The following is a 72,089-nucleotide window of genomic DNA, read 5'->3' on the forward strand; positions in this document are numbered from 1 at the left end:
GTAATAATGATAGTCTTACTTCCGGATAGTTATAAGAATATCGAGATAATATCACATATATTTTTCTAATCAACCATATATCTACTTCCGGATATATATGAAATGAGTTTATGTAAATAAGCTAGTAGTAGTTGTGTTGATTGGCCTCCAACATGTGATTCATTTGAGAGAGCAGAGTCTCAACTATCTATTATTAGTTCAAAGTGAAGTTAGACACGTAAATGACGAAAACAACGCCCATGATTCGATCTGTTATGACAACCATATGAAAACACTTCTCATTCTTTGATTTGGCTGATCCGAATAAACAATTTAGTCATGAATGTTGAGTTGAATCCGCCGTTTAGCCACATTTCTTCTACAGAATAGCCTCTAATTTCGACTCACCAGATTACTCCAAAGACAATAAAACCCGACCAAGAAATATATAAGAGCACCAAAATGAAAAAACTAATGCGCCACGTACTCCAAACATGATAGACGTAAGAGTAGTGCTACAGTTACAAAAAAATTATATAAAAATAATATTACAGACTGACATAACTTCATGTGATCCGTCAGATCTACTTTATAATAAAAATAATTTTACAATTTGACAAATCACAACAAACCACATCAGTTTGTAAGATTACTTTTAAATAATCACTTTGTGACCAGATGATTTTTCTCTTAAAAATACCAACTTTTTTTTTTTTAATTTCCCATCTTATTTAAATTTCAAGTTTTACATACATAACATTATTTTAAAAGTCTACACAAAGTATTGTAAAAAGAGTCCTCTCTTGCATATAGCCATAGTTGTGGAAAATAATATTAATAATAATTACATACAATCACAGCTCTGCCACTGGAAATTCAATATCCCTAACATCTAGTAGTACATCCGGCTGAAATAAAGATGTCCATCATCTCGAAAACTCATAATTTTTTCAACAGTACACAATAGGGGCAGGAAGAGAGATTCAGAACGAAAGAAGACATAAGATGGAGAAACAGAAGATGAAAAAACAGATTCTGTTGAGCGACTTAGCAGCCTGCATTACATGCCTTCTGACTCTTGGACTACTGCTCCCTGAAAGATGGTATGAATTTGGATATGTATATACGTTTGTTATGGTGTTTTTGAACACCCTTGCATACACCATTTCTCCAAACACACCAATCCGTGAATCAAACATATTTGTCGTTGTATCGGCAGGGTTGAGCATCGAAAAAGTATTGTAATGGCCTGAGTTGGGGTGGTATTGTTGTCCTTGATACGAATAATTTTCCTGGTAAAATTGCTGAGTTGATCTTGGTGTGTCAAACCCACTAGCAGGACCAAGAGGTCTTCGAGGTATGACTATCCCAAGACTAGGGGCTTTGCCTTCAGAAAGTTTTGTCGTTTGGCCCTTGCCATAGAGTGGGACTAGGGATGTTTGGGAAATCTCAGCTTTGCATACAGGGCATTGCTGCTGTTGCTGGTCTTGATCTTCACAACATTCGCTCTGGAAATGAAGCCATTTGTAAATGCAGGGCCAGCAGTACAGGTGACCACAGAGTGTCACCACTGGATCTTGCACAGTCTCTAGACAGATGTTGCAATCAAAACCATCCGAAGTATTATTTTCAGCATATGCGAATGCATCAGAGACAGATTTCCACTTTTCTAGGGAAGACTTATCCTCTCCAAATGAGTCATTTTGAGACAAGGCCTCCTCAAAGTACTGCTCCATAGCCATTTATCTGTCAATGGATATGTTTTCCTTTGATGTCTAAATCTGAGAACAAAAGGAAAAAGAAAAACAAGGTTAGTAAGGATGCAAAGAGACAGAGAGCTTGACACGAGATATATCTCTGCAACCAAACACACCTCAGACAGGCCAAAGGGCAAAAAGAAACATGGGATTCCATCCACCCAGAGGTCAAATTAGATTAAATAATAAAATAATCGAAGCCCCTCTTTAATAATCGAAGTAGACTTTTATATGTGACGATAAGCTGCATAGAGGGGTTAAAGAATTGCACAAACCCATTCCTATGTCAGCATATAAATCAGTACAGATATTAAACAACTTGAGGAAATTGAATCGAAATTGCTTTCTAGAAAGATTCAGACTTGATTCAGTACAAGCTTTACATCCGAAATGTAAAAGTAATTGGATTATTAAAATAGCATATCCAGATCAAGTCCGATGCAGTATTAATCAACTTCTAAAAACATCAAAATATCCCAACACCATCACAGAACAGAGAAACAAAAAATCATCATCTTCTTCTTATATATTCTGTTCTGTGGTAAATTAAGAATATGTCAATTGTTGGCAGGTAGGAAATGGGTGAACAAAAGCTCATCTTACATCTTCACAAAAGCTTCCCACATAAACCTAAATTGCTCAACTCCCATCTAACTGCTTACCCCAATTCAAGTTTCAAAGGCCTGAGATCTTTAAACCCTCGTCCATCCCTAATAAAGATCTGATTTTTAAGGTGATTCAGAAAGAGAGGGGTAACCAACATAATCATCGACGTTTTAACATCTATCTCAGAACGAATTAGCAAAGCAGACAATATAAGAACTCAAGATTATATTATGTTTCAAACATCTTCCATTATAATCATGTGTATAAAAGTAATAAACTTAGAAAATCAATAGAACATAAAATATTGATAGGATAAGATCCAAAACTCCTTACCTATGCACTTAAAAGAAAGACAACTAGCTTCCTGATGACCCAATAAAGACAACTAGATTTGAATCCCACTTAATTCTTATGCGAAGCAAATAGATCCTCAAGAAGCGAATCATAAACTTCAAAAAGTGCCTAATCTCGATGCCTACAATTTTTTATTCAGAATTAAGGAGACAGATAACACAAACAACAAGGAACCACCATAAAAGCATCAAACTCCCACCGACGAAATACAATCAATGTTCAGGAAGAGCCGACCCACAAATAAAAATGAGTTTTAACAGTTCTAAAACTGCATCTAAAACTACTCCTTGGAAAGAGACAACAGGGTAAGCAACATTAGTCTTCAAGCAGATACGAGCATCGCGCAAGCTGTTTTTGATTTTTTTTTTTTTTTTTTTTTTTTTTAAAAGAACGGTATTTGATCGAGATTGATGAAAAACGCAGAAATTTCACCCATTTTTTTGAGTCAAATGAGCTCCTTAAATGCATCGACAAGAAAACGAAAGATTCAAGTAAGAAATAGAGGAAGCAGAAAACGACACAAACCCAGCTTGCGAAGTCTGGGTTCCTTTTGCCAAACCCAATAAAAACCCAGGTCCCTTTTGCTTAAACCGAGAATCTGTACAAATTTCCAGGGAAACGAAAAGTCGCACTCTAATAAATTTCGCGTCTTAAGAGACTGATTTTTCTCTTTTTGTTTTTCGTTGTCTTTCAAGACCCGGTTACTGATTTTTCTCTTTTTGTTTTTCGTTGTCTTTCAAGACCAGGTTTGTTGGAGTCTATTATAACAGATAAGCAAGCAAGTTGGAGTCTTTGATCTCCGAGTAAATATTTCTTCAGAAGAGTTTCCATCGAAACAGAGATAGAGAGAGCCATCTCAAAGGATTCCAGAGACGGATCCGAGCTCATTAGACCCTTGTAACATACATACACTGATGCAGAGACACGGACGTGCGTATATGTTTGTGCTGTGAGACTCTTACGCAAAGATAGAAGAGAGATAAAGAGATTGAAAACGTACCAAAAAGATGAGAGATTGGTTTGGTTTTTGAGATGTGTTCGTAGCTTGCTGGCAATGGCGAAACAGAGACGGAGAGAGAGCCCAGAGGTTGGCAGTGGCGAAAGGCTAATTGAGAGGAGGCAATGACGAACGGCATTGGAGGCTTTTTATAATTGAGAGAATAGTATTTTGTCTTCAGGATACTAACGTGTCACGTCAGTTAATTTTTATTTATTTTTCATAACCAAACATATCATTTTACTAAAAAAGAGAGTGTTGTCTGAATACAAAAAGATTTATTATTTTATCTAATTATTATATTATTTTAAATTTTTATATAAAATATAATAAATAATTTTTTTATATTTTAAAATAAAAATAATATTTTATTTAATTTTTAACTTTATATCTTATCATTATCACGTATCTCCTTTAAAAATGAGGCGCCCGACGTACTGTCCCCTATAAAAGTACAACTACAAAAAAGAGAAAAAGTAATATGAAATAACCTTAAAGAAAAGTTATATTCTCACCTCATTTACGTGATCTAGGCGGTTTAGTTTTACAGATATTTTAATTATTTCGTCCATCAGATCTAAATATCATAAATAAAAATATTTTTTAATTTAAAATATTTAACTTTTTTATTTAATTATTACTTAATTATTATAATTTTCGCTAACTTTTAAATAAAATGTTAAAAATAATTCAATTTTTTTAAATCTAAAAAAAAAACTTAATAAAAGATTATTTTTAACCCTCTTTTAATTTTATAAATTTTTATTTAATTAATTCTCTCTCATTTCTCAGATCTACATAAAAATCTTAACTCAAATTATTTTAAAATTATTTACAAATTATCTCAATATTATTTATAAATTTTTTATCTCATCTATATAATTAAACTAGAGATTTAGAATAAGATTTAGTTTATAAAATTTAAATTTAAAAATTTATTTTTTAAATAAAAATTTATCAAGTGTGTACTACACAAACTTAAAAAAAAAAAATATCTCAAAATGAAAATGGTGTCATTGTTTGGTTTTAATGATTATGCCTAGGAAATAAAATTCATCAAAGTCGGAGCTTCCTTGGTGGTCTTCTTCTATATTCTCATAAAACCAAACCATGACAAATGCATGTTTTCAGTTAAAAAATAATAATAATAACAAATATCTTCTAGAAACGTCGGAAAATACATGACTGATCGAATTATTGTCAAATGGAGCTGTGCGTTGGTGGAAGGCGAAGGATGATCTGATGGCGGCGTGCCAAGTCAGCAAGGCCGTGCGTGGGGGCTGTGGGTTGGTGGGCGAAGCCAATTTTTTTTTTTTTTTAATTCTTGTTTCCGTATTTTATTTCATTATTATTTTTTTTCACACTAGGCTAGCTTCCTTCATTTATTTATTCAAGTATTGTTAAATATCCTCCCTTTTTCAAAAGAATTTTATTATATACAAGCAAGTTGGTGTACTAATCTGCCTACTAATATTGTTGCATTCATATTCTAAATTCAAATTAGCAGTATTTTCAATAAAATCTACTTTTTAACCAATCATATTGAATGAGTGCACATATTAATACACAGAATCACTTGCAATTAAATTTTTCCTTTCCAAAATGTCTTTCCTTGTTTTGTGAGAAAACAAATACAACTATCTTCATGCTAAGAACATTTACTTTTTTATTTTTTGTGCTTATAATTTTACATATAAAACTCATTTTATTATTTTTTTAAATTTAAATCTTGAATTTTCAATTTTATAAATATCAATATATCAATAACTGACACGTGAATAAGTAAATTTTTTATAAGTTTTTTTTAAATAGTTAATATTTTTAAAAAAATCCGGTGTTGGTCATCACTAAGGTGCGGTTTGGATAGTCAATTAAGATGAAAGTTGAATAAAATATTATTAGAATATTACTTTTTAATATGATTATTATTTTAAGATTTAAAAAGTTGAATTGTTTATTATATTTTTTGTGAAATTTTAAAAAAATTATAATGATGAGATGAGATTAAAGATTTTTACTAACCAAACGGGGCCTAACTTTGATAGATTCATTTTCTTAATGCTATAATACATGGATCTTTTTTATATGTTATTTTCTTTCTCTTCCCAAGGCATATATTTTTTAGCTAGCCAATGAAATTTGCAATGGGTGAGATGAGTTTCTTTTATTAAGATATAATATAAATTATAAAATATATTTTTTAATTTTTAATTTTTCTTAAAGTTTTGAGATAAGTGGTGATTTAATATAGTATTCGAACAAGTATTTTGAGTTTGAGCCTAATGAAGTTTGAATATGAACAAAATTTTTATTGCTCACTAAACAATTTTATTCTCACACGCACAGATATATAGACAAGTATAGAATAAATACATGTTTACAGATTCTATTCTAGGTAAGAATCCTAAAATCATGGCTGAAATATTCTAGCTGTTACAGAGTCAAAAATCCTTGTAAATCCTTATGATTCCATAGCTATTATAGGCGTGATTTATGCCTGATACTTAGCTTGTGTGATCTTGAGCTTAATTCAAGGAATCATTCTTTATATGCCCCGCAAGATGGAGCTACCATGAGCTAATCCAATCTTGTTTCGAAGAAGTTCCGTATGTTGGCATGAAAATGGTTTTGTTAGTAAATCCGCAAGCTAATCTTATGTGTTAACATGATGAACATTAAGTGTATCACGTTGTACCATGTCACAAACAAAGTGCAGATCAATCTGAATGTGCTTCAACCGAGAATCCTGAAGCAAGAATACCATGCCCTAGGAGTTCTGAAAACCAAGATCCATGATTATACTTTTTAGAGCCGAATACCATGCCCTAGGAGCCTGTTTGAGGCCATAGATTGCTTGGCGTAACTTGCAAACATGGTTAGGCTTGGATACATCTTTGAATCCCAGAGGTTGAACCATATACACATTCTCAGTCAACTCACTATGCAAAAATGCATTGTTGACATCAAGTTGTCTCAAAGACCACCCTTGCATCACAGCAATTGTCAAAACAGTTATAATAGTAGCCGATTTCACAACAGGACTAAATTTTTTCTTGTAGTCCAAACATGGACATTTATTATACCTTTTGGCAATAAGCCACACTTTGAAGCGATCAACAGACTTAACCCAAAACATCCATTTGCAACCCAATGGATTACAATGCTTAGGTGCATGCGCCATGTCGCATTAGAGCAGTGAGCTCATATGACATGACCTTTCTCCAGTGAGGATCACAGAGTGCTTGGCCCACACAACTGAGTTCAATGGTTGATGAGATTGGGTGTTTTGTAACTGAATTAAATTGTTTGGATTTGTAGATTTGATTAATTGACTTGGTAGTCATGGAATGAGTTCTTGGTGGTTGGAGCACATACGGGTCAATGGTCATTAATCTCAGGGACACCATTTTGCTGTGGTGTATGAGGTGCTGTGGTGTAATTACTAATTCCATGAATATAAAGATATTCTTTAAGAGCGACAAATTCACCACTATTATCCGAATAGAGGCTTTTGATTTTGGTTTGAAATTTGGTTTCAACAAGATGTTTAAATTGAGGAAATATGCTACTTTCACCAGATTTTATTGCCATAAGATAGAGCCAAATATATTTAGTAAAATGATCAACCAAAATCAAATAATATCGTGAGCCTTCAAGACTAACAGCATTAAAGATGCCCTAAACATCAGTGTAAATAAGATCAAGAGGTGCATGACTTTGAAGACTAGTTGGACGAAATGGTTGTTTGTATGCTTTATTGACTGAACAAGATGTACAAAGATGAGACACCTGCTCTTTTATTACTGAAAGAGAAGAGGAATTAACAAGATGGTGAACAATTTTTTGAGACGGATGTCCAAGACACTTGTGCCACCCATCAATTGAGGTTCATTCATGTACATTTGCAACCATTTTTGGAGAAGAATCCACCAGTGAATCCGGGAGTATGTAAACACTATTTTCACATGCACATTTGAGTAGAACCGCCCCCATAATCTGATCCTTAACAAGAAAAAATGAGGGATGAAATTCAACAAAAACATGTTTTGTGTAATAAAATGATGGATTGAGATAATATTTTTACGTATGATTGGAACACAATATTATTTAAATGAAAGGTGCGTGTGGGGGAATGAAATACAAATGAACTAATATGTGAAACATGCATACTTGATCCATCATCAATGACAACCTCATCTGTATCATCATATTCAGAGTGGATAGATAAATTAGTAAGATCACAAGTAATGTTGGGAGATGCTGCCGAGTCAATAAGCCATTCAGTATCCTTGGCTTGCGATGTGGATGCATAGTTAACAGTTGCATCAGAAAAACTCAACCGAGAAAGTGTTTTGCAATATGGCCCAGTTGATCACAGATTTGACACTTTGGCTGATGACGTCATTGACCTATGGGCTTGGTTGATTTTCTGTTATCCTGTGGGCCTCCATAGTTCAGGGATTGGGCTAAAAACCCATTATATTTAGAGTGCCCAACATTACGAGAGGAGCCATTCGGCTTGTAGAAATCCCTAGAAGCATTATTTCCTTGTGAAGAGTTGGGACCCAATCGGCAATTTGAATAATTAGCAGTAACAACCAGCTGCTGAGTGGTGGCTTCAAGGCAGCGCAAATATCCTTCATGGCGTACAAGAAGATCATAGAGCTTCTCAAAGGTCAAGGATCTTTCCCGTGCTCGAATTGGTGCTGCAATTTCACAGAAATCAGGTCCCAGACCATTGAGGATGTAAAGAGTGAGATTGTCATCATAAATGGGATGATCAATGAGTGCAATTTCATCTGCAAGGGCCTTTGTAGTGTGCATATAATCTTGAATCTTCCGATTTCCCCTCTTGATCAAGGTGAGCTCATCTTTGAGTTGCATTGCACGAGTGCGTGATTTGCTTGCATACATTGTATGTAATTTTTGCCATGCTTCTTGGGATGTTTTAGCAATAGATATAAAAGGGAGTTATGGTGATAGTAGTAGAAGCCAAAATGGCACTTAGGATAAGTTTATCCTCCCTTACTCAATGGGTTTTTTGAAGGGCAGAAATAGAGGAGCCATTGTTGGTTGGAAATGGGTTGTCACTAGTAACATAATCAAGAAGATTATATCTAATGAGGAGAGCCTCAAACTGGGCACGCTATTAGGAAAAAGTTAAGAGTATGAGTTTTTCATTGATTTGGGCAGCAATGTTTAGGGCAATGAGGGGAGTATCAGTTAGAGATAATGGATTTGTGATAGAGGTATGTGTGTTTTCTGAGTTGTGGATTGAGTTCTAGTGAGACGATGACTCTCTTGATACCATGATGAATTTTGAATATGAACATAATTTTAATTGCTCACTAACAATTGTATTTTCACACGCACAAATACATAGGTAAGTATAGAATAAATACACATTTACAGATTCTATTCTAAATAAGAATCCTAAAATTATGGCTGTAATATTCTAACTGTTACAGAGTAAAAGATCCTTGTGATTCCATAGTTGTTATAGGTGTGGTTTATGCTTGATAATCAACTTGTGTGATCTTGAGCTTAATTCAAGGAATCATTTTTTATAGACCTGACTCTACATTCTATTTCATTTAATGAGTAATGCTACATACAATTATGTATTGTGCAAGCGCTATACACTTAAAAATGAGTGGGATCTACTATTAAAATTATTTTTTATATGTAAATCTCATATTTACTCTTTTTTCAAAAATAGTGTGCATCATTTACATAGTCTATAATTGTAAATATTATTTCTTTAATATAAATAATGAAAAAATATATATTTTCCTATCGGTTTAAATTTTTGAGATAAACATAGTTTATTTTTAGTGAATTATTGTTCTGAAATGTAAAAACAAACAAATAAAAAAAAAAAAAAAAGGAATGAAAGTATGAGATGATTTCGTATGCAGATGAGAAATAAGTGTATTAAATATGAATTTTGCACATACCGTACGTGTTGACGGAGTCGAAGCATGCATACGGCTCATCTTGTCCCTTCATTTTTGCTTGGGCGAGCGTCACTGCATGCTACATTAATTGCTGAAATTTCTCTCTGCCCATCTAACCAATTAGAAGTTGGAAATAATGTCTGATATTTTCTGTCTGCCCGTCCAATCAATTACAAGTTGGAAATAATGTTAGATGCCTGGTTACAGCAGCCTAGAGATCTCCAAGCGAGAACGGACCAAACTCTGACCAAAATTAATGTAGTACTTCTAGAAACAGTCAAAAACGACAACGCATGATAACTTGTTTTAGTACTTTGGATACTTCTTAGCAAACTATAATTAATAATGTAAAATTGAACAAATTAATTTGTGTCTCTTTTTCGATCATATCCCATGCAGTTTAATTAGTTTCAAATTCCAGCCCTTTTTCTAACTGCACATACATATAATATTTAAGTTGTGTTTAGATGTTGAGTTGAGATGAGTTGAGTTGAGTTGAGTTGAGATGAGTTGAGATGATAAAATATTATTAGAATATTATTTTTTAATATTATTATTATTTTAGAATTTGAGAAAGTTGAATTGTTTATTATATTTTGTATTGAGATTTGAGAAAGTTATAATAATGAATTGAAATGAGTTGAGATGACTTATAGTTCCAAACGAAGCCTTAGACGATAATCTTGAGCCCAATGTTAATCTCTCTAAGTAGTTAGAGAAAAAAATTGTGGGGTTTTTTTTTATTTGACTGCTGTCCAAATTTGAATAACTTTATAAATATTCTTCTAATATTTATAGAAGAGTAATGCTAATCATCATCTTTAAGATGTGATATTAGATGATTAAAAATTATTTATTATTTATAAATTTTTTATTTGTGAATCTATTATCTAATATTATATTATAAAATAATAAAAAGATGGTGAGGAGATGAATAATGAATAAATTTTTTCTTTTCAAATCTTAAGTACTGTCGCGCGGTAACAAGCTTGTTCTCTCTCTCTCTTCTTTTATGCATGGCTGGAAAGTTTCACTTGCTGGTCACCAAATAATAAATATCGTGCACGTTTTAAATTGTGAGAATTAGCAAGCAAAAGATGCATGCATATTGCATGGCATGGCTAGCCAAAAAGCTGGGATGATAGCAAAAGATGCATGCATATTGCACGGGATGATTAGAGCTATGATCACATTCTTTTCTCGCAAGGGAGGTTTGCCTAATTTAGTTAATTAAGAATATTATTATTATATTTAAATTATGTTAAAATTTTAATTATTTATATAGTTTTACTTTCTTAAAAATATTTAATAAAATTTCATCATTTATTTAATAATGAAAGATTAGTATTTTATAAAATACTAATTTGATAGTCTATGTATGATATGATATTTATATTTTAATTATCTATTTTAAAATAGTTTAAATCAGTGTTTAAATTTCTATCGTTGGATCAAATTTAGGACTTAAGATAAATGGTTGAGATTTAAATCTCCAAAACTTTCATTTTCCCCTCATTTTTCCTTTCTCCCTCTCTCTCTTTCCGCTTCACGTCCTTCCCTCTCCCTCAGGTACCCGATCTCCTCCCTCAAGCAGCCCAGTGCAACCGTGCGCCACCCTGCAGCGTCATCGACCAATTCCTCACTAGCTTCCCCTCACGCCAGCGACCAAATCCTACTGTCGAAGCCCATTGGCAGCTCCTTCCTTAGCCGCATGCGAACAACCCGAAATGGGTCTCAAAGCACGGGTTCTCCACCCTTGCGCCACTGCGACTCAGCCCCAACTCCACCAAGTACCACCACCGAGTTCCTCTCATGCTGTGGACCACTTCTATGGAACCCACCACCGTGCTCCTTCCTAGCCCCACCGACGCAGCGCCTCTACACGCACGAGTTTCTCTCTATAGCGCTGCCGTTAGTCAACCCCATGTCACCGCACCACCACGACGGCTTAGATCCGTCGCTTAAAGCCCACAATGCCACCACGAGCCTTCCACGGCATCTCCTATGCTCCTCCATGCCCAACCGAGCCTCTACCTCTCCCATTTTGTGATTTTGTGAATTTATACATTTTGTGATTTTGTGGAATTAGGATGATTTACAGTGAGTTTGTGATCATCCTACGATGATTTTAAAATGATTTACGGTAAGTTTGGTCTATGTTTATTGTGATTGCTTTGAGGTTATGAGGTTGTACAGATCAGGAACATAAGTGGAAGATAGAAGTGTATACTGTTTATTATTGTTCATTCATGTTCATCAACCGATCGGCTCTTTTAAGTATAAGAAAATATATAACTGATGAAATGAGTTGGACAAGAAATATAAAAAATAAAAAACATATAGAGAATTAGCCAGCTTTATTACCGACACTTAAGATTTGAAAAATGTTAGTACGTACTGCCAGATCAATCTATATATGGGGATCGAAGAAGAAGAACTGTAAAAGGGCACGTACGTTGCAGCTTGGTGCGTACATATATAGGAAGATCATATATACGTGCGCAAGGTGCCAGAAATTGGGGCAGCTGGCTAGCTAATTGCATCATGAGCTAGCTACTTAGTTATTATCTTGATCATGAAAGATATTAATTATCTGCTCATGGGTTAATTATCATAATTCGGTTAGTTCGTGGTTAGGATTTCTATTGTACGCAATTAAGGCCTGGTTTTGGTTTCACAAATTAAACCTTCCAAATCATTTCATTGTATCTAATCTCATCTCATCTCATCAATATTCATATATCATTCGAACATAAATATTTTTTAATTTTAACTTATTAAGTACTTTTTAAAATTTTTATCTAATTATTACTTAATCATTACAATTTTTCTAAACTTCTACATAAAATACAAAAAACAATATTTCAACTTTTCAAATCGTAAAACAAAAATAATATTATAACTATTTTTTAACTTTACAATTTTTTATTTAACTTTTTCTCTCTCATTTCCCAAAACTTCATAAAAATCGTAACTCAAACTATTTTACTACTATTCACAAATTATTTCACTACTATTTACAGATTTCTCATTTCATCTCATGTCTATAACCAAACAAAGTTTAAAGTTGGTATATATATATATATATATTTATGAATAGATAATTTCAATTTGAGTAATACTAGATATTGTACAAGTTGTGATGCGTATTCTTTTTAAAAAAAAGTGGGGTTTACATTAAAAAATTAATTTTTTTTATATGGATATCATATTTACTCATTTTTTTAAAAGGGGTACACGACGCTTGTGTAGTATATATATGACTACAAAAATCATTTCTCCTTCAATTTTACTTAACTACATACCCTTCACTTTAATTAGAGTAGTAAACTAATTTTAAACTAATTATAAGTTTATCATTTTTCTTATGGAATAACATACACATGAGTACTATACATTGGGGACTCATCAATTAATTAGGAATGGACTGGCCGACTCCACCTGATCTAGTTGTATAGTTGGCCATGATCTTCTTCTTCTCTCATCCTCGATCCTTAATTGTTATAATCAGAAAGTAAAAGTAGAGTTGATCATGAGTTTGTATTAATAAACACATTAATTATGTTGAAAATTTTTCCTAAATCCTGTGGAAGTAATTAAGCTATATATATATATATAAATATATATATATTATATATAGAGTGCCGAATCATGTAAATTTAAATTTTTGATATTGCTTTCTTATAAATTAGTTTCTTTATTTTATCAATTATAGCTACACATCTCCACCATGATGATCACCATTTATTGGTTATCCAACCTGCAATTATCGTTCGACCATTGAGTGATCTGAAAATGGCATCAACAAGTATGGTGAGTAGTTTTGTTCATCCAAACTAATTAGGAGATCACATATATAGGTTACCTTTAATGGCCTCCTCAGGGGGAATATGAAGATCTGGAGGAGAGTAGTGTTCTTTCTTCCTGTCGTCGGTTCTTCACAAGCTTATCCCCTCCCAACACCCCCCCCCCCCCCCCCCCCCAAAAAAAAAAAAAAAAAAAAAAAAAAGAGGGATCCTAGCTATAGCGCTCGCTTCGCGTTCTTTCTAGCAATTAATCGTTTTCATCAGTTAGTAAAATAGCTATAGGCAATCAATCCATAAACAAGTTATTACATGTGCCCATAATAATTATCTGTTCTCAGAGCCAACTATTTAAACCTAGCTATAGCTAGGCTTGCAACCTGACTTGAGGCAACTGGGTTTGTGCCCGATCCGACCCGACTAGAACAAAACAAAATTGGGCCCAACCCATATGACCCGACATTCACTAAAGAGGGCACAAAAAAAAAATAAAAATCTACATCTTCATTTCCACATCGATTTACAAAAAAGGTCCCAGAAAACAAAAATTGAAAAGTGTAGTTTGCAGAAGAGATTTTTTGGGAAACAAATGGAGAGAGATGAGGAAAAACCATTTCAGCACTTTCTGCAAACAAGAAATCTCTTTTGGTTTTCTAGGTTCTTGTTCGTGGAGTAAAGAGATCAAACAAAGGTCAATCATGAATTTCATGATCTTCACTTCCTTCTACACCATGTGTGCGGAGTTGTTGGGCCAAAAGGTGAGGGCTTCATTCCCTTCCATCGCCAAGGGCTGCATTCCCTTCCATCGCCAAGGGCTGCAACAATATTGCCGTCGCCAGCATCGACCTGAACCAAAAGCAATAGGGGAGACTCACAGTCACAGCCACCATCGGCGACATATGATAAGAAGAAGGAGAAGCAGCCGCAGCAGCGGAGGTCACCGTGGTTCACATCGGAGTTGGATGGGCTGAACTACTTCGAGACTCTCGTCTCTTATTAGATGAACTACGGTTGACAAGAAAGCCTCTCGAAGAGAGAGGAGTTTCATTCGTAGGGTCTTTTTGAGTGAGAGAGAGAGAGAGAGAGAGAGAGAGAGAGGGGCTGCGGTTTGATAAGTTTCGTCCACTAAAATGCGGGTTAGATGATATCCAATCTGCATCTAATTTCAATCTAATTTTATCGAGGTTGATCGGATTGATTTTGTCGGGTGGGTTGGATCTATTGTGTTTTTGCATTAGGCCTAGCTGTAGCCAATATGCACGAGTAACAAATCTCGTCTTAAAGCCAATATGAGGCCCCTGATCAGCTTGAATATGAAGAAACTAGAAAAGATGTTCCTAGCTATGATTTTTAATATTGAATCCAACTCTTTTTGGAATGTGAAGAAGAAGATGTTCCTAGCTCATAATTTTTACCTATTGAATCGAGGAATAGTAGTTCTGCAAATCCTAGTTTGTTCGGAAAGGAATCCAAACCAACCAAACAAACGGGAAACGGATTGAAATATTGGTGAAGCTGTTGTACTTGTAGCCACAATATAATTAATTGGTACTAAAAAATAATTTTGTCAAGTTTACTATTTCTGAAGAGTAATGTTATTTTTCATCTTTAATCTTATCATCTTTAATCACACTACTTATGTGACATAATATTATTGTAAGTAGCTAATTATTAATTTATGTGGCAATCACTTAAATAACAACCAGTACTTAACATTTATCATATAAGATATAAGTGCAACTAATCTGACAAGATCTAGAATGAAAGACAACATGCATTTTCCGTTCCCTAATTATTGGTGTAGTTGGTATGAGTACTAAATTTCGACATATTGAAAAAAACTCATGAGACTTAAATGATCATCATGTGAAACGTGAATTTTGGTCTTGAAATGTCAAAAACTCAGGACCCTCGTGTAAATTGCTTGGAGAAATATATATATATATATATATATATATATATATATAGTTCGATTGAAGTAAATAAAAGAGCTGGTTCCAATTTGTGTTGCGGCTTTGGAGTCAACAATATTTATAATTGAAGAAACATTAGGAGATCGATTCCAATTAAGCAATTAAGTTGATACTTCAATTCTAAATGTGAAAATGGACAAAAGAAGCTGGTCATCATGGATATGCAAATTATATCTGCTGTTTCTTTTGAAGATAAACAAGAAATTTTATTTTAGCAGATAGTGGTGATCGATCAACTAGAAGTTGCACGCATTTAGGCTATGACTAAAGTGCTTATTCAAAAGTAAGATCATGATGTTTGTGTGGTCAATACTACTGCTAATGAAATGGGATTACTCCCATTTAGAGGTGATGCTCTTTTATAATTAATGTTGGAAGGAAAAAACAGAAAGAGATGCGAAGGAAAAGAGTGATATAGCTAGCTAGCTCCAAAGTAGGAAAAAAAGGACACGATGATAATGATATTTCCCAAGTTTATGCTTAAGGATGTTAAGGGTACGTATATAGATGAATCTATGAGGAAGAAGAATTGTATAAGGGCACGTTTCTTGATGCGTAGGAAGAAGAAAGATACATGCAAGTAGTGGCCGGGAGCAAGCTAGGCATGAGATGAACAAGAGTAGTGTGCACACTACTTGTAAAAATCATTTAAGTGGATCTTGCCGCTTTCAAAACTACGGTATACGCTACATACAGTCGTAGAGTATGTAAGTGTCGTGCAATCATTTTGAAAAATAGTGGAGTCCACTATTAAAAAATTAATTAATTTTTTTTTCATATAAATCCTATATTTACTTATTTAATATTGCACGTTCTACGATTACAAATTTTATTTTTCTTCTTTTACAGACACTCACGCAGTACCATGAGCAACAAACCGTTCGCTGGAGTTGTTGGGGCTCACGTTTTGGGTGAGGCACTACGAGCAAAGCTGCAACTTAGAAAAAGTGCAAGTGACTAATGAAGTGATAAAATTAACAGGTGGAAACGTAACTTGATATATCGTAATTTTGGAATACTAAAATCAACGATCTTGATAAAATAATACGAAAATCAAATTTAATAGACTAATCCATGCTAAATAATAATTTAAAATTCAGAATTTATTAAGAGAATGAGATACTATGGCTTAACCACTAACCAAGATCGAAGATGCTTCGAAGAAAAGTACTAGATATACATTAAATTATAGATTTTATAAAAGTAAAGACAAAACGTGTTAAAACAAATATAAATTAACGAGTTAAATCTATAACCTCTTCTTATCAGGTTAAAGTTTTAGAACAAATGGTAATTTCATATGGTATTAGAATAGATTGATCTTGAATTTGAACCTCGCTCAACTCTACTTAATTCTTTAGACACGTAATGATTTTACAAAATGAAATCATTTATTTATTTATATAATCTATTTGTTGCTTTCTTTGTAATTCTTTTAATAGCAATTAACATCGTGCTCCACTATAAGAGTTTATACTTTATATATACAGCATAATATTGAGCTAATAGTGTGCACGTATTTCTAAGAAGAAAAGTAGAAAATACATACAAAATCCAATTTCAAAGAGGATAGGCAAATTGCTAAATAATACGTACAATATCATGATAATGATGGCAGCAAGGAGAAGTCAATGACTTTGATAACGCTATGGGAATGGAGATATGGATGGGGTTCTTATGAGAGGCGAGCTGGTTGCAAGCCTTTCATAAATAATAAGGCAAACAGAGAAATATATAAACAAGAATATCTGTTGACATTAATATTATTTAATTTAAACGTACTGGATCGATCGCTGGTATCATTCGATCTTTAGGAACAATACATGATACGTATCATTAATATTATAATTGGGTAAGTACTTATGTGCACGCCTGAAATTGTGCAAACTATATATGAAAACGAATATTTATATATCTCATTAATTACTCTTTTAATTGGGACGTTTTCAGTAGTGCAAACGTACATGCATATATGTTTGATATAAAAATATTCTCCTAAGAACAATGAATTAAGAATTTATATAAATGAAGAGTTTGAGCAATATATTAATTTGTTTTTTCAATTGACCAAACTCTTATCAAATGGAAGGAAATTTGATTAATTCCTAAATACTGGTGAAGTCTAATTAAGCCACGACCGCCTCAAATACATGTGGAGCGGTTTTATTTTTTAATCACCTCCATTTAGATAATGAGTTGAAATGAGATGAATTGAGATAAAAATTGAAAGTTGAATAAAATATTGTTAGAATATTATTTTTTAATATTATTATTAAATTGTTTATTATATTTTGTGTAGAAATTTAAGAAAATTGTAATGATGAGATGAGATGAGATGAAATACTTCTTGTATCCAAACCGGACCTTAAATAGGTGCTTGATACGTCAAATAGATAGGCGCGTAAGTTATAAACGTTGCTCACGTTGAACCCATCAGCCATCTTTTAGATCCGAGCACAAGCATGAACCATTACTCAATTTCTCTTTTTATTTTCTTGCTTTGTGTTAATTGTAACAAGATTTTTGTAACCGTCGTAAAAGTCATTCCATATTGCTACTTTAAGAACAGTAGGAATCATGCATGGTGCTTGATCAAAACCCTAAAAAGGCTCAAAAATATTTAGAAAGAAATGGACCTCCTCGGATTTCTTGATAGGAAAACAGTCAGACTCTGACGCATTAGATCCCATTAATGTTAATATGACGAAACTGTAATGTTTCAATTCGAAAGCTCTCTTCTCGTGGTTAAATTGAACTTCGTTCTTGTTTTTGTCTTCTTCGAAAAAAAAAAAAAAGAAAAAAAGAGAGAGAAGTGTTGAGTGTTAGTTGATTCCGGTTCAAAACGTCATTCCAAAGATTTGGTTTGACTATGGCTCCACCCTGACTCGACTGTGGCTTGAGCAAATTTTGGCTCGACACTTCGCTCGACATTTCGCTTAAGCGAATGTTTGTAATTAGGATTTTACAGGCCGTATAGTATAAATACATGTTATTTTTCATTGTATCGTGACTTTGAGCAGCCAGAATACAAAGAGAAAAAGAGAGATCATTTTGTGAGATTCCTGAGAGTTCATTGGATGTATTAGAGCTCTAGGATTGAGGAATTTGTGATTGATCTCTCTATTCCACCTTTGTTGATAGGATTTCATTGATACCAATCCCGCCAGTGGATGTAGGCTCACATTCAGTTAAACCACTTAAATTTTGGTGTTGTTTGTGTGATTGCCATTATTTCTTATTGTTTTGTTTCCACTATTTCACTTTAATTTAGCTATTGATAACCAGTTAATCCTAACAAGAAGTGCAATAGTCACAAAATGATTTTATAAAAATAAATTCATAAACTAATGTATCTTCATATGATACATTCGATTTACTTTGTAATAAAAATAACTTTATATAAATCTGACGTACTATATTAAATTATGTTAGTTAATAAATTTATTTTTATGAAATATCCCAAGTATTTTTCAGAGAAAAAGAAAACAAGAATCATGGTCCACGATACAGTCATTTTTTTTTTTCCTTCTAGGCCCACGATACGGTCATTTAAAAGATCATGTGCATGGATGATGCTATTTTTATTTATTTTTTTGTCTTATTAAAAAACTATATGCATGTAGTTAAGGATCGCATTACCCAATTTCAAAGGATTAGGAATGGAGTGCCGTATCAACTTGAAAAATTATATCCGGCCAGCAATTAATAAAAAAATCATAGTCAGATGTAAGATTTCAATCGGTTTTCACTTGGTTGATTACTCTTGTTTGAATAATCTTTAATTGCTAGAAAATTTCCGGTGAAAATTTGGAAAATCCAATCTCATAACGTCTATTATCTATTTTGGAATTGCAGAACGATGTGAGAGTATTTTTCACAGCTTTAATGATACAACACGCTTTATAATAGCTGTAACTATGGCTGTAAGGTTATGAGATATATATATATATATATATATATATATATATATATATTTTGAGGGACGGTGCTAGCAGACCGCTAGCATTTACGTGGGCGTATCGCTTATTGTTGTTCTATTTTTTTTTCTATTTTTTTAATATCTTTAATCACTAAAAAAAAATTAAAAAAATATATAATTTCACTAATAGTCACTTTCTTAATCATTAAATAAAAAAATAAAAAACTAAAAATGTAAAATACTCTAACGGTAACATTGAGGGAGTTAAGTAGCATTTTCCTATATTAATGAGTCGCAATGCTATATATACGCAATGCTAGCTATATATATGCTAGCTATATATACGCAACGAATTTTAAATGTTTCATTGATCAACAAGTTAAATGAAACGTTACTAAAATAATTTACGTTTATAATTAGTATCATTAGGGATGATAAAATTCAGGAAGAATAACATTTCTTGATTTCGAAAGTAGATGGAACGTTTGAAGCTCTAAACATCACACAGATTGAAACTTCTTTCAATTTTAATTTATGACTTGAATCCTCTTTACAATTGAGAGTAGAAAAATTCTACTCATCGTCTCTACATGCACCACGTATGATTTTTTATTTTTATTTTTTTCTTTTCCAAATGTGTGGTGTATAGATGAAGAATAGAAGAACTCAATTAATTTAGGACAACTAAAATAAAAATAAATTAAAAATAACTGTGATATATATGATGAGGAGCAAAACTTGAATAGAAAAAGATAGATTCAGCTGTATCTAATATTGCGATCATGATGATTGGGTAAAAAAAAAAAAAAAAAAATTGTATATAGAAAACTCTAATCCACGTCACACGATATGTACATCAACCAGCTCAATTAATATTGGTTGTAATGGCTATTGGCAATATATAATCACATGACTGTCCTAGCTACCACCGCGTACAGCCAGTAGGCCGCCACGGCCATTGTATATTGAAGTATATAGAAAGAAATTACCGACCGAGAAGATGACATGAACTGCATCATCGGAGTAACTACTCAAATATAATATTCTTGCATTGCATTGCAATGCTATTCATATTATATATTGATCATATTTTTACTAATCTAAATGGTTACTTTCAAGCGCATGAAATGCCACTACTTCCCATGCTCCATCACAAAGTAAACTCTTGCATGCATGCACTCGATCGATCTTAGCTCACAGGAATTGATAAATAATATTATCAGCCCTTATAATCCGTTGATTTTCTTAATTGATATATATGGTCCGGCCTGAGAATACAGTTGGCATGGGCCGTACGTATTTGCTTGCAATGTCAACGATCAGAGTCATATATCTATATATATATATATATATATGTTTAGGATGGAAAGAGATAGATCATATTCTTTATATATACATATATATATATATTTATATTTTTAAAGTAAGGGCACTTAATTTATATTTTATTTCAGGTGAGATCATGCATGCAGTATTTTCTCCAGAATCTTGCAACTTCAAGATTTTTAGAAACTAAGAGCCAAATGTCAAGATTTCATGTACTGTAGAGGAGAAATAAAATCGAATATTAATTAATTAAATAATTTATTAATAAAAGGTTATGTGCCTGATCACACGATATATATTATGGATATATTCATGTCCATGATCGATCGAGACGGCTGCCTGCAAAAGTCGTACATAAATTGTTTAAGTTACCCAATATTAATATAATTTCTTGTAATCATGGACCTTCAAATACTATATAATATATACACCAAATTAATTAACCCGATCTCGATCCATTTTCGTTAGGGACCATCGAAACCTTTGGAATGATCATTCCAAAATGTAAATAATAAGAAAGCTACTTCACTTGTGCATGCATGAGACATGCATAGTAGGGCGATTATGATCATTCCATTAATAAAGATGAGATTAATGAAACAGTAAATTAATGCACTCCGGTCCGATCGATCTCTCGTTGTGCGTATACAAGTAAGCAATATTTACGTACAAATGATGATGCACATGATGAACCATTGTCCAAGTTGTGTATAAATTGTCACAGCTCAGATTTTTTTTTTCTTGAAAAAAAGAACACGAAAAATGCAATAAATATGACTGTTCATCCGGATTAAGTTTTTTTTTTTCCGGCCCGGTCTGGAATCCGGGAAACCGTGATTTCAGTTCCGAGTTCCGATTTGAAACAAATTCGGGCCAAAACTCAGATTGTAAAAACCTGGTATACCCGGTCTGGGTACTAGCCCGGTTCCCCCTTTTTTTTTTTTCATTTTTTCTTTTTTTAAGTTTTGGACTTAGAGCAGGGGCCTTCCACAAAAATCGAATGGACAGAGGACTGAAACTGATAGCAAACATGAAAAATAAATATGGATTGGACTAAGTAATAATTCTTTGCTATGAAACATTTAGATGAACTCTTCCATTTAAATAATTTTCTGCAACCCCCTCCCCTTGTAGAAAATGATCTAAACATTTAGACGTAGAAAGGAGGCATTCAGTAGATGGAAGCTTCAAGCAAGAGAAGGTGGTAGACGTATTTTAGAGAGAGAGAGAGAGGGGTGTTGCAGGCTTACAGGGCGGAGAGAGAGGGAGATAGAGAGAAGGGGAAGTGATAAAAAATAAAATGAAATCATGTGCATGTGGGTGTAAATTTTAGTTTGGTATGCCTCTACGTGGCAAATCAGTATTGGCTTATGTTAAAGTTAAATTCCCACCCGACCGACTGAGAGCTTTTCCCTTGTAGGAAAGTTAGAAGTCTTCTCGTTCTGGGTCTATCACCCTATATTTCTGCTACAAAAAAATAAATCCCTCTCCCTCTCTCTCTTCTATTCACTTTTACAGATATATAGCATAGATCCCGAATCCCCATTAATAGTAAGATTTTTCACCTATTGTATCCTTATTGTATGTAGCTTAGAAACTTGTAGACTCAGAAATTCTGATCCGTGCCAAACATTGGCAAAAGTTTGTCAAACAATAACAGAAGTTTGTGTACGTTGCAACACGTGAGAAAAGACTCATCGAGTGCTCCTCTCAAGATACGTTCGATCAAGGAATATAGGCAGATCTCACTCCCTTTCATTTTTCTATTGATGGATTATTTTTACCTTTTCTCTCCTTTCAAACTTAATAATAATAATAATAAAATAAAGTTCAATCCGGAACTCAAAAAGTCGGATTGATCCGGATTCCAGTCCAGTATACCCAGGTTTTCAAGCTGGAATCCGGATAAACAATCGTTGCAATAAACGATTTCAACTAATAATATCCTAATATTTTTTTCTTAAAATTTATAATATGATCACTTATCATTTTTGTCTTATCTAAATTCCTTTCCCATCTTGTCCCTGAGATACTCACCGAGGGACAAGTAGTACTTCACTTTAGTTGTGTCTTTGCTTGCTAAGAGGTGAGCATCATTAGTAATTCCATTGCTCATATCAGATGACGAGCAATAATAAACCTTATGTAACTGGCCAAGATGTCGAGCACTATTGTTCTTTGTGTTGCTTGCCAAGGAGTGAGCAATAGAATCTCGTAATGCTTGTATTGGGATGTGCACATTACATGTGAAAATGCTCGCCTACCGTATACTCTCTATCGCTCACCAAGATGGCGAGCACCATCATCTACTATGTTGCCTAACACACGAGCAACATCTTTCCTTATACTACTTCCCAATCTGACTAGCAATATTCTTCTTACGTTGTTTGCCAAGTGGAGAACACAAAAATCCATAATGTTCACTTGGTAGTGAGCATTTTATACAAGTCACTGATAGAGGTAAATATGTCAATCAACATCGTAATAGAATACAAGGATGAACCATACATCAAAAGTGGATTGTCTTTGAGTGGTTAACATAAAATACAACATTTTCTGGAACATAAAAACATAACATAACAAATTTGTTTTCATCCCAAATACCATAATGTACCACCTTCACATATTGGCCTACTTATTGCCGATACTTTACAAAAGTTTTTTTACGATTCGAGAATTGAGAATAAAATTAGATCAATTATTGTTGACAATGCAAGTTCTAATGTTGTTACCATTAAGATCTTGAAAGATGATTTTAGATTGAAGAAAACATTGTTTTTTTGAGAAAAATTGTTTCATGTGCACTGTTGTGAGCATATAACTAATTTGTTTGTGGAGCATGGACTTGGGGAGATTAGAGAGATCGTTGATTGTGTGAGGGATAGTATAAAATATCTGGTAGTATCAGAGAGTATGCTAAAATAATTTAGTGAAATTGGATAACAGTTGTAATTGCCCTCAAAGAAACTGATTTTAGATGTGTCTACAAAATGGAACAACACATATTTAATATTGGATGCTACAGTTCAATTAAAAGAAGTGTTTTCCAGATATGGTGGTAAAGATAACAATTTTGAATGGATTCCAAGTGTTGAAGATTGGGAGCAAGTTGAAAATTTTTGGGAACTACTTGTAATTTTCAATGAATTAACAAATATTGTATCCAGAAGTGGTTATCCAACATCAAACATATTTATTTCTGACGTATGAAAAATGAAAGACCTTTTAGGTAAGAAGTCTAGAAATGAGCATGAGTACATGAAATCAATGGTAAGAAAAATGAGTTCTAAGTTTGAAAGATATTGGGGAGAGTGTAATTTATTGATGGCAATTTCTGCAGTGTTAGACCCCAAATTCAAGATGGTGCTAATCCAGTTTTATTTTCCCTTTAATTTATCAAGATCCAGAAGCTTCCAAGAATATTTGGCATGTCTCTCAAGTGTTGCATGAGTTATATGATGAGTATGTTAAAGAATACAATTTGACTATTGAGGCTCAAAAAGAGCAGGAACATGCTCGAACAAACTTATCCAATGGTTCCTCCAGTGTTGAAAGAAGCATGCAGAGTGGCCATTCATTTTCTTTTGTTAGAAGTATTGATAGAGTGCAACCGATCAAATCAGAATTGAAAAATTATTTAGAAGAGTATATATATCTGTAAATAGAGTTCAGATGCAAGTTTCAATGTCTTCGAATGGTGGAAAACAAATACTCTTCAATTTCGAACTTTGTCCAAATTGGCCTGAGATATATTGGCAACACCAGTTATCACTGTTAATTCAGAATCAACTTTCAGCACATGTGGCAGAGTTATTGATCCTCATCAAGTTTCATTGTCAACTAAAACAGTATAGATATTGTTATGCAGGTCTGACTGAGCTAAAGCATTATATGGGTTTAAAATATCATCAAATGTGACAATATATTTAAACTTTAAGTTGTTGCTAGTTTATTATCTTATATAAAAAAGTTTTACAGAAATACTAACTGATTTTTTTTTTCAATAGAAAGATGTTCCATCAGCAACTCAAATTCTCTTGCTATAGGTGAAATTGTGAAAGTATTTCAATTTGATAATATGTGATCTAATCGACAGTTTGTTTTTATTTTTGTATGTTTGGTGGATTAAGATGATTTTGTTGAATGATATAATAGTTAAGGTAATTTCTAACTCCCCACCATCCAGTCGATTAAATTTTGCATTATTCTCAAACATCCCTTAATAGTATGACTAAGTTAAAAGTATTTGAGTAATCATGGATGGGATTGAAAATTAGCTTAATATTTTTTTAGTGTGTATCAATATATGCAAGTTGATGTCATGGTGATTTTATTGAAATTTGGTGTTTCCAAATTAGTGTATGCACGTATAGTTGCTAACTTAATGTCATGTTGAAGTTTCTATGCATCTTAATTCTTAACTGCTAGTTTGTTATCTTATATGAAAATTTATAGTTTGTATGATGTTATCTCTGATGCTATCTCAATGACATCAGTATAGTCTATGATTTTTTATCAGGACTGTATGATACTAGCTTAATCTCAATGAGATCTCTAGACTCTGATCCTATATTTGATGGTTCGTTTTATTTGATTGATTGTTATACTGTGTAAGTACATATTAGATATGATATGAATGGACAATCTGAGAGGTCTGTTAATTGTTATTGCAATTATTCAAAATCACTATTATGACATATTAAATTTTGTTGAGGGAAATAAAATTTTGCATTCTTGTCAAATATCCCTTGATAGTATTATTAAGTTAAAAGTAATTGAGTAATCATGTAAGAGATTATAAACTAATTTAGGAGTGGTTTGGATGCAAAAATGAGTTGAGATGTGTTGAAATGGTTTGTGAATAGTAGAATAAAAGTTTGAATTATTTATTATATTTTATGTGAAAAATTGGAAAAGTTATTTTAGGATTTGAAAAAATTGAATTGTTTATTATATTTTGTGTAGAAATTTGAAAAAGTTGTAATGATGAAATGAGATGAGTTGAAGTGGATTGAGGTGGGTTTTGAATGCAAAGAGGCCTTAAATGTTTTTAATGTATTAGTGTATGCAGGTTGGTGTTATGTTGATTTTGTTGAAGTATGATGTTTTGAAATTAGTGTATATAGGTATAATGCATAAATGGACTTCACTGCAGGTATAGACCTAAGACTATAGACTGTTTTCTAAGTTTGATGAAGTTTGTATGCATCTTAAGTCTTAATGATATCTCTTATGGTTTATTTTATTTGGAGATTTTTAATTTGTTATATGGTGTTAGTACATCTCAGTGATGTCTTTTATGCTAATTTGTTATATTGGTTTATTTTATCTGTGCTATTTGGGGACTTGCAGGAATCCATTGTTACGTCTGGGGCTGTACACTGCCAACCAAGAGGAAAATGATAGACATACTGGTTCAAGTTTTTGACATTACTTTTTTTGTGTCCTTGCAAAACCTAAACAGGCTGTTTAACTTGGCCCTATAGCTAGTTCAGCGAGTGAACTCTCTTATAGATTGTACCAGCTGGTTGAACAGGTGAAATCTCTTGGCATTATAACAAATTCTGAGATCAAAACTCACTTTCCTCTTTCCTGGACAGCTGATATGTGGGGATCAGGAAGATCTCTTGGACTGTAAAAAAAGGAAGAAAGACAAACAGCCATAAATATATTTCCAAGTCAATCAACACCATGAAGACAAAATGGTCTGCCATTTTTGAATTTAAGCTATCTGTGCCTGTATCGGTTTGCATATTAAATGCTAGCAATTGAAAACGAAAGAAAAGTAACCATATTTTTCAGCTTAATTCCAAACTTCTTCAAACCCACGTGAAAAACTAGTCAAATTCGAAGGTTCCAGGTTTGATTGAGGAGACAGAACCAAACAGTTTCTAATGTTTGAACTCCAATTTTCAAACCATACGTTGACAAAACTGACACTAGCGGGGAGAAGATTTTTCAGCAAAACCAATCATTTATATTATTGAACAAGTTGAGATGTTTCCCTTGCAAAAGAGAAATATTCATCGTCAAAAGAAAACCTGGTACATGAAGCTTCCAGAATTATACAAAAAGATGACAGATATTCAACACAGCATTAAAGACTTTCAAAAGAATAATGCAGAAAAATCAAGAAACACTTCTCAAACCCGCGTCCTACAAGAACTTCTCGATGCTGGCAGTTAGTGTGGTTTTGGGCACAGCACCAATCACGGCATCCTTCTTCTCACCATTGATGAAAATCATGATTGTTGGGATGCTTCGAATTCCGAATTGGGTTGCGATTGAAGGACTATCATCAGTATTGAGTTTGAAGCATTTGAGCTTCCCAGCATATTGCATTGATAGTTCACCAATTACTGGATGGATCATACGGCAGGGCCCACACCATGGAGCCCAAAACTCAACCAGAACAGGCCCTTCAGCCCTGAGAACAAGTGATTGCCACGTAGCATCGGTCACAGTAGGAACTGAAGTTTTGAAAAACACTGATCAGTCAACTCAACTTATATAAATCCCACATGAAGAAACATTTGGGGGCATTTCATGGAAGAAACTAAAATTTCATCCGGTCAGAGTTGATTTGGCTAGTGAGATGATATGAAATTATTTTAGATATAAGTTGAAAATTAAATGAAATCTTGTTAGAATATTATTTTTTAGAAAATTTTTATTTGCAGTCCCTACTTAGGTACTGAATGTGTAGACTTTTTATTAAATAAAAAAAAAATCATTTTAGGAGGGATAGTTTTATAATTTTAAAAAACTTTAAAGATAAAATTGGCTAGACTTGCATTGCAGTCCCCATTTAGGGGCTGTACCTAACATTACTCTATTTTTTAATAGAGCAATGCTACATACAATCTCCATTTTGGAGACTGCAATGTAAGTTTAGACAATTTTTTCTTTAAAATTTTTTAAAATTACAAAAATATTCCTCCTAAAATGATGTTTTTTCTCATTTAATAAAAGGTCTACATATACAATCCCCAAGTAAAGACTGCAAATAGAATTTCTCTTTTTAATATTATTATTATTTAGAATTTGAAAAAGTTAAATTGTTTATTATATTTTGTGTAGAAATTTAAAAAAATTGAAAATGATAAGATGAGATAAGATAAAACACTCTCTGAATCCAAACCAGCCTTAATTCCAGTAATTACAAAAAGAAGAATAATCAGCACTAAACAATTTTGGATAGTTAACATTGAAATTCAATTAACAGAATAGAAACTACAAAGATAGAGGCTGTTTAAACTTTAAACATGCATAGTGAGACTTCTAGCTTCGGTCCAGATTACGCCCCCCACGTCAGCTTCCTAAAGCAGATATGTTTCTCAGAGATTATTAACAAAACCCCGGTTTCTGTATTTTGCTGCCTAGGTTTGGCAATTCTTGTTGCTGTGTTGGGTTTAAATCGTTCACATCGGTTCATGTTATACATCAAGTCAACGCAACCCAATCCGTTTAATTAAACGGATCAGATCCCTCAACCCTAGAATATCAATTTCATGTCGAGTTCGTGTCGGATTTATATTTCATGAAAAAAATTGCCAGTCTAAATGCTGTGTCGTATTCAGGTGGTATATGAGTCAGACCCAACCTTACCCAATTAATTAAATGAGGTCCACTTAATCCTAACCTGCTAATATTTCGTAAAGTTAGCGTCGATTTTTAGATCGTGTCAAAAATGGCCAGCCTTATTTTCACCACAGCACTCTGGTCGCCAGCCTAGTCATCAAGATTTTTAGACGAAATTTCTTTTTTCTCCATACGAATGCACATATATGCTAAAGAGCAGTTAAATTAACTGGGCAAAGGTACGCCCAAATCGAAAGTAGAAAGGAAAGATAAAGAGGGAATAAGAAGATAACAAATACAAGAGAAATCAAGGAGGCAGTAAATATAAAGCCCAACAAACATTCAGAGCAAAACAAGGTCAAGTCTCTTATTATTAAACCCTCGCTAAGGTGGACGGAAACCATGATTACAACATTTCTTCAATAAAAGAAATATTAATAACGAATATATGGAATAACCAATAAATCTAGTCGAACAATTCCCCGTAACCGTCCTTACACCAAATCATTAACTATAAAATCAACGGTTCTACCCATCGTGCCCTCTTTTGCCAAAAAATCTGCTGCCATGTTAGCCTCTCTAAACTTATGTCGAAAACGAATTTTGAGCAAAGTGACTAAAGTTTTAATCTCCTCCCAAAAATTCCAAAGAAACCAATATTTGCATATCTCGAAAGCTAGCCAACTCATCACAATACTAGAATCAGATTACACCAATAAATCTCTCAACCCAAAAGATTGACACAAGCGAAGACCATCAAGAAGAGCACGACACTAGGCAATAGTATTCATCGCATGACCATAAAAGTGTGCAAAACCCGCTATCACCTTACCCCTTGAATCATGAAGAATGCCCCACCACCAGACCTCTCTGGATTTTCACAAGATCCACCATCAACATTAAGTTTAATTAAGCCTCTATCCAGCAGCTTCCAGGCTATTAGTCTTGGTAATTTCCGACGAACTGGGAGCACAGGACAATTTAGATCTTGCAAATTTGAAAAGTCATTAGCACCCATCATTTTAAATTTCCTCAATCCATTTGAAATATCTCTTAAATTCACTTTCACTACTCTAAAATTCATTTCCAACCAAAATTAACTCCCTCCATCCGAGAAACACATCTAACCCTCCAAATAGCCCAAGAAATAATAATGGGCAGCACACCTCGAACCCAACCAACCTGCGAAGAAGACGCCACACACCTCCACCATAGCAACATCATCCCATCCCAAGTTAGAACCCGTTGCAACCGAATCCCGCAAATTACTGCAATATAAAATCTCTCTCTCTCTCTCTCTCTGAGTATATTAGTGTACAAGACCACTAAAATTTAGGTTTCGTTTGGTTTCACAAACCTTTGAAACCATCTCATTCCATATCATCTCATATCATTTCAATATTTGAACACCATTCAAACACAAACATTTTTCAATTTCAAATTTTTAAAATTTTCATCTAATCATTACAGCTTTTGCAAATTTTCAAACAAAATACAAAATAATACAACGTTCTAAAATTCCAAAACAAAGATTATATTCCAACCCTTTTAACTTTATAATTTTTTTATTCAATTTTTTCTCTCTTCTATCCCAAAATTCCATAAAAATCTTAACTCAAACCATTTCACTACTATTCACAAAATTTTCATCTCATTTCATTTCATTTACGTAACCAAAGGAGGTCTTATTCCATTCCCTGGAACTACTATAACTTGTTTATTTTTTTCTTTTTCTTTTGCAGCTTCTATAATCTCAGTAATCAAATTTGAGCCTCTAGTGCGAATACTGACCCTTCCCTCCAATAGAACAAAACAGAGCTGGTGATCCTCTACCAACAGTTGTATGACTGTATCCATGTAAAATTCTATAATTCGGGCAGCGAGATGAAGATGACAGAGTGAGGCAGGAAATTACCAAAACAGGGTTTTGTTATCCTTAGAGAAACTGATTTGCTTTCAGGAAAATCATTATTACATACTCCCAGAATATGTATGGCATGCTACTCCCATCTTATCATAACAAGCCAAGCAATTAAAATTAATTATGTAAGCGCTAATCTCTAATGACACGGCATACTGTGATAGAATGAGAGTAACACGTATCAGTAATCCGGAACAACCTAATAATTACTCCTACTTTAGGGACCCGATGGTATGCACTCGCTATCTCATTTTTAAACGTGTCGAATTTCTATTGAGGACTCTGAACCAAAGTTATACCCTCTTGTAGTAAATTCAATGTGTTGTTGCGATCATGCCCATTCCCCTTCTCTTATCTAGCTTCCCTCTGTTTCAATGTAAAATAATGTAAAATGCGTTTTACTAACTTAAAACTCAGCGTGTAAACATTGTAACATCCAAGCTCAATTTTGTTAAAGATAGCATCGATGAGATAATTTTATTGGCCTCACTGGCCCATGAACTTCTGCAAAGCCCCTTCGAGTTTATTATATATGTTGAACATTTGATAGGTCTGACCCATGATTAAGCCCAAGAAACGTATAATACACACCAGGCCCATTGGGAGCCAGCCCATTTAAGCTACCTGATCATCCCACCACCCAACTCCTCTAATATTTCATCATCAACAAAACACCAGAACTCTATGCCCCAACTCTCCAAGCTTGGCAAAAATTGCAGTCATCTCCCTTTGAAAAATTCTCTAGGATAAGGTCTCCCCAAAACATGTCCAGGACTGCAGTGGGTCAAGTTGGACCTTATTTTCTCTCTCTCGTTATTACTCAACATACACAGTCCAAATTGGAACCAAGCATCTGCCAACCAACACAGGGAAGCCATAGGAGAGCCTTAGGGATCCTGATGACTTCTTAGACGCAGCCATATGACTGTTCATCCAGGTCGGATTTTTTTCCATGCCTGGTCTGGAACCCAGTTATCCTGATTCCAGCCTGAAAAAAACCAGGGCTGGTAACTGCATAAGGTTTGTGAGAGCTGTTTATGTCAAAACATATATGATTTCTACTCCATTTATTATCTGTGTTTGATTATTTATTTGCTTTGTTTAAATATTTATTCTACTGTATTTGGTAGTCTTTATTACTCAATAATAGATGGAAGAAGATTTTAGGAGTTGTAATGTTGGGACAATCCAAGGGGTTGGTGGTGACTCTTCTATTCTAGTGGATATGGAGGAGCAAGGTAGTCTTTCAACCTCTTCATCCACATATACACAACACCCTGCCCACTCTATCCCACATTTACCCAAGAAATTCACAAAAACACCTAGCAATCAATCAATGGTATGAGAACACTTTACTAGAGTAGAACCTATTGACTATGATAACCCAAAAGCTAATTGCAATTATTGCGTTAAGATATACAGTTGTCACTACAAAAATGACACTTCATCCATGATACACCACCTCCAAAATGCATGTGAAACTTCCCCTCTTAAAATTAAAGGAGTTCGAAAAAGCCAAACCTCTAGTGTTAAGAGGGATGTGGAGGAAGAGTATATAGTCCACTTGTGAAATATGATGCAGAAAAACTTAGGGCGTCAGCCGCTAAGTTTTTTATTAGTGTGAACTGCCTTTTAGGCTAGTGGAGAGTTTGCTATGTTCGGATGTTAAGATGAGTTGAGTTGAGTTGTGAATTACTTATTTTGTAGGTCCCATTGAGATGAGTTTAACTTTTTTAGGTTGAGATTGATTTAACTTTTTAGGTTAAAATGTATGAAGTAAGTTGACAAGAGTTTAACTTTTTTATAAGAAGTTGAAAATGTAATAGGTCTCATCAATGATTGGTTTGAGATGAGTTGAGTTTGGTTTAACAACTAAACACAACCGAGTCTTAATGTTGAAAATTATGGCAAAGATCTATTCCAACAAGAAGCTTCAATTGGTAGAAATTAGATATGTTAGGAAGGTTCCAAGGAAAATATAGATGGATTATAAAGGAAGATTCCAATATCACGACTAATCTTTGCTTTAACTCCTTCCATCAAAGCACAAGTTGATCATAGTAATTCAGCTAGTAGGATATAGCACAAATGTGTGGATCTTTTCAAATTGAGGCATGATATGTGACAAGCCAAGGAAAGCACAAGCCACATATTGGCAAATGTTTCAAAAGGATTAGTTAATGTTGCAATTAGAGCCCTTTGAAATTATTATAAAGAGCAAGGACTTCCTCCCAAGCATTGTGAGATCCGGTCACCACCTTCCTATACTCAATTTGGGGTATTATAATTTCCCCCTTAAATCTATGACAACCTCTATGTCATTCTATCATAGGTGACATATCTCCAGTCTCACACTTCTGTTTGGAACCTGTCTCTAATGCCATTTATAACAATCCAAGGAAAGTCAAGTCACATATGGACCTATACTCCAAAATGTAGTCAATGTTAAAGTTGGAGCCCATTGTAACTACCAAAATGGGCAAGAATTTCTCCCTCTCAAGAAATATAAAATTTCATTCATCCCATACTCAATATGGGATTACACGTTATAATATGATTTGAGCGGTCATGCCTGAGCCCAAACGTGAAGAAAACAACTTCATCAAGATCATCAACCATGTTGCAAGATGTTGACTTTCAAACTCCTATCTGATAGTATAGACTGTCCTTATAGATTGAAAAGCTTCAATCTAACATAATATCTGATGAATCTATTATTATAATGAACACGGATTCAAAACCACGTACAATATTATACATATTGGTCACATATCATTGATCATGTTAATAAACGATAATTAAATTGGAAAAGTTAAGAAAGTATATCGTATAGGATATTGAATTCCGTCAGTTTTATTCTTCAACTACAGCATAATATATCATACTTTACCATAATCCATACCATAATCCAGTAATCTAACAACACCACTCAGAATATGAAAGTTATAACTTCCATAAATTCTAATTTAACTATATCAAGCGCATTAACTCAAATGAGGACTGAGACTCAGGCAGGAGAAACTTACTATCAAGAGAGGTTTCCTGAACTTCACAAAAAATGCGACCACTTGGGCGAAGAACCCTCCGGTTTCTGGAGCTCAACGAAGAAACAGATGGGTTCGAAGGGAATTGGATCCTGAGGCCAGATACTCCAGGCAAGGGCCCAGGTCTCAGGCTGCCGGACAGGGCAAGTGACGGATATAAAGTAATCGCCTTTGGGAGTGACGGTCTGAAAATGATGGAATGAGAACAGAGAGCAATGGGTTCGGGTAACGTCGCCATCGGAAATCTGACACTGGGGCTGGTCATATTGAGACAATAATATACGTATACATATAATGGATATAGACCGGAAGGAATGGAGAGATTGAGAGATTGAAAGTCGGATGTGAGCAGAAATGGGGATGTGCTGACAGGAAAGGAGAGAGAGAGAGAGAGAGAGAGTAAAGTGTCGGATGGAATTGAAGAGTAGCTGAGCTGAGACTCCACGCAGAGAGTGTGGCATGACGCTATCGTTTATGGCGGCCCCCAACTCAACATTAAACGATGTTACGATGTTGTCTTTTGTTGTTATCATATTCGATTCAAATTTATTTTTATTTAAATAATTAATATAAAAAAATATGTTACGTTGAGATGAAATGAGATGAAAGTTAAGAGTTGAATAAAATATTATTAGAATATGAATATTATTTTTTAATATTATTATTGTTTAGAGATTTGAAAAAGTTGAATTACTTATTATATTTTGTGTAGAAATTTAAAAAAGTCGTAATAATGAAATGAAATGAAATGAAATGTTTTTACTATCTAAATGAACCTTTAAAATAACTCACATCCTAAACTTATAAAGATGATTAAAGGGGTGGGGGTGCCTATTGACTCTATTTGGATAATGAGATGAAATGATATGGTTTTAGATAAAATTAAAAGTTGAATATATTGAGCAGTCTACCCTTTCCTCCAGCTCACAGATGACTCAACAAACAACCTCCAACTCAGCAGCTAGTCTTCCAGAAGAATCAGGTGTAACGTAGATTAGGTTGTGCGCTACCTCTGTGTAAATGTAGCGATCTGGCAAGATTCTTTTTGTAATCAAACTTTGCAATATCCCTCTATACAGCAGCGCATACCAGCTGCTTGATATTTTTTCCATATGAATTTTGTTAAGCCTAGCCGTGTATATATATATATACCAACTTGTATTGATCTACTACATCAATGAGAATCAAATACATTTCTTTCAAAAACTCTATCATGGTATCAGAGCTAGAATACGACTAACCTCTTCCATGGTTGGTGAAATCTCCTCCTCCGAAAAAGACCACTCCACCAACTTCCAACTCCCCAGTAATTTTTCTCACATTGTTTCCGTCAAACTAGGTTTCGACGATTACCTCCATTGGCGAGCTCAGATTATCCCATATCTTCATGGTCAGGAACTCTTCCATTTCATCGATGGCTCTTCTCCTCCTCCTCCTCCTCCTCCTCCTCATATCCTTCCAACTTCCTCCCCTTATCCGTCACTCTCCTTCCAATCTCAAACCAATCCTACTTACCTCCCATGGCGTCGCACAGACCAGCTTCTTCTCAATGCCCTTCTATCATCCCTCACCGAACCAATTCTTGCTCAAGCCATTGCCTCCTGTACATTTCGTGAGCTTTGGTTCACACTTGCCACAATGTTCACTTCACAATCCCAGGCCAGAATTTTTCAAATCCGCCATCAACTCACTAATCTTAAAAATAGAAGAATCAGGTGTAACGTAGATTAGGCTGTGCGTTGCCTCTGAGTAAATGTAGTGCTCTGGCAAGATTCTTTTTGTAACAAACTCTGCAATATTCCTCTGTACAGTAGCGCATACCAGCTACTTGATATTTTTCCCATATGAATTCTGTTAAGCCTAACCGTGTATATATACCAACTTGTATCGCTCTGCTACATCAATGAGAACCAAATACATTCCTTTCAAAAACTCTATTAGAATAAAATATTTTTAGAATATTTTTTTTTAATATTATTATTGTTTTGAGATTTGAAAATGTTGAATTGTTTATTGTATTTTGTGTGAAAATTTGAGAAAATTGTAATGATGAGATGAGATAAGATGAAATGAGATGAGTCGAAATGGTTTCTCAATTCAAACCGACTGAATCTACTTGGGAAAAAAATACAAAACTTATAAGGATGCCAAAATACATGTGAGAAGTCTTGTACGAAAATTTTGTTGAAATCATTAGTGCATGTAATAAAAATAGAAAAGGCAATACACTAATATTTTAAACCTTTATTTCTTGGGAAACTGTCATTGAGATCCAGTGCACAATAGTTAGTATGTTTTCCACTTTCACTACCTTACAGCCACAGTACTCAATAAATGTAGGAACACAAGAGGATAGTTAAAATCAAGTTGATCGGATTGGTGGCTTATGGATCATCCGATCATGCATGCAATTCTATGGTGCACCACAAGCGCGCGTTGGTGGTGGAGGGGTGGCAAAGGTAACATTTGGGAGATCCAAGTTTCAAAATCGATTTATATGATGCTTTAAATTCACTAATGATTGTGGACGATTGTGAATTTGTGATTCACAAACTTCTATAATTGACTCATCATTCAACATGACTTGACTCGAAGATAGATATTCAGGGAATGTTTTGATGGGTGCGTGTCGGTGATTTAGATGGAGGGAAAAAGAGCCTCCTTTTATTTTCTTAGTTTCTCGGGAAACAGAACGGCAGTTAGGTTTTAACACTATATTAAATGGAAAAGTCTTCTTTCAGACGAAGATGATATGGAATGGGATTAATGAAACGATGCGCATGGGTGAGGCGGGAAACGAAATTTTGGTTTGTTGAAACTGGAAACCAAGATAAGTGCACAAATTCTCTCCTTTTTAGAGCGGCATGGTGTTGAGAATCTGAGATAACCTACCTGAGCTTCCCTCCCAACAGCATACACGTCAGCCAAGACGGCAGCCCTTGCTCTTGGATCATTACACAGCTTCCCTAGATCTTGGATCATATCTTTTTTCCATTTTCAGCTCAATCAAAGCACCAGAATTATATACTTTTAAAACAGGGAAAACAAAAGCTTAGAGTCTTGTTTTTTATATAAAAAAGTTAAACTAAAACTGTATACACTCCCAATTTAGCAACTCTTAGGTTGATTTTCAACAATAGATAGACATCTAAACAAACTTTAATCAAATCAGAAAGCTTCACTTAATAAAAAAAAAAAAAAAAAGAGGAAGAAGAAGAAGAAAGAACTAGCTTAAAAAAAATTAAAAAAGAGTTTTAATGATTAAAAAACCTATAAATGAAAGAGAAAAATAATTTTAAACTAGAAATTTAACCTGTAAGTCTCAGCTGGTTTCTACTCTCAAGTCCAGGCAAATGAACGATGTTCCTCATCAATTTTCGTTTCCTTCGAGGGCAGAAAATGAGAGAGATTTGGGGGTAATTATCTTTGGACGACGGCTTTCCAATCGACTGCACGAGAACCAATTCCAAAATGTTTAGTCCTCAACCAGGGACTTTCTGTTTCGGTCGAATACAATGAAAGATGCAGGTGGAGGTTTTGGTTTCAGTCGAGGGCATTAAGCTGGGGAAGGTTTTGGTTTCGGCCTCTTCTTCTTTCGTATTTTCATTTTTTGTTTTCTGTTTTTTTTAATAAAATATATAAAGACCGCCATATAGGGCTGTTCAAAAATTCTGAAATTTCCATCTCCGTCCGGCATCGCTCCGATTCCAACTCCAATGGAGTCGGAGTGGTCGAAATTCGGAATCAGAGTTCAGATAACTCCGAATAAGGAGTCAGAGTCGGAGTCGGAGTTCGGAGCTCCAAGAAGCTTTGAACTCCAACTCTGATTGGAGCTTCGAACTCCGACTCTAAATTTTTTTAAAAAAGCCCAGATGTAAAACAACGTGGGTTTTTTAAAAAAAAAATTAAATGACGCCGTTTCATCACACGAGGGGTCCAAAATGCAGGACCCCCCTTCCCTTCTTCCTTCTCTGTCAAGTCTCACGTCTGAACCAATGAAGCTCAACCTCGCCGCCTCATTCCCTCTCTATTGCCACCGTTCCTCTTTGATCCTCCGTAGTGCGCGACATCAATCCGAGCTTCAGCATCCGTTCAGTTTCAGCCTACGGTGAGAGTACCCGATTCCAAGCCCTAAAATTAAATCAAGCAATTTAATTTTATGTATACGTCTCTTCTGTTACTCATAGCATGCATATCTGAGTATTTTGTTGTGATTCTTGTAATTTATTTTGTAAATTTGTAGTAAGGAAATGTGTTTGATAAATGTGATGAGTGTTTGTAAGTTGTGTTGCATGCATGCAATCTATTTGATAAAATGTGTAAGAGATGTTACTCCTTCAAAAATCAATGTGTTTGTAATTTTTCTCTTCTTTCTATGAAATTAGACAGATTCTCCTTAAGGCAATGTGTTGTAACTTGCTTTCCTATTTACTTAAAGTCTCAAATTGGAAATAAATACTGCTAAAAAAAACTACAAATAAAAAGGCATATACACAGAAAAACAAGATTGTGGTAGCACCTCGAATACTCTGGTATCACTGTGACAGTGCCCCTGTGAGTCTTTGCTGATGAGTGTACTTCTGGACTTCATTTGTATGGTTCCATTGACATCAAGCCCAATAGCTTTGCTGTAGTCCACATTCATGCTAACATTACACTGTCTGCTTCTCTACCCAAAGACTGAATGTGTGTACGGCATGTGCACCCGCACAAATGCATGCTTTCATGTGTCTTGTACTGCTAGTATCTGGTTGCTATGCATGCATTATTGCACAAGGATTTCATCTCCTTCTCCAACTGTTAGCTGCTTCTTCTTTACCTATTATTCTATTTTTTATTTTCCTGGAGCAAGAAGTGGACGGTGAACGGTTGAAGAACTCTGGTTTTGGGTTTGCTCCTTGACACCCGTTGGAAAAGCTAAATCAAAAAAGAAAAAAAATATATTATCAGGTTAGCCAAAGTAAAAAAAAAAAAAAAAGTAACCATCTTTAGCCAAATTGGCCAGTTTTTTGGCTAATTCAATGCTAATGGTTTATATAGTAATACAAGCACCTTAGTAGAAGGAGGAGAATGAGGGAGAGAGCGGAACTTTGAGGGCTACATATTTATTTTTTGAATAAGTTGAACACAATCATCGGCCTCTAGTTATATAGAAACCATAGGATGAGATATTGTACATATCTTGATGATCATCACAAAAATCAAACATCTTTGATAAGGTAAAGCTTTTGCAAATTTTGAGAATCAAATCTCTTGATTTAGCTACTAATCAAATATAAGACGGCGTGTTTAATTGATAAGGTTTGTAGACCTTGGTGTGTGCAAAATAATAACACAGAGATGGAATTCTCCCCAGCATGCTTTTGCTGTAGGGTCAATGCACTATTTATATTATGGGTTGTACATATTACAATCAAGAAGCTTTATGAGAGAATATTCTGAAGTAACCAAAAAAGGCATGTACAAAGATATTGATTTAATATTGATTTCCTTCTTTATTAGCGTTGTTGCATTGACTTGATGATGCTGTACATTATTTGCTGAATGTTTCCATTTCAGATGAAATATGTGCCTGTGACATATATATTTGCGTTGATTTAAATGTTTAATATAGCCTAGTTATTTTTTAAATTAATTGTTTGCTTCTAATTAATTTTTTCAGCTTCTTTGATTGTGATATAGATCCTAGACCTAGTGCAGATGATCGTCCACAAGGGGATGTGGCGGATGCCAATGCTACAACTCCTACACCGATGGGTACTTCCATCCCTAGAGCCACATCTAGGGCAGCTACATCTTGTGCGAGTAGTCAACTCCCATTCCCAGTAGATATAAAAGATGAGAATATGTTCAATGAAGAGGAAGAGATGCCCATTGAGCAAGATCAACCAGCACGGCCTTCTAAAAAGAAGTTGTGGACATGGGAGCATTTTACCAAAATTCTTAGTGATATTGCGAATCCGATAGCAATATGTCATTACTGTGGTTCACTTTGTGGATTCCCTTCGAAAAAGTAAGGCACTAGTGTGTTAATAACACATCTAAATGGTTGTCAACGATATAAGATCGCAAAGGGATTGACGGCCACTGATCAGATAAACCTCAGTTACCAAACTTCTATAGCCACTGATGGTACACAGATTAAGAAATTGGTCATTCCTCAATACAGTGAGAAGATGTTGATGGACATGCTTGCAGAGATGGTAATTACTGATGAGATGCTCTTTACCACAATCGAGAAAAGAGGCTATTGAAAGTTTCTAAACTTTGTTGAGCCACGATTTCTCATTCCATCATGGTACACGGTGATGCAAGATTGTATGAAGAGGCATGCGAAAGACAAGGTGGAGATGAGGAAGATGTTTATTACCACTGGTCAGAGGGTGTCGTTTATGACTGACATATGGACGTCCATACAGAACGTTTGCTACATGTGTATCACAACACACTACATTGACAATGAGTAGATTTTGCATAAAAGAATTATTGGCTTTAAAGAAATTGTGGATCATAAAGGTGCATCCATTGGGGCGAAGATGGATGATTGTTTAAAGGATTAGGGAATTTGAAAAGTGTTGTGTATTATAATTGACAATGCCAGTGTCAATGAAACAACAATTGATTGGTTTAAGCGGAACACGACCATGAAAGATGAAGTCATTCGGGCCCACGAGTTTATTCATGTTGGATGATGTGCTCATATCGTCAACCTCATAATTGTTGAGGGGTTAAAAGAGGTTGATAATTCCATTACCCGAGTCCGCAACATTGTGCAATATGTGAGGAGTTCTCCCCAAATGCTTGCCAAGTTTAAGGCAATAGCAGAAGATCTTAAGATTGAATGTTCTAGTATGTTGTGCTTGGACGTTCTAACTCGATGGAACTCTAAATACATGATATTGAATGTGGCATAGAAGTACCAAAAAGCATTTGAGCGAATGGAGGTCCATGATGGGGGCTTGAGGTATGCTTTGTTAGAGCCAGCAGGACAGAGGCTCGATGCGCTAGACGTACATGATTGGACCAGTGTGAGGTACTTTGTTGAATTTTTAAGAATTTTTTATGACAAAACCATGCGGCTATCTGGATCCAAATATACGATTGCGAACTCATTCTTCAGCGAGCTCTCGGAGCTTCACTTCCACTTGGAAAATAGTTGTGCTGACTCTGGTGGATTGTTATCTACTATGGCTACGAGGATGAAGATCCAAATATGATAAATATTGGGAGAATATTGAGAAGATAAATAGATTACTATTTGTGGCTGTGATCCTTGACCCCCTATATAAGTTGGTCGTTCTAGAATTTTGGGTAAATTTCACCCTCGGGGCAGTGAAGGCTGCAGAGTTTATTAGAGTGCTAAAAAGTGATATTGATTATCTATATAATCACTACATCAATAGTGATCAGCCTTCATCCACAGCTGGTAGCTCCTCACATTCGAGATCAACCGGGTCGACAGCTTTCTTAGGTGATACCGACCCATCCGTAGGGATTAGAGGTCATCATATTATGCATCAGTATCATCAACTCATGTCAACAATGAGTATTATGCAGTATACATCTGAGGTTGAACAATATTTTGTGGAAGCTGTCGAGGCACTTAGTGATGTATTTCAGTTATTAACTTGGTGGAAGGTTAATTCTACCAAGTATCCAGTTATTTCTCGTGTAACCCAAGATGTGCTAGTCATTCTTGTCACTACGGTTGCCTCAGAGTCAACATTTAGCACTGGAGGTCGCGTGTTAGATGCTTATCGGAGTTCATTGTCACCGTCAACCGTGGAGGCCCTCGTTTACACATAGAATTGGATAAGTGAAACGCCCATTGGACTAGATACCGTTAGCGTTGATGCCGAGAGTTATAGGCTTGAATTGGGTAAGTTTATATACTTTTAAATGATTATTTAATTATTTTTAATGTTTCTAACTTCTACTTTTTTATAATTTTATAGACCTAATTGTGAACCCTAACATAATTGTTGATGACTAAGATGGACGCCCCTTAAGAGTTGGGATGGAGTTGAAAGAACCTCCTTTTTCAATAAGAATGAAATTCTACTTCTACCGTGTTTAGTTTTTTCTTTTTTATCAATTTTTTTCATTTATTGATTGCAACTTTCTACCTTCATTTCAGGCATGATCAATGGACCATTAAGATTTGAGTGAAATGTGCATTTAATATTTATGTAGTTATCTTTCAAGGATAAGTCAATGTTGTTATTACGTTATAAATGAGACTGTTATAACTTATAGCTACATCATACATATTATTTAGTTTTAAAACTATTGTATTTAAGCCTTTTTTTTAATCTTTTCAGTATTTTTTTTTTTTACAAGTTTGGACTTGGGCTTTGGTGATCATATTTAATAATTTATGTAGTTATATTTATGTAGTTACATTACATTATGCTCGATCCGAGCAAAAACTGAAACAAGGACCCACCACATGGCACATGATACTCTTATTAGTCTTAATGTCTTATATTTATTTTTAGATTAAGTCGTAGACACACCTACCTCCGTTAATAGTACTATGTCATGTAATGGATCAAATTTATTTTTGCATATAATTTATTTAACAAAAGAAATTGACCACATTATTTATTTAAGTACTATTATTTTTTTTTTTAGCCCAATAGATGGTCAGAGCTCCGACCTCCATTCAGAGTTCCAACCTCCGTTTGGAAGTCGGACTCCAAACTCCGATCGGAGTCGATGCTCGGAAATGGCTACTCCGACTCCGTCGGAGTCAAAGCTCATCCCTACCGCCATGTTAGCATTCGGTACGTGGTCGGTGTGCAAACTGTTGTATCTAGAAGAAATTATATAAAATTTAGGTCGAATTAATCCATTTATTATTTATATTCACTTCAACTTTGGCAAAAGATTTTCCCTATCATTAATAATATTAAGAGTTCCATTTTAAGATTTTTTTTTAAAAGGTGACAGAAGCTTTTTCTTTCTTCTTATTTTTTTTTCTCCTTCAATAGGCCGTATTACTTTTCAAAGTCTATTTAATTAGATTTTAATAGCTTTTATTCGTAACAACAAGCAATTTTGACCAACATGGAGGGCAGGTTCACCAAATGAGGGAGCAAATAAAAAAGATGGCATCGGAAATGGAAAATCTCCAACAAGAGAATGAGACCCTAAAGCAGAGGAACATGGGATTCGGGGAAGATGCTGCACGAGCCAGAATGAGCGAGTTGATATAGAGCTGTACAACATGGGAAGGGCCACCCTTAACAAAGAGGAAAAGAAAAAGATGCACCTTGAGCTGTGTAGCCTCATAGGCAAGTATGAAAAGATGGCCTGAAAGATAGGAGCATCTTCCTCAGTCGATTAATTGCTAAGCAACCATGACCTCCCTTACAAGGAGGAGGTCATGGCAGTCCCAATCCTGCCAAAATTCAAAGTCCAACAGATCGAGATATACGATGGATCAAAAGACCCGGTTGAGGATCTCGAGTCATTTAGGACCCACATGGCGCTCCACGGCTTTCCCAAGAAAATCACATGTCGAGCTTTCCCACTGACACTCAAGGGAACAGTGAGGGGATGGTTCGAAACTTTGCAGCTTGACACCATCGATAGTTTCGAGGAGCTAGGTTAACAGTTCATTACTCAATTCATGGCCAGTAGAAGGATGAGGCATCTAGCCACTTTCTACTGACCGTAGGAGCGAAAGCTCGAGACCGAGGGGAGCCACAAAGAGGGATGCAAAAAACTCCCATGCCGAAATCTGGACAATGTCCTAATAGGAGAAATCCAAACTATTGACAGGGGGTTTGCTGGCAAAGGTGCATCTAAATCAAATAGAAAGGCATATGCTTGAAAAGCAAGGTACGAGGAGATTTTCAGCATTGGAGGGCCAACGAACCAAACCCAAACTGAGAAAACAATGGTTGTATCCTTTGATGAAAGTGACTGCAAAGGGGTGATCTACCCTCATGATAATGCCTTGGTGGAGACAATGCTGGTTGCCATCTTCACCACCAGAAGAATATTAATAGACAATGGGAGCTCGACTGACATTCTATTTTCGAAAGCATTTGCCAAGATGAGCATTGACCAAAACTGACTGCGCCTATTACCAACCCCATTGAAGGAATTTTCGAGAGAAATGGTACAAGCATTGAGTTCCATAATGTTACCCATGACGGTTGGATCGGGGATGCACACGACATTCACCTTGATAGACTTCTTTGTGGTCAAGACCCCTCCTTGTACAACAATCACCAGACGGCCAACGCTAAACAGTCTGAAGGTCGTGACCCCTATCTACCACTTGAAGATGAGCTTTCCAACATAAACAAGCGTGGGTGAAGTGTGCGGCGAGGAGGTGGTGGCAAGAGAATGATACATGTAGGAATTAAAGGGGCGAGGACCAGAACTGTTCCCCAACAAAGGAACACCGAACCCTGAGAGGAGAGGGGCTTGTTGTAATTCAAGGAATATTTTTCTAGAAGACTCTCATCTAAGAACACCTTACAAATTGAGTAAAACTGCTTTATATGACATGACTCTCCTTTGTTTTTCACTTCTTACTATCAAAGTTCTCGCTACAGTACAAACGTCACGGATGCCACCCAGCAGCTGAGCACATCTCCCGCCTAGTAGTTCAAGCTAATTCTCCGCACTCACACCTAACAAACAAAGGAGGGAACACCTCTCCTAAATGTCTCATCTCTCCTCGACACGCGGCGCGGTCAAGCACATCTCGCACCTGGTTACTTAATCTGATGCTCCCCGCTCGCACCCGACAAACAAATGAGGGAAAATCTCTCCTAAATGTCCCACCTCTCCTCACCACCTATCATGGTCGAGCACATCTCCTGCCTTATTAATTAAGCCTATACTCTGCGCTCGCACATTACAAACAGAGGACAGGACACCTCTACTAACTATCTAATCTCTCCTCGCCACCTAGCGCAGTTAAGCACATCTCTCACCAAGTTACTTAAGCCAATTCTCCACTCACACTCTGCAAACAAAGGAGGGAACACCTCTCCTAAGTGTCACTAAAAGAAAATTGGTTTTTCCTAATGCTCTAAATTTGCCACAAAAAGTGTTATATTCATCGCATTTAGTCATTTCCATCGATTTAAAAATCGTTACATGTTCGTTGCATTTGTTTGTTCACTTTTGTTTAACCCAGCGAATACCAAAACTAGCCACAAATAATTATTTTTTCTCGCGATTTTTTTAGCTACAAATGTCAAATAAACACCACAAATGCCCATTCGGTTTGCCTATTAAATTGTTGGAAAAACATATTTGCGACAAATTATAGTCGTTCCAAATATTTCATAAATCGCCACGAATGAACAGATTTTTTCCAACTGTCTAATTAAATCGCTAAGAAAAATTTTTGTGGCGCTCACTTTTCGTCCCAAATACTATAAAAATCACCCCAAATAAGCATTTCCAACAATATTTTGTTTCGTTGCTAAAAGGATTTTTTGCGAGGGACGTTAATTGTTCAAAATACTTATTTGCGGCGACTTAAAGTCACCGTAAATAATCTATTGCAAAAATTTTAAAAAAATTGCTAGTGAAACGTTTCACTAATATTCCAAATCATCGATCAAAGTATCATTATCCTTAAGATATCTTTTTATAGTATCATCAGTGTGGATTAACTTATGTATAGTATCATCAAGAAGAAACAAATTGACAAAAAAAAAAAAAAATTGTAGAAAAAATCCAACGACATCACAATTGCGCAATGATACCCATCAGTACTTCACATGTTAAAGAAGATGGCTTTCATAGCTTAAATATGACAGACGGCACAACATATTGCTTAATTAAAAAAAATTAAGAACTTAGTTAAGCTCAAGTCATTTGCACCATATATACATACATACATAATGAATGAGCACAAGCACAAGCCGACTGCAGTCTACCAATGGGCTATATACATTGAGGTGGACCAACTATCTGCAGATGTGTCATGCTTTTTCCAACCTGGAACAGAATAAAATGGATCATAAACAAATGAGCATAAGTTTAATGAGGGGAATGATAGGTATGATCAAATCATACCTATTTACAAATCATAGTTTCCTTATGATTATCCATTCAAATACACAAGATATAAAATAAAGATGTGAGAAAATGAAGGTGAAACTCATTGTTTTTCTGTAACCAGTTTTTAATAATGAGTTTCATCTTCCTTTTTTAATAATAGAGTAACCAGTTTTTATTTATTTATTCCTGTGATGATCAGAGACTGAGACAAGCTGATAGATAACACAAAACAAATGCAAAACAATAGGCTGACTCCTCTTCCTAGTTGACAAATTGGAAGCCTGCTGCCACAAAGTCAATCTCTAACCAAAAATATTATCCAACCAAAATTTCAGGATAGGTAGATGCATTGATGTTGGTGTTGTGCCATGAATTACTCTGATATTGATAGGTTACACTAGGGTAAAAACCTATGACATGAGACTAATATGAACACCATGCACAGCATGGAAACTAACTAAGAAAAATAATCAAAACAAAGAATTTTCTTTCTTCTATAAATCCTACAGCTCTATAAACCAAAGAAATCACCAGTAAGAAGTTTATCGTCTCAAAATTACTATTACTATATACCTCAGAAAGAAAACCCAAAAAAGATATCATATACTAAGAGTGTATATATGGATGGTGAATATTTAATAACTAATCCAAGTTGAAATTCTTAATAATCGACAATGATTACTAACTCCTTAGGAAACCTAGAAATCTTATTTAAGCATCTTAATGTTTTTGGGTCTTTACCATAAGTTGTAAACAATGACATCCTTGCACTTTAATTAGTACTCAAAGATTTCATTAAAAAACACAAAATTAGGTGTATGACATCTTTTCAATCTTACTGGTTCAAACTACATTCTTTTGCCCATCCCTTGCCCTTTAAAGTCATCAACTTTGAAAATTTTCAAATTTGACAATATATGCACCCAACTTAGCCAGCAAGCGGTCCTCGTGATAAAATGACCTGCTAAACCCAGTCTTCCAACATATACAATTTCCCGATGCTTTCATTCCAAACTTCTAAATTCCTCTTCAAAATTTGTCCAATACTTAAAAAATCTTAGAATATCCACGTGATCCCTTAATTCGAGTTCAATCTTCTATTTATGACAAAATTGGAAGCACATTATTCTCAATAGAGCTAAAAAATTGAACCTCAAAACAAGAAAGGTTATGGAGCTCCTTATCCCTACGTACTTCAAAGCCAAAATTTTGTAAGCAACTCACTCCCCTTATAGAAACAAGGTGGAGGGAAACTTACCAATACAAAAATATTTTCAGAATATTGACATAAGAATTAAAAAATAATAATAGAAAAGAGAAGTTAATATTCAGATGGCAGAGAAATATATCTTGTCCTTAGTTATTTGATACACATAAAGCTTCATTTTAAAAAAAAAAAAAATCAAAAACCTTAGTATTCATATTCATCATCTGTTTTCAATACATGACTTGTCCTGTAAAATATAGCTTTCATAGCCCATAGGGCCATCTTCTATCCACACTTTCTCTCCATTTACAGTATAAGCAAATTTTGCTAAAAACTTAGCTACATTATTTCCCTCTCTATACGTGTATTTAACTGTCCACAAGGGTTTATTTGCTAAAACCCTCCTAATATCATCAATCAATTGGTCGTTCTATTCGCAATGATCATCTTCACTGCAGACTGCTTTAATAATCCCCAAGGCATCCTATTCAAAAACTGCTTCACCTATATTGAGCTCCACACAAAGCATTAAAGCTCTCCAAAGAGTAGTGGTTTCTGCTATAGCAACAGAACCAATATATGAGTTTGGCAAACACAAGGAAACCAGCACTTCCCCCTCTGAATCACGCATGACCACCCTTGCACCCATTTTCCTTGTTTTCTTGTCATAAGCCGCATCCCAGTTGATCTTTACCACACCTTCCATCGGGGCCATCCATCTAAACCTTTCTCGGCATACTCAAGTTTGTTCCACATTCCTACCTTTATTGCATTGAGCAGCTCCACAAAACATGAGCACATGTTTCCTCAGCTCTCTCGCATATAGGACATAAGGGATTCTCAATAACCTTCCTCTTAAACAAGTTCCCTTTTGTTGGTAGGCAGTTGTTAATAGCTTTCCAAACAAACATTTTAATCATCCCGGCCACATTCATCCTCCAAAGCCTTTTCCACCCCTCAACTGCATTATCACTATAAGAAGACTCCCCATCAACTCTTCTCTTCCTACTCAATTGAAAATGATAAGCAGTTTTTACACTAAACTGGCCTTTTTTTTAGGGCGCCCATATTTGCTTATCAGCCATATTCAGAAGGCTTATAGGGATACTACATATTAACTTAGCCTCGTCTGCATTAAAAATTTCCTTCACTAATTCAACCCTCCACCTTCTCGACCCTTCATCTATTAGCTGATCCACTCTTGCATCTTCCCCCAGCAACTTCATTGGAGATTGAACTTTGAAAGAGGATAAGCTCGGAATTCACCTATCTTTCCATATCTTGATACTCTTCCCGTTTCCAACCCTCCAAACTAAACCGTCCTTCAAAAGCTCCATGGACCCCCATAAACTCCTCCAAATCAGAGAAGGATTGTTTCCCATTTTTGCTTCAAGCATACTGGCCTACCTATAATACTTGTCTTTTAAGACTCTTGCTGTAATAGAACTAGGATTAGTAAGAACCCTCCAACATTGTTTTGCTAATAAGGCTTTGTTGAAACTTTCAAGCTCTCTAAACCCCAAACCTCCATTATGTTTTGAAGCCCCCATCTTCCCCCAACTCATCCATCTTATCATTTTCTTTATGGCCCTACCAAAATTTTGAACACAATCTCTTTGGTAGACAGAAAACACTCATGTAGTAAGTGAGAATTGACTGGGTAACTACCTTTAACAAAATCTCCTTACCCGCAGCCGACAAAGATTGATTCTTCCATTACTTATCTTGAGCCAAACTTTATCTTTGATACCTCTAAAGGAATTATACTTAGATCTACCCACCATAGTAGGTAGCCCAAGATACTTTTCACAATTATTCTGCACCCTTGCTCCCAAATCTTTCACAATTCTGTCCCTGTCCTCCTTACTTCCATTTGAGCTAAACATGATGGAAGTTTTCTGTTTATTTAGGCATTGGCTTGATGCCTGTTCATACAACATCAAAATGCCATTAATTTTCTGCCATTCTCCCCAACATGCTCTCCTAAAAATTATGCAGTCATCAGCAAAAAGGAGATGTATAAGTTTTACACCTCCTCTTGCCACAGCCACCCCCTTTAAATCACCCATATCTGCTGCTCCATTTATTAACGAACTTAGGCATTCAGCACATAGAAGAAAAATATATAGAGATAATGGATCCCCCTGCCTTAGTCCTCTTGTTGGATTGATCACTTGCCCTGGCACCCCAATAACTAACACTGCATATGAAACAGAAGTAAGGCAATCCATAATCAGCTTGACCCACCTTTCACCAAAACCCAACTTCTCCATCACACATTTCAGAAAAAGGCTACTCTACTCTATCATAGGCTTTTGAGATGTCAAGCTTCAAAGTCATACTGCCCACTTTCCCTCTCAATATCGTATTCATCGAATGCAATGTCTCATAAGCAGCTATAATGTTATCTGAAATCAGTCTACCCGGAATAAAAGCGCTTTGGTTCTTAGATATAATATCTTGCAACACCTTCTTCAACCTATTTGCCATGGTCTTAGAAATTAGATTATACATCACATTACATAGACTTATTGGCCGAAAGTCCCCTACCATCTTTGGATCAGCAACCTTTGGAATTAAGGCCACATAAGTGAAATTCACAGATTTTTCTAAACTGCCCCCATTTAAGAAGCTGAGGGCTGCATTACTGATATCATCTCCAATAATACTCCCAAAATTTTGGTAGAAACAAGCATTATATCCATCTGGTCCAGGTGATTTATAAGGTCCCATTTGTTTTAAAGCTACCTCCACTTTGTCCCTTGTAAATCTTCTCTCTAATTCCTCATTCATCCTACTGGTGACCCGTCCCTCCAAAGCTTGCACATACTCCTCCATAACCTCCCTAGCAGGAGCTTCAGATCTGTATACTTCATAAAAATGAAGTCTAAAGGCCTTAACTATATCCTCATCACCTTCTTTTAATTCTGATTGAGAATCAACCACTGATAAGATTTGATTTTTCTTTCTTTGGTTCGCACATGCATGAAAAAATTTAGTATTTTTATCCCCCAGACTATACCAATTTCTCTTTGCTCTTTGCCTCCACCTTATATCTTCCTGTTCCAACAGCTTCCCCACTTCTTGCTACAACTCATGAATTTCCACTGTGTTTTCTGGCCCTTCCACTTCTTGCAACTCTTTTATTCTTGCTGAAATATGATCTATATTGTTGTTTATTTCCATGTCTTTCTTCCTAAAACCTCTCACCAAAGTTTCTCTACACACCTTTAACAAATTCTAAACTTGCTTCATAGGTTCATGAGACTGCTTTCTACCAGTCCACACTGCCTCAATTAACTTCTCACATTCCTCCTCCTTTAACCAACATGCCTCGAATCTAAACAAATGTTGTCTTCTCCTCCTTTTATTCCATTCCCCCATGACAGTAAGTATAATTGGCTTGTGATCTGAGCATCTAGCCACAGTCCCCTCCACTATTACTTCTTTGAATGGAATTTTCCAACCATTATTCATTACAAATCTATCAAGTCTCTCCTTTGTAAAAGTCTCATCCCTGTGACCGTTACTCTAAGTAAATGGATTCCCTACACATCCTACATCAAACAATCCATTCATCTCCAGAACTTCCCGAAACTGTACCATCTGGCTTTCAGCTCTCAACCTCCCTCCCACCTTCTCATGCTGAGTTAAAATTTCATTAAAATCTCCCGCTACGCACCAACTGAGTCATCAACTGGTTTTAGCCTTGACAGGAGCTCCCATGACTTATTTCTTTTTGTAGTATCCGAATGCCCATAAAAGCCTGTAAAACCCAGCTTTTCCCATCTTTTTTGTAAACTCTGGCACTCACATGCCACTGCGAGTAATTCAGAACCTCAACCACTTCCTTATCTTTCCAGAACAGTCACAAACCCCCTCTCCTCCCTATCGAATCAACAGCAAAACATCCCTCCATCCTCAATCTATATTTCACACTCTCCAATCTACTACTCTTTATCATGGTCTCAATTAGAAACACAATATTGGACGACTTTTCCTTAACCAAATTGCTAAGGTCCTGAACTGTCCAAGGGTTCCAAAGCCCTCGATAGTTCCAACTTAGTAGTTTCATAATGACTGGTGGGGCTGCTTCACAGCCTCCGCCATTAACCCAACTACCATTAATTCACCAACAACAGATTCCATCCTAGGCCTTTTTTTCCCTTCCCTCACCTATCCCCTCCTCACCCCCATCAACTACTTCCACTAAACCTCTTTTTAAAGAAGCCACAGAGTTTTAAGATTCACCTGAAACCCGCCTCCCTCGAGCTCTTCGCTTCCATACACTTCCCTTCTGTTTTTCCACCTGCATTGGGATCTTCAGATTTACTTCATTAGCACTCTCTAGATTTTTACAGCCCCTGTCCTTCATTATGTCCACCTCTACAGACCTGATTATCGAAGAGGCTTGATCAACAGGTATTGCTATCAACGCCCCTTCGATATTGCCCTTCCCCCACATATCCCTCCTTTTTCCCTATCAACTCTCTTCTCTTCCTTCCTCCCCTCTCCAACATCCTCTTTAACCTTTTCATTTTTTTCGTCCACCCTTGCAGCCATTTCCACACCAAATTCTTCTCTCCATAGATTACTAGGATCATATTCCTCATCTTGATTATTTACATCCCTCATTCTCTCGGTCTTTCTTCAATTATCAATAGGAGCTCTCAATCAAGCCCCAAATTGAGCTGACCCTGCAGATGTATCTTCTCCCATTGCAACCTTGTTTGTTATGTAGAATACATCCACATCTAAAAGAAATTTTTGGTAACTTCTCGTATTTAAAAGGGATCCACATTCTCTGACCTTCAAACATGATTGTTCTTCCTCTTGCCAACTTCTTTGTTAAATCGCATTCAACCTTGACTCTAAGACATCGGGCCCAAGCCATTTGATCATCCCGCACATCCACTTCCCATACTCTGCCAATTGATTTCCCAATCAACTCTCCCAGGCTACGATTCATCCTTCCAAGTGGCAAATTGTACATCTGAATCCAGAAATTTTCTCTGGAGAAGACAAACAAATGTGGCTGAGTACTTCCATCAAACACCTTAAGGGCAAAAAGATAGTTATCAAAAAGCCAAGGGCAGCCGTTCAAAACTCTATTTCTATCTCCCTCCTTCCCGAACGTGATGACAAAACAATTCGTGCCAATCTCATGAAACTCCATTTTCTCGCTTACACGCCAGATCCTTTCCATCATTGATCTTAGAGGGTCTCTTCAAATAGTTCTCTCCACGCATACTTTCCCCACCAAGCTCCTGTTCCCCTTCTTCTTCAACTCCTCTAAATCGCAAAGGTTCGTCTCAATTGGATTCGATTCTTCCTCATTGAGATTCAGTCGGTCACAAATCTCCTCAATGTCATCCATCCTCCTCCACACTCGCCACCAGAGTAGCGAAACCACCACCTTCCTACCCCTACGGAGTAGAATTTAACTCTCTCACTTCACCGAAAACGCCTGCTTCAAATGAGAGCGAAATCACCTGCTTCAGACGAGAGCGAGAAGACTCTAGAATTACATACAGCTTAGTTAATGTCTTCTACTATAGCTGCTTTTAATTTGTATGAGGTTCATTCAATAGCAACACCACTTTCTGCATCCCGTATTCAATTTCAAAGTAACAAGCACTAATCATACCTTCAAGAATGTATAGATAAGCAGGGAGGACACATCTAGGAAAAAGTACGCCAACAAATCACTCACCTGTGACAACCCCAAGATTGGGTGCTAGGGACTGAATAATGAGAGCAGCACAAGAAGCCACTAATATGATCCAAAGTAGTTGAGTAGAAAAATAAGAATGATAAACAAATGATAATGAAAGAATAGAAAAACCAACCCACTTAAAAATATAAAATGGTATATTTGTTAGTAAGCACGTAATTTATGGTAGCCCCTAAGGAAATGAGATATTAAAATCTTACAATTTCCAAGATCAATATATACAATAGAAACAAGAAACTCGGGACCCATGTATGCAAATAAGTTTTTCCAGCTGTCCTCTGCCAAAAAGAGACATAAATAGGCACAAATCAATAAAGCAAAAAAAAAAAATGATATTTTTCAAATCCCCTTGATCATAGTTTATATTAAAGCAAAGAAAATAAAATTTTTATTTGAGTGGCTATGAAGTGCAAAGGCAAACACAGAAAGTAAAAATAAAAAAATAAAAAAATAAAAAATAAAGATTTAACTAATGCATGTAAGATTGTATTCATTGTACACTAGGTGAAGGCCTTGATTTGTCTCAACAATAGTATCTCCTGCAAAACCAAATCACACACCACAAAAAAACAAGTCTAGGTTCAACAGCAGTATCTTCTTGATTTGTATTCATTGTACAAATTAGACATCAAGTTTAACAGCACACACCAAATCTAGGTTCAAAGCCATAATTGAAACAGAACTAGCGACCACATAGATATTTTTACACTATAGGTACAAAACTAAAACCCAATCTCCAAACAGAACTAAAACAAGAAATCAAGCAAAGATAACAAGAATGAAAAGAACCCATATGTGAAAACCGAAGGCAATATCAGGGGTGGTTGTGGTGGTTGCTTGGCATGGAGTGGTGGCTCTGGAGGAGCACGGCTGCGTTAGGGAGAGCTGATGGCCGTGGGTTGCGAACAAAGTAAGGGAGAGAGGGAGGGCCTCGGGTTGCTAGGCTAGGCAAGAAGGAGAAAGGGGCTCCGACAGAGAACTGGCGACAGCGTTGACGTGTGGGTGATGGCAAACAGCCACCCCAGCGGCGGCGACATACAGAAATCCAAGAGAGATAGGGGTGACGCCAGATTAGGGGAGGCAAGAGATCGGTGGGGGGCTGAGGGAGAAGGAGAGGGTGGCCGATGAGGTGAGGTGGCGGTGGTGTGGTTGGAACATTGGCGAAGGGCTATGCATGACGGCGTGGGTTGTGCTCAACGGAGGGATTGGGGAGAGAGAGGGGGGAAAGGATGGAGGGAAATGACTGAAAACGAGCGGGACAATTTTATTTTATCAGCTATTTGCGGTGTGTTAATATCACCGCAAATATGGAACACCTCGCCGCAAATGATGAGAAGTTCATTTTCAACGAATAGAAAAATGCCGCTGGAACTACACATTTGCGGTTGCGGCAACTAAAGTTCGCTGAAAACATTTTGTACATTTTTCCATAAATTTTGATAAATTCTATTTTCAGCACTTTTAATTCACCGTTAATAAGATTTAAGTGACCGCAAAAGCTTTTACGGCGACAATTTTCACTGCAAAAAGTGTCTATTGAGTCGATTTTTGCATTCAACGGGATTAAAATGCCTTTATAGTTACAATTTTTTGCGATGAAAAAAATCACCACAATAGATATAAATGTCGCTGCAAAAACTAACAGTGAATTCTCCATCAGGATTTTCCAAAATCATGCTAGAATTCAGCGGCGGAATTTAAATTGCCGCAAATAAGTACTATTCCCAGCGATTTTTTTTTTTTTTTGCGGCGATCTTAAAATCACTGGAAATAACCTATTTTCTTGTAGTGTGTTCCATCTCTCCTCGCCACCCAGTGCAGTCAAGCACATCACCCGCCTAGTTACTTAAGTCGATGCTCCACTCGCACCCAGCGCGGTTGAGCACATCACCCACCTGGTTACTTAAGTCGATGCTCCACTCGCACTTGGTGAACAAAGGAGAAAACATTTCTCATAAGTGTCTCATCTCTCCTCGTCACGCAGCGCGGTTGAGCACATCTCTCGTCTAGCTACCTAAGCCATTGCTTCGTGCTCACACCTAACGAACAAAGAAGGGAACACCTTTCCTAAGTGTCTCATCTCTCCTCGCCACCCAGCAGCACATCTCCTGCTTGGTTAGTCAAGCCGATACTCGCACTCGCACTTGGTGAGTAGAGGAAGAAACCTCTCCTAAGTGTCTCATCTCTCCTTACCTCCCAATACAACCAAGCACATCTCCCGCCTAGTTACTTAAGCCAAAGTGTTTCTGCGCCTAAACAATGGTCAATAGCCTTTCCATTCAAAATCAAAGGGACATCGGCAAACAAATGAGGGAACACATCCCCTAAGTGTCACATCTCTCCTCGCCACCCATTGCGGTCAAGCACATCTCCCAACTGGTCACTTAAACCCATGCTCACACCTGGTGAACAAAGGAGGGAACACATCTTTTAAGTATCCCATCTCTCATCGCCACCCAAGGCAGGGAAGCACATCTCCCACCTAATTATTTATGCTAATGCTCTACGCTCGTACCCAACAAACAAAGGAGGTAACACCTCTCCTAAGTGTCTCATCTCTCCTCACCACCCAACGAGCAACTCTCATGCCTGGTCATTTAAGCAGATGCTCTGTGCTCGCACCCAGTGAAGAAAAGAGGGAACACCACTCCTCAGTGTCTCATCTTTCCTCGCCACCCAGTGCGATCGAGCACATCTCTCGCCTGGTTACTTAAGCCAATACTTTGCATTCATACCAAACGAACAAATGAGGGAACATCTCTCCTAAGCATTATGTCTCTCCTTACCAACCACCTCGGTTGAGCACATCTCCAGCCCGGTTACCTAAGTCGATGTTCTACACTCGCACCCGATGAACAAAGGAGGGAACACCTTTCATATGTGTTTCGTCTCTCCTCACCACCTAGAGTGGTCGAGCACATTTTTTGCCTAGTTACTTAAGCCAAAGTGTTTATGCACCCAAACAACGGTCGATAGCCAATCCAGTCAAAATCAAAGAGACATCAATTGGCATGGTAAGTGGGCACCGGGAAGAAGGGAAAGAAGAGGAAGGAAGCAAGAGTGCACATATTTGCAGATACCAACAAAAGTACAAATAAGAAAAAATGTATATCATTTAAAGCAACAGAAGCACAAATAAGAACAAATGCATATCATTGAAAGCGACAAGAGCCAAGACCCTAGAACTTATGTATAAGGCATATATTGTTAAAAAAAGGAGGGCTAATTATTTCTTAGTTTGGATAGCAGGCCAAGGAAAGACATTCGGCATCAGGTCCCTCCCAAAAGAGCCAAGGAACTTGAAAGCCTTCTGATTAGACTTAAATATCTCTAAGTCCAGGGACTTCAGGTCGACTTGGGGGTTCGACAATAAGTATGGCCGCATTCTCCCCAGGCATGGTTACGGACCCTCTTGGCCACTACTAACTAAGGGGAGATCCTGGCAAGATCCTCTTTGGTAGAGGCAAGCTTGGACTTGAGTTCCTTCACCTGCCCTTTACGTCATCTCACCCTTTTTCTTGGCAGCGGCATACCTGGTGTCCACGACGGCCTTGACCCTTGAGAGCATCATGAGCCACACCCCAAGCTCCTCTCTTTGGGACTTGACACAATCGAGGTCCATGCCCATATCCAACTAAGGCTTTGTAGCCAAGGCAATGCTACTGGGTTGCCTCTAGCTCCTTGACCAGACAAGACGCCCGAATCCACTCTAAAATTCATTCTTCTGTCAAGGCTTCAACCTCAAGGCACTTACAGGAAATCCTCCCTAGATCTTTGCGAAGAGTCCTAACGTCTCCCTGAAGGGACTTAGTGTAATTGTCAACCATAACAAAAGCTCGGCCCGGTCTTTCTCGACCCTAAGCTTCAGGATCTCACAGTAAGCCTGCTCAGCATAAATCTGCAGCTCTCATGCCTACTTTTCTAACTCAGCTCGACCATCCATGATCCAGGCTGCCAAATCATCAGCCCCTTGTTTAAAGCAAAGCCAATTGGTTAACAACTGCAAAAATGATTGCGAAACCTGATGGGAGATGGCAAGAGAATTTAACTGAGAAAGAAAGGCCTTGAGCTGGGTGGCCACCCCATGCATGGACTCCACCCTGGCTTTATCGGCACTAGATTGGGAGTGTCAATAACCGAAAGGACCAAAGCATCTCGAAAAAGTGTGATCCTCACTTCGACAGGCGGCCCAAGGGAGATTGGTCGGCATAAGGGAGGTGGCGGCGACTCCAAGCCTCTTTCAGGCCTCAGATCACTAGTTTGCCCTTCGCTTGGTCGGGATGAAGGCCCAGTACTTGCGGGGTCAACAGAAGTTGGCTCATCCATCGGCAGCACCTTCCGAAAGGACCAAGGAGGATACCTCCTCAAAGACAACGAGAGAAGAAGCCCCCTGCTTGACATAGGCACTGAAAGGCAAGGAAGGAGTTGAGACTCTATCCTTGCTGAGAGCCACGAGGTCATCAAGGAAGGGACCCTTACGATCAGACAACATAAGGGCACCTCACAACTGGGGACTATGGGAGACACCTTTGAAGATGCGATGGGCACCTCGCCTTTAGGGACAATGGGAGGCACCTTGGAAGTCGAGGCACCCGACTGAGCAATGTCACCACCTACCTCCTCAAAGTGCTCCTTGGAAGTCGGGCCTTGGGAAATCCAGGAATCAAATTGAGTGGGGCCTCGAAGAATGTTATCTCCAAGTTTGCCTCGTTCTGATCAAGAGCCCTCATCAGCCCTTGGTCGCTAGTTGGGGTAGAAGGGAGATGTAAGGATAGAGAAATGGGTTGAGCATCGAGGACCGGAAGATCGAAGTCTAATGTTGCGACCAGGTTGGTGTTGGCCTATGGCATGATGGCAACCAAGTTGACCGAGTTAGGAGAGTTCTCTCGAATTGGGGTCGAGGCAACTGGCAGGGGCAAATTTTGACGCGATCGCTCTAGGGATGGGACAGAATACCCTTGCTCAGACTTTGAGCGCCTGCACATTTACCTTGGTCCTCGACCCTCTTTGCGCTTGCAGCAAGGTCTCTTTTCTTCCCCTCCCAACACGGCGTCAGAAGACCTCTTCCTACGTTGAGAACTAGCAGGAACCATAAAAAAAAAGTGACCGACCATGAGATCGATCCGATATCACCAAGAGCTGGTTGATGTTCTCTCTAGTCAAAAGGGAATCAGTCCTTACATCCTCTAGGAGTTGGTTGACCCAGGAACAAACCACTTGAATGCGAGCTTGCTCTTGCTCCGAGAGAGTCACAGACATCACCTTGTCATAGGAACGATCCCCAATTAGGCTCGAATAGGGAACTCTTGCTTGTTGGCTTCATTGCCGAGAAACTCCCACCCCTCGCCGGAAACAAAGAAAAACTTGTGTTGCCAATTTTTGGAATTTAGTAACGGCCCTCAAAATGGGTGACACGATATTTGGATCGAGAATAGAAACTACAAATATTGCCCCCAAAAGATCGTATCTCGTGCATAAACACAAACTTTTGGACGGTTAAATTAGGATATTCCTCACTTGCATGCTCTGAGACCATGCACCATATGACGCAGCACGACATCAAAATCCTCCATGAGTTAGGGTGTAGCTGGGCAGGGGCTACCCTCAAAAGATCTAGGACGTTACAAATGGGGCGATAAAAGTAAGTCTCAACACGAGCAAAAAGGTGCTGGTATGCAGAGCAACCTTCTCAACAATCTCCTAAAAGTCGACGACCCTGTGGTTAGGGCATGGGACCTCAAGGGCAACCGAGTCCAGAACTCCGTATGTGTCCCTCAATGCCTTAAAGTCCACCGAACTAGTGGTAGAGGCTAGTCACGCCTATCATAGCAAGGAAGGCTCCTCCAGGAAGAGGGTTGAAGCCTCGTTGGGGACCCCCCATGGCGAGAGGAGTGCAAACCCCACAAAGAAAGTTTAGATGCATTTCTGGGAGCTGTCAAGGAGGAAAGGAAAGATTAAGGCTCCCGGAGAAAGGATAAACAAAATAAGCAAAATCAGTTAAGGTGGAAAGTATTCAGAGGACAGAGAGAAAGGTTTAAATAAAGAAGATGACAATCGAGTAACCCCAATGGGGTGAAGACAAGTGTGGAGGAAGCAAAAATGTCTTTGAAGGTCTCGCAAACCACACTGTTGCCCAGATGACTAACCTAATAGGGGGTAAATTGGATTGTTTTAAAAAATTAACAATTATAAATCAACTACACAATGTAAAATATGAATAAAATACTAAGCAGCAGTAAATAAAAAGAGTAAGGGTAAGAGAGTTGCAAACTAAGTATTTTAACGAGGTTTAGCGCCACTGCCTACGTCTTTGCCTCAAGCTATCCCTTATGGATTCTCAAATTCATTATTCAACCTCATTTAGGACGAGATAAAAACCTATTACACCTTTGAACAATATCATTTCAAAGAATCCCGTAGAACACCTTCTACACTTACAAACACATTCTACACTTACAATCACCTTATGAGTGGTGATTCAACTATTTCCCATCAATAGCTCCAACTACACTCACAAGTATTACACATACCATTTTACTGTCTATTCAAGAGCTAATAGTGGGTAGGTTATCAGAGTACACTCTTTAATGAATGAAATCAAAGCAGGACAACATAAATTATATCTCTCTAAAACAATGAACAAGTGTTAAAGCTTAATACTTAGAGAAAAGAGATTGAAAGCTTTTGATGAATGAATGTTGTAAAGCTTGTAGTTGATGTGTTGTGTTGTGATTTTGAAGATCTCAAGTGAGCTATTTATAGAAATATGAGACTTCCTTTTCAAATTTCAAAATATTCAAGTGTCAAAAAGAAGCATCACTCATTTTTCAAAGATTTCAAATAAAAGTTTCTCCTTTTTGCAATTGTCAAAAACAATATCATTCACTTTTCAAGATTTTCAAACCAAATCTTATACTTTTTGCATATGTAAAAACAAGAGCATCAATCACTTTTTAAAGTTTTCAAACAAAAAGAAACTACAATTTGCAATTGTCAAAAAGAGTTTCATTCACTTTTAAAAAATTCTCAAGCTTATCATGCACATGTGAAAGATAGCATTCAATAATCTTTCAAATTTTCAAAATCCAAACTTTCAATCATTTCATGCACATGTGAAAGATGACTGATAAAAATTCAAATTTTTAAACTTTTAATTTTCAAATATATCATGCACATGTAGAAAATGCAACTTGATGCTTTATGAGAAAAGATTCTTTTTTAGCCTTAATCATTTTCGAATTTTGAAATAGATGTACAAAATTTACTCTAAGGACTTTATTTGTAAGTTTGTTTCCTTTCTAGCTCATGCTTGATATGTTGATGTGCTTGGCTCCATTATGTGTACAAGTTGAGCTTAAGACTTATTTATGTTTGAACTTGTTTGTTATCATCAAAATCTATATGTATATATATAATTATATGATACTTGAAACCTTGGGTTCAACAACTCCCAATGACTCAATTGGATTAAACAATTGGATCAAATAATTATATAATTTGAGTGGTTAATAGCATGTGAAAATAATTTAATTAAGTGATTAAACGCTAAACCAAAATCAGGTTCAATTAGGGTTTGGAAGGAAACTTTTGGTGTTTGGGGAAACCATTTGAAGTTCCGGTTTTCACCTAAATTTTGGGGTTTCAATTAGATTCTAAGTATGTAAGGTTTCACTAGGATTGAAACCCTCTTTGATTTGGCACAAATTTGATAGTTGGATGTAATATGGTTTTGCTTAAGTGGCATGAACACAAAACTTGATTTCCTCCATATTTTTTATCTTATGGTTCCTCTTGGTGTCAAGTGTCCAATACTATTCATCAAGTGTGGCTAAGATCTTGCGAAGTATCCAAATAAAACTTACCTAACCTAATTTGGACATTCTGCATTGTTTTTTTTTTTTTTAAATATTGGTCTAAGTCCTAACACCGAGGTTACTATTCACTCCGAAAAAGTGAAAAATAAAGTTCACAATGTAAAATCTTAAATAATAATACTAACTTTAAAGTGCAAATCTTTTATCAAAATTTGACTCCGAAGTGTCTCGAAAAACTCAAAATTCATTTTCGAACAATCATTATTCCGGAAATCAAAAATTGTGGAACTGTACCATAAAATCATAAATATTCATCTGAGACTAATTGCACAGACCGTCTCTCATTCTCACACTCCTAAGTATCTCAAATAAATAAAATAGTATTTTTAGCATCATTGTGAGTAGTAAGACTGATTATACTGGCAGATTAAAACCTACGCGATTGATCGATTGGTGAAAACTTTTCAGAATTTTCACGAGGTTCCTGAAATCTAAAAAAAATTTATTATTTTTTAATTTCTAGCGGGCTGTTATATCCAGTGTGCCAAGAAACACTTTCGATACCTAAATCAACGTGTGATTAAGGGTGAGGGAGCTTGATAGATGATGGGAATGAATCCTTGAATCATACCTGGAACGGGACTTTCATATCTCTTATTGCGTCCGAGGCATCTCGCTTTGTCTTGAGGGGGACAAGCCATTACATTTAATGCGACAGACAAGATCTCTTGCCAGGATCCCTAGTCAATGCAATTAATGCTGTGAGGTTTCTGTGGGTCACCCGTGTTGGGGTGACTAATCACTGTATTTGAAATTTCTTTTCTTTTATTTCATTTCAAACAATTTTTAAATATCATTAAATGTTTTTTTTAAAATACACATATTCACTGATTATCACTTTCTAACTATTAAAATATATATATATATATATATATATAGCATCGGTGTACTCCATCGGTGTATTCGGACGGTTGGAATAGCATTATCGAACATAGATTGCAATATATAGGATATACCATTCGATCAAACACACTTTCCATACTATCCGACGGTTGAAAGAGCATTTTAGTATTGATAGAAAAGTACAGCTCGATCGTTTGCCCGAAGTATGAAAAGGAAGTGAGGAATTTCGGCCACCCAAAAAAAGAAAAAAAAAAAAAACAGAGATGGAGAAAAATCAACATCTCAATCACATAGAAAGGCAAATACAGAGAAAACGGTGCAAGTTATCAACATCATTTTCTAGCTCCACTACGTACGCTTTAATTTGTAGAGAAAGGGTAGTAGTAAGTAGTGTCTGGAATATCGTTACATAGCATGTGCGAGCAAGTTGCACACTTTAGACAAGTGGTTGACAATGCTTTTCAAATTAATTGAGGGGTTTATACTTCCGAGAGTGACATGATGTTTGTCCAAAACAGCAAGTATTTTGGCACTATTGCAAGTATTGTCGATATTTATTGAAATCCTAAGATTTTTAAATGTCTGTCCTCCATCACAAGGCATCTCTGGCCAAAGCGTCGCCTCTCATTGTATTATGGGTAGCCTTTAATCGTGGAGTTTGTATCAACATTTAAAAAAAAAAAAAAAGTATAAAATGAAAAAGAAAGCATAGCTTGTGTAGAAGCGTGCCACTCTTTGAATCTTACCTTAAAGCATTGACAAAACTAAAGCCTCTTGGAAAGTTTAGTGAAATGGTGCACAATCAGGAAAGAACTTGTAGATGGCACCAGGAGAGGTTAGGGACGATGTATTTAAGAGTGGCTTAAGTACAAATTTCTGTCAAATTTTAGGAACGGTTAAATGAGTAATGATAGGTTCAATCATAGATGTACAAATACTGCATACTTCTTTTAAAAAGGAATGTATCCAATGTTAAAAAATAGTTTTTTTTATGTGGATATTATATTTATTTATTTTTTTAAAATGAGTGCGCAATACTTATGCACTTTATGACTGTAAATATCATTTCGCCGCACTCTTTTTAAAATAATGAGTAATATAAGATCACATAAAAAATTTAATTTTTTAATTCACTCTTTTTCAAAATAAATGTGCGGCATTTGCATAATTTATGACTGTATCATTACTTGCACTGAGAATTGCTATATTTGGATACACAAAAAATCTCATCTCATTTCATCTCATTATTACAACTTTTTCAAATTTTCATATAAAAATATAATAAATAATTTAATTTTTTCAAATTTTAAAATAAAAATAATATTAAAAAATTATATTTAAAAATATTTTATTCAACTTTAAACAATAACATGATATGAAGTATGTATCCCAACCCACCTTACTTTCCTCCGAAGCAAAAACAAAGCACTGTTGTAAAGAAAGAAAGAAAAGGGCTACATGCATGCATAGATCCCCCAAAATCTGGAACAAGACCTGAAATATTACAGTTCATAATTTTCCAATGGGAAAGCCTACAAAAAAGGGGTTGAATTTTGCCTTCACTTTCTTTGGTTAACAGCATAAGACTAAGAGATGCAGAAGCAATCACCATGGAGCCCTGAAAACTTGATGATCGACCTTATCTGTGGGCAGTGATCAGGGTTTCAATGAATCTCAGGCCGTCAAACTTTGGAGCAAACTTTTCGGTCGAAGATGACCTCTGATTTTCTCTAGTTTGTTTCAATTCAGCCTCCTAAAAAATCAAACGCAGAAATTTAATACAAACTTACTCTTGAAACTATGATTGGAAAAGAAAAAATAAACGCATCTTAGATATCAAACAGGTACTTGGGATTCATTTTACTGAAAGGAACTAAGAAATTGACAATTAAAAAAAAAAAAAACTGACCCAAAAATTAATCACTTATAAAAAGTTTTAAAACTGAGATAGGAGAGCCTCTGATTTTGGTAGAGAAACTAGATGGAAGGAAAGTTATTTGGTTGCCAAGAAAGCAGAGGAAAAAAAACAGAAGAAAATGTCGGGAATTATAAAGTCTTGGGCTACAGTTTGAAGTTTGAACTGGCAAAACAAGTCAAACCTCAATTTGACAGACATTTTCTGAGAAACCAAACAGGGCGGAACTCCAATAGAATAAGAAAAACCGGAGACATCCAAACCAGAAACAAAACAAAAGAGGAAAACAACACAGATATAATATTGAAGGTTTACCTGTTGAGTACTATTGGTGGAGTTCGAGGAAGAAGAAGAAGACGAAGAAGAGAAGGCTGTAGCAGAGGCTGCGGCCACCGAGGCAGCAAAGAGTCCTGGTTTCTTCATTGTCGGAGACGGAATTCCTAGTCCCGGGAAGATGGAAACAGTGTTCGAAAAGGAAAAAAAATGGCGCAGGAAAATGGGCGAGAAAGTGAGAGAAAGTTAGAGAGGCTTGGGTTGGGGGGTCGTTGACGACAAATTTAAGGAAGACTGCTACGGTACGTGTTGGTTTATATTCTGAGCATTTACGCGGCAACTACCCTGGCCATTTCGTTAGCAACTGGAGTTACGATTTTAACCCTTGAGGTTTTTCTTCGCAAAATTTCAGTCCACTATTATTAAAATCCCACTCTTTTAGGTGTATTTTAGATATCAAGTTATAATAAGATGAGTTAAATTAAGATAAAAGTTAAAAGTTAAATAAAGTATTATTAAAATATTATTATTATTTTTATAAGAAATGGACACTCATAATAGGCACATATTCATCTTCTAGTGGAGGTTATGAAGTGGTTCTTACACCACTTCATGAGGTTTGATGGCTCGTCATTAAGGACCAGTTGATGGTTAAGCTTAGAGTGGCTATTTACATAACAACTCCCCCATTTGGATGAGATACTTATCTCAAACAGAAAATCTCTCTCAAATAGTTCTCTCTAATCTCGACATTTAGGCTGTAAAATATGTGAGTGTTGCTCTGGTATTATCACGTAGCACACTCCATCATCGCCAAGAGGATTACGGATGAACAACGACAACGACAAAGAATCTATGGAACAACCGCACTAGATCTACGATTTACTAACAAGGTAATATCGCTTCTACTACGTATTTTGATCTAGTTTTTCTAACAGTTTTAAAATTTAAAAAAGTTGAATTGTTTATTATATTTTGTGTGAAAATTTAAAAAAATTATAATAATAAGATGAGACGAAACACTTCTAGTATCCAATTGGCATTTTTATGTGAATGGTTTATGTATAACTCTTCTTATTTAATTTAAAATTGATAGGTTTAGATTTTTTATATTTTATTTTAGATTTTAACTTTTAAAATGAAAAAGAAATATAAATATTAAGTTGATCTTAAAATAATTATTGAGAGAAATTTACTTAGCCAGTAAATATCATAATATAAACTTTATGTGTATATCTCTCACACTATAAACTCTAAATTTTGGACAAAATTATAGGGAATTATCATCGAAAGAAATTATTTATTTAGTAAAAAATATAGAATATTCTGATCATTTCATTTGTCAATCTAATCGATTTAAGTAAATAGAGATGATTATATTCTTTGAAAAGTTCAAGTCAAGCTACTGTAATTGAAATTTGTAAGAATAAACTATTTTTAACAACTATTTTAATAATATAACACATATCCACAAGGCACACACTTATAGCAGTGTTTCACTATTTTATTTTTTTTCTTTTATGCTAGGTGATAATTTATTTGAGATAAAATAAGCATTGTGATTATTTAATGAATATTTGTTACAAAATAATTTTAGAGCAGTGCTACTCTGCCGTTTGAGTAGTATTGTTCGGTGTTATCGTTAGTTGCAAAAGTTTTTTTTTTATTTATATTTTTTTAATATATTTAAATATTTTTAAAAAATAAAAAAAAATACATCAATACATTTAAAATAAAAAATAGATCAATACATTTAAAATAACTTTCTTTATTATTCAGTATAAAATATATATATATATATAACCGAACAGTATATTTGGGACGACATAGTAGTCTTTTTCATAAGAATAATGCTTAGAGCTCCCGCTAGAGCTCTAACATGTATTTTTATGTGTTTTTTTTAAAGTTATTTTTATAAATTTTTTTAAAAATTTTAAATATTTTTAAAAAATAAAAAAATTTATAATATTATTAAAAAATATTTTCTTAATTATGAAGTAAAATAAAAAATCATATTTTACTTCATGATTAAGAAATTATTTTTTAATGATTTTTTTTTACTTTTTAATTAAAGAAATGTTTTTAATGATGCTCTAAATTTATTTTATTTTTAAAAAATATTAAAAAAATTTATATAAAAAATAATTTAAAAAAAAACACATAAAAACACATGCTATACCTCGCAGGAGCTGTAGCATCATCCTTTTCATAATTTTAAGCGGCTTCCTTCAGTTTTCTGACAGAATTTAACAAAAAGAAAATCTTTATTTTTTCGTTAGGAAAGTTACAGAAGTTAGTGTCCCCACGACGATGTTTACAAAAAAAAAATAAAACCAATTAATGCCTGACACGTCTATGGTGGTAACGAGACCACGAAACCGCCACCAATTTCACAAGCTCCTGAATGATACACAGCTAACAGTAGACATTATTGGGAATAAAAATTCGGAGACTTATTTCCTACACTACATAAGTACATATTTATTATTTTTGTCTTTTTATTTAAATATATATATATTAATATATATTTAAATAAAATAATAAAAATAACAAATTACATGATAATGTGTAGAATGAGAATGATAAGTAACATTCTTAATTTGAAACTGGAAATCAGAATATCTATTTGATTTCCTTCTTATCTCAAAATCATAGGATATATATATATATATATATATATTTATATTAATCGAAAATTTCAAGAATATTTGGAGAAGTAATTAGATTTTAATGATTATTAATTACTAGAGTCCATCTTTTATCCTACGACATGGTGCTTTACACCACTCTGTCTCTTGCCTTCTTTTTTGGAAATCCAAAACACCCATAATCCCTTTTTTCCTTCCAAACATAATAGAGCAAAATGCACTCAAAGAAGTTGAAATTTTCCGGCTGAGAAGGAGCAACACATGCAGAGAGGTGCCAGCGGACATCCTTTTTCTTTAATTTTTTTAGTTACATTTGTATACTTGCTGTGAAGTATGAGTAAAAATTTAAAAATCTAACTTCATTCCAACTCTGACTCTAAGTTTATGTTCTAACTCTAACTCTAATTTTAAATCCGACTCCGATATTGTATATATATTATAAAAATATATATTTATCTATATATTTATCATATATATTAGTAGTTATATAACTAAAATTTATATAGTTAAATTCAATAATATATTAATGTGAAATAACAGAAACCTAGCCGAGCAAGAAGACAAAAAAGAAAAAGAGGCTTCTGGAGAAGAGAGTCGTGTGAAAATGAATTAAGCATTAAAGTCCATGTACAGTAATCTATTTATACAAGGTGAAATAAAGGAAAGAAAAAAGCTATACGGCTAATGTGCTATATTACAGAAGTAAAAAAATAAAGGAAATTACAATTATGTCCTTATACATAAAATGACAATTATGTCCTGATAGTGGATCCCAAAATAAAGTGTATTAATGCACTAGACTTGTACGTAATAAAATCGCGGGTCCATTCAACCATGTAACGTATGAAAATGTGTCTCCCAAAACCTAAAATTTTTCAGGTCAAAGAACTGCAAGCATACGTAGATAAGCTCTGAAATGAAATTTTAGTTACACGACTCCGTCCATTAAGTATGCGACAATATAATTGAAATGACAAATTCAAACTAATAGCCGAAATTTTTCCGTATATGATTGGTAATTTGATTACGGAAGAAACCTATTAGTAGTTGGGTTTTGAATCTTGGCATTTTAATAAAAAATAGTTATTATATCGAAATGAATGTTAAATGTGTCCTCCTCACACCCATACAAAGGATATTTATTTAAGTGGATCCAGATCCTCTTAATTAAAAAGATGATCACTAAAGTCTATATCTTGATTTTCGGGTCATAGTTTTTTGGTAATTACGTTATTTTTACATATTTGAATAAAAATATTTTGATTATAAAAATAAAAAAGAAACTTACAAAATAATGTGCTTTAGATTATAAATTATTTTTTATTATAAAAAAGATTTAATATATTTTATAAAGTCACGTTAATTTACAAATTTATTTAAGATCTCTTTATATATATATAACATTTTTGTTAGAGAGAAATATTGTCATATCATCAAATAATTTTTCAAAAGATTACTCGTGATAAAAGGTAGATTTTAAGGCATGGATTGTTACAAGTCATAGTTTGAATGGATTCTTTATGATTTAAAGAATTATTTTGTTTTTTTTCCTCTTGGGTATTTGATTATGTCACGATGAGATTTCAAAGGGAAGAAAATTAGTACAAATTGATTTTTTTCAAAAACTATAAACTTTATTCCTTTAGTAAATACATGTCATGGTGCCAAAATACTCCCCTTCTTCTTTTCTTTTTCTTTCTCCTCCTTTAGGTTTTGTTTAAAAAAAAAAGAAACGAAAGAGAGAAGTGAGCTGGATTATAAATAGATTAACAGAATAATCAGCACTTTTCTCTATTTTTGTCCTTCACAAATTAAGTGTAATGCATTAATCCGTCTTTAACAAGAGATAGTACTACGATCATAAAAATATTTTATAAAATTAAATTTATTAATTAATTTTATGTGATATATTAAATTTATTTTATAATAAAAATAATTGTATAATTTAATTTATTATATTAAATTACGTTAATTTATAAATTTATTTTTATAAAATTGACTAAACATTTTCTCTAACCACTGGTCCACAACCATCTTTCTGGGTCAAAAGTCGCGAAAAGCAAGCGCCCATCTAAGATGGGCAAATTACATAGGATCTCGTGGTCAAAATGATGTGATCGAGCATTTAAGAATTTTCAACTCAATTAATGGTACGCTCTTGTGATTGTATCTATTCACTGAACCCAAAGTTTGAAATTTGGAATGCTATCTCATGAACTCAATATGGTAGCAAAATTCATGATATAGAGTAGAGATAGACGCACATATATACAATCCGATATGGGCATAACAATACAAACCACACCCCCATAAATAGAGAGAAAACCAAGTTATTAATAATTGAACATAGATTTGTAAATTAATAAGATTACTCGATGAGTCTCTCGGAATCAATTCAGTTAAACTCAAATTCACCGCTGACATATCAAATAGAAGAAAAAACGTTTTTAAACTTATCTTGCAAATCAACTTCGGCTATATCATTCACGTAAGGAATGTATCATCTCCACCGACTTGCATTTAGAAAACTATATGAAAATATCAAGGTATGAAGGTATGAAGCAGACAAGATGGGTGCAGCATGCTGCATGTGATGTGGACAAGAGAGAGACACAAACAACATCCCTTGTGAGCTTTACAGAAATTATTTGAAACTGGTGGAGGTCAGCTTGATCCCCACCTGTTACATTATAAAAGGGATGGAAGAAGTTAGGTCCCCACATTTTGCCTCCCAACAGATCAAACCGACCACTTCCTATTCCTTTGTTTTGGCTAAGCGAGACCATACAAAATATAAGAAGATCGAAAGAAAAAAGAAAGATGTCGATGTCGGCTATGAATGTATAGTTTATGGAAGGATGTCTTGGGTAAATGTACAAATCAAAAGCTTATAATAAACATCCTGTGTTTATTTTCAAATTTTATATCCAATTCTACCTTTCTTTTTTATGTTCAAAGCAGACAACTTGGACCCAGTTTTTCTGTAATGACATCAAAGCAACCTCCAAAAGATATCTTGCCTTTTTAATTTTCAGAGGGTGATTGATTATGCAAGTATGATTTTATTTTATTTTCCATTTGTTTATTTCATTCCAAAAATATTTATATTTTTTTCCACTGTTCCGAATTGGGTAGTGCTACTTAACATATTAAAAGTGACCGAATGATCTATACCGAGATTTTTTTTTTTTTTTTCACTTTTTCATAATTTTTATGACTAATTTTTATTCATGTACAATTCAAGAAGTGAAAAAAAAATGAAAAATGAAAAATGAAATAAAATATGACAAATTCGGTACAATTTCTATCACATTTAAGTAGTGTTTTCCTTCGCAATTTACATGGCAATATGCCACGCCAAATTGCCAAAATGGTCACATACCCATTGTATAATCTCTCTCGAATTGCGACTAGAAAAGAAACAAGTTGCAAGGAAAAGGGGTATAAAAAAAGTTCAAATGGAGTTTGAAGAATTTCAAAACATAGAACTTTTTTTTATGATAAGTAAAACACCTTTTATTAACAAAAGAATGGGCAAAATGCCAAATAGAAAAAATTCATATGCCCTAGCTAAGTAGGAACATTAGAAACAAGAAAATCATGTAGGTCCATACCATCAAAGTCCACAAGCAATAGCCCAAGTACAAAGAGTTCTAAGAAATAAAACTTTTAGCTCATCCACCAATCTCTCATTGTCCTCAAACGTCCAATTGTTTCGCTCCTGCCACAAACATCACATGATATAGGGATTATCTTCCAAACCACTTTGATCTGTTGCCTCCCTCTGATGTTTGTCCAACACGCCATTACTGCCACCACGATCTTCGGCATAACCCACGCTAGATCTAGTCTACTAAATACCTCGTTCCAGAGTTCCCTTGCTAACTCGCAATGTAGAAGAAGATGATCTGCAGACTCACCCCTTCTTCTACACATGCAACATCAATCTGCAATGATTACCCTCATTTTCCTTAGGTTGTCGGTAGTGAGAATCTTTCCCAATGAAGCCGTCCACACAAAAAAAAAAAAAAAAGGGGCTTTAGGGGGTGCCTTGTGCCTCCAGAGCCTTTTCCAAGAAAACTGAGTATCAAGCTCTTGTGTTAGAACCTTATAAAAGGAGCAGACAGAAAAGACGTCTTTCCTTGTAAGTATCCACCACATACCATCTTCATGCTACATGTTCGGTCGTATGGAGTATATTAGGCTATAAAAATCTACAAAACTGCTCGTTTCCCAATCCTGTGCCACCCTACTAAAGTTAATATTCCAATGAAACCGCCCTCCCGAGATCCCCATAACTTCCGCCACTGTGATATCTTTGACACTTGCAATCTAGAAAAGTGAAGGAAACAACTCTTGTAGAGCACTGCTACCACACCAAATATCTCTCCACAATCTAATCCTGTTTCTTACACCCACCTGAAGTCTAGAGTGTCGATTAAAGACCCCCCACCCTCTTCTTATATATTTCCATAGGCCCACTCCATAAGCCCCCATAACTTCTCTAGTACACCATTCCCTCCATAAACCACCATATTTATGTTCAATCACCATTTTCCACAAGGCCTCTAGTTCCTTGCTAAATCTCCACAACCATTTGCCAAGTAACGCCCGATTAAACATCCTCAAATTCCTTATACCCAAGCCACCATTAGAGATAGGACGACACATCGTCTCCCACTTAACTAGATGGAACTTAAACTCCTCCCCCATTCCTCCCCACAAGAAATCTCTTTGTAACTTCTCAATACGGGCAGCCACTCCTACCGGTATAGGGAAAAGAGACAAAAAATAGGTTGGTAGATTAGAGAGTGTACTCTTGATCAAAGTAATCCTACCTTCTTTCGATAAATACATTCTCTTCCACCCTGCCAGTCTCGTCTCAATTCTTTCGGTCACCGTATCCCAAATGGAGGACGCCCTCGATTACCAGTTCAAGTCAAATAGTAAAGGTGATATTGGATCCCCTTGTCTCAAGCCCCGTGAGCTCTGAAAGAAACCCTCTGGACTGTCATTTATCAACATAGAAAATCTCACCGTAGATATACACCAACGGATCCATGTCTTCCACCTTTCCCCAAAACTACATCTCCCAAGTAAATAGAGAAAGAAATCCCAATTAACATGATCATAGGCTTTCTCCATATCTAATTTGCACAAGATCCCTGTTGTTCCATCCTTCATTCTACTGTCAAGACATTCATTAGCAATAAGTACCGCATCAAGGATCTGCCTATCTTTTACAAAGGCATTTTGACGTTTAGTGATAATCTTCCCTATTACCTCACTAAGACGGTTTGCAAGCACTTTTGAGATAATCTTGTAAACCCCATTCACTAGGCTAATAGGCCAGAACTCCGTAATCACCGTAGCCCCCACCTTTTTAGGTATTAATGCTAGAAAGGTAGTACTGAGACTTTTCTCAAATTTTCCCGCCAAGAACAACTCCTAGAACACCTTCATTAAGTCTTCATTTACCACATCCCAACATTCTTGGAAGAAACCCATAGAGAACCCATCAGAACCGGGTGCCTTGTCTTTGACCATTTTCCGCACTACATCATTAACCTCAACCTCCTCAAAAGCCCTATCCATTCGAACCACATCACTCGGCCCAACACAATCAAAGACAAGTCCATCTAATGTAGGCCGCCATCCCACCTGCTCAGTTAGAAGTTTCTCAAAGAAATCAACTACATGGTTGTGAATTACCAGTTCTTCTCTACATTCAACCCCATAAATTTTCAACACCTCAATATTGTCGTCTCCTATGGGAATTTGCAATTCTACGAAAAAATTTCATACTTTGGTCGCCTTCCTTTAACCACAAAGCTCTTCATTTTTTACACCAAGACACTTCTTCTAGTAAAATCATCCTTTCAAGATCTGCAGCCAACGATGTCTTCTGCTCTTGTTCTTCCTGTGTAAGAGGTCGCCTCTCTTGCAACCTCTCTATCTCCTGAATTTCAACCATCTTAATTTTCTTGTTTTCCCCTATGTTTCCAAGAGATTGCATATTCCACAACTTCAAATCTCTTTTTAAAGCTTTCAATTTCTTTGCAAAAATGAAATAAGGGTACCTTGGAACTGATAGGAAGACCACTATTGTTTGACCCTATCCACAAACCCTTCTGTTTTCAACCACATATTTTCAAATTTGAAATACCATCGGCCACTCCATAAACCTCCACAATCAAGCAATATAGGCCAATGATCCGAAGATAAGCGAGTCAACCGCTTCTACCACACATCCGGAAAATGGCTTTCCCACTTTGGAGAAATTAGGAACCGATCCAACCTGGACCAAGTCTGGTTATTCGACCATGTGGCAGGACCTCCTAC

The 72,089-nt window shown here is 35.6% G+C and overlaps 2 protein-coding genes and 1 long non-coding RNA gene across 4 annotated transcripts; all 3 read right to left on the reverse strand.

The window, feature by feature from the left end:
* Positions 1-763: 763 nt before the first annotated feature.
* LOC121253256 (E3 ubiquitin-protein ligase RMA1H1-like) lies at positions 764-3,825 on the reverse strand. Of its 2 annotated transcripts, none has more exons than XM_041153252.1 (2): positions 3,697-3,825; positions 764-1,760 (listed from the first exon to the last, which is right to left on the reverse strand). In XM_041153252.1, the coding sequence occupies exon 2, from the start codon at positions 1,719-1,721 to the stop codon at positions 963-965; it is 759 nt and encodes a 252-aa protein (XP_041009186.1). In that variant the 5' UTR covers positions 1,722-1,760; positions 3,697-3,825; the 3' UTR covers positions 764-962. The 2 variants fall into 2 exon arrangements, with proteins under 2 accessions (XP_041009186.1, XP_041009187.1); XM_041153253.1 differs by lacking the exon at positions 3,697-3,825 and adding an exon at positions 2,676-3,254.
* A 22,722-nt stretch (positions 3,826-26,547) lies between these two features.
* On the reverse strand, positions 26,548-33,568 carry LOC121251597 (thioredoxin-like). The gene is made up of 2 exons (XM_041150877.1): positions 33,200-33,568; positions 26,548-27,141 (listed from the first exon to the last, which is right to left on the reverse strand). Exons 1-2 carry the CDS (start codon positions 33,480-33,482, stop codon positions 26,828-26,830), a joined length of 597 nt encoding a protein of 198 aa, XP_041006811.1. The 5' UTR covers positions 33,483-33,568; the 3' UTR covers positions 26,548-26,827.
* A 28,781-nt stretch (positions 33,569-62,349) lies between these two features.
* Positions 62,350-63,500, reverse strand: LOC121253676. Its single transcript, XR_005938429.1, has 2 exons — positions 63,142-63,500; positions 62,350-62,664 (listed from the first exon to the last, which is right to left on the reverse strand). It is a non-coding gene; the product is annotated as an uncharacterized LOC121253676 (long non-coding RNA).
* Between the last annotated feature and the right edge of the window lie 8,589 nt (positions 63,501-72,089).

The sequence above is a fragment of the Juglans microcarpa x Juglans regia genome, chromosome 2S, assembly GCF_004785595.1.
Source record: "Juglans microcarpa x Juglans regia isolate MS1-56 chromosome 2S, Jm3101_v1.0, whole genome shotgun sequence".
In the NCBI taxonomy this organism is placed as follows: Eukaryota; Viridiplantae; Streptophyta; class Magnoliopsida; order Fagales; family Juglandaceae; genus Juglans; species Juglans microcarpa x Juglans regia.

Coding starts and splice junctions, on each gene's coding strand:
- LOC121253256 (XM_041153252.1), bottom strand. CDS start 1,721: ATGGCTATGGAGCAGTACTTTGAGGAGGCCTTGTCTCAAAATGACTCA.
- LOC121251597 (XM_041150877.1), bottom strand. CDS start 33,482: ATGACCAGCCCCAGTGTCAGATTTCCGATGGCGACGTTACCCGAACCC. Junction 27,142..33,199: donor TCAGGAAACCTCTCTTGATA/GTAAGTTTCTCC, acceptor TCAAAACTTCAG/TTCCTACTGTGACCGATGCT.